The sequence below is a fragment of the Mesoplodon densirostris genome, chromosome 2 (assembly GCF_025265405.1).
Source record: "Mesoplodon densirostris isolate mMesDen1 chromosome 2, mMesDen1 primary haplotype, whole genome shotgun sequence".
Classification (NCBI taxonomy): Eukaryota; Metazoa; Chordata; class Mammalia; order Artiodactyla; family Ziphiidae; genus Mesoplodon; species Mesoplodon densirostris.
Window position 1 is genome coordinate 99,927,927 of NC_082662.1, and position 72,089 is coordinate 100,000,015.

General features: G+C 36.2%; 1 protein-coding gene across 2 annotated transcripts; it reads right to left on the minus strand.

Moving 5' to 3' along the window:
• Positions 1-18,053: 18,053 nt before the first annotated feature.
• LRIF1 (ligand dependent nuclear receptor interacting factor 1) lies at positions 18,054-35,951 on the minus strand. Of its 2 annotated transcripts, XM_060090237.1 has the most exons (4): positions 35,479-35,951; positions 23,181-24,690; positions 21,678-21,950; positions 18,054-20,864 (listed from the first exon to the last, which is right to left on the minus strand). In XM_060090237.1, the coding sequence occupies exons 1-4, from the start codon at positions 35,544-35,546 to the stop codon at positions 20,427-20,429; spliced, it is 2,289 nt and encodes a 762-aa protein (XP_059946220.1). In that variant the 5' UTR covers positions 35,547-35,951; the 3' UTR covers positions 18,054-20,426. The 2 variants fall into 2 exon arrangements, with proteins under 2 accessions (XP_059946220.1, XP_059946221.1); XM_060090238.1 differs by lacking the exon at positions 23,181-24,690 and having other exon boundaries at positions 35,479-35,869.
• Positions 35,952-72,089: the final 36,138 nt, after the last annotated feature.

Sequence of the window (72,089 nt, forward strand, 5' to 3'; positions counted from 1 at the left end):
AGAATACAAGATTAATGCACAGAAATCTCTTGCAATCCTATACACTAATGATGAAAAATCTGAAAGAGAAATTAAGGAAACCTTCCAATTTACCATTGCAACAAAAAGAATAAAATGCCTAGGAATAAACGTGCCTAAGGAGACAAAAGATCTCTATGCAGAAATCTATAAGACACTGATGAAGGAAATTAAAGATGATACAAAGAGATGGAGATATATACCATGTTACTGGATTGGAAGAATCAACATTTTGAAATTGACTATACTACCCAAAGCAGTCTACAGATTCAATGCAATCCCTATCAAACTACCAACAGCATTTTTCACAGAAGTAGAACAAAAAAATTCAAAATTTGTTTGGAAACACAAAAAACCCTGAACAGCCAAAGGAATCTTGGGAAAGGAAAATGGAGCTGGAGGAATCAGGCTCCTGACTTCAGACTATACTACAAAGCTACTGTAATCACGACAGTATGGTACTGGCACAAAAACAGAAAGATAGATCAATGGAACAGGATAGAAAGTCCAGAGATAAACCCATGCACATATGCTCACCATATTTTTGATAAAGGAGACTAGAATATACAATGGAGAAAAGACAGCCTCTTCAATAAGTGGTGCTAGGAAAACTGGACAGCTACATGAATAAAATAGAACAGTCCCTAACACCATACACAAAAAATAAACTCAAAATGGATTAAAGACGTAAATGTCGGGCCATACACCATAAAAGTCTTAGATGAAAGCATAGGCAGAACACTCTATGACATAAATTACAGCAAGATCCTTTTTGACCCACTTCCTAGAGTAATGGAAATGAAAACAAAAATAAACAAATGGGACCTAATGAAACTTAAAAGCTTTTGCACAGCAAAGGAAACCATGAACAAGACGAAAAGACAATCCTCAAAATGGGAGAAAATATTTGCAAATGAAGCAACTGAGAAAGGATTAATCTCTGAAATTTACAAGCAGCTCATGCAGGTCAATATCAAAAAAAACCCAAACAACCCAATCCAAAAATGGGCAGAAAACCTAAACAGACATTTCTCCATAGATGATACATAGATAGCCAATAAACACATGAAAGAATGCTCAACACCACTAATCATTAGAGAAATGCAAATCAAAACTACAATGAGCTATCACCTCAGACCAGTCAGAATGGTCATCATCAAAAAATCTACAATCAATGGTGGAGAGGGTGTGGAGCAAAGGGAACCCTTCTGCACTGTAGGTGGGAATGTAAATTGATACAATCTCTATGGAGAACTGTATGGAGTTTCCTTAAAAACTAAAAATAGAACTACCATAGGACCCAGCAATCCCAATACTCGGTGTGTACCCTGAGAAAACCTAATTCAAAAAGAGTCATGTACCACAATGTTCATTGCAGCTCTATTTACAATAGCCAGTACATGGAAGCAACCTAAGTGTCCATAGACAGACGAATGGATAAAGAAGATGTGGCCCATATATACAATGGAATATTATTCAGCCATAAAGAGAAATGAAATTGAGTTATTTGTAGTGAGGTGGATGGACCTAGAGACTGTCATACAGAGTGAAGTAAGTCAGAAAGAGAAAAATAAATATTATATGTTAACACATATATATGGAATAAAAAATGGTACTGATGAACCTAGTTGCAGGGTAGGAATAAAGATGTAGACATAGAGAATGGGCTTGAGGACATGGGGTGGGAGTTGGGAGCTGGGGCGAAGTGAGAGTAGAATCGACACATATACACTACTCAATGTAAAATAGTTAGCTAGTGGGAAGCAGCAGCATATCACAGGGAGATCAACTTGATGCTTTGCCATGACCTAGAGGGGTGAGACAGGGAGGATGGTATGGAGGCTCAAGAGGGAGCAGATATGGTGACATATGTATGCATATGGCTGATTCACTGGGATGAAGTGAGAGAGTGGCAAGGACATACATACACTAGCAAATGTAAAGTAGATAGCTAGTGGGAGGCAGCCACTTAGCACAGGGAGATCAACTCGGTGCTTTGTGACCACCTAGAGGGGTGGGATATGGAAGGTGGTAGGGAGATGCAGAGGGAGGAGATATGGGGATATATGTATATGTAAAGCTGTTTTACTTTGTTATAAAGCAGAAACTAACACAGCATTGTAAAGCAATTATGCTCCAATGAAGCTGTTTAAAAAACAAAACAAAACAAAAAAACAACAAAACAAAACAGAAAAAATCCCACAATGATCTATCACCTCAAGTCTGTTAGGATGTCTATTTTCAAGAGAAAAGAGACAAAAATATTGATGAAGATGTAGAGAAAAGGGAACATTTGTGCACTGTTGGTGAGAATGTAGACTGGTAGAGCCATGGTGGAAAACAGTATGGAGGTTCTTCAATAAATTAAAAATAGAGTTATCATATGACTCAGCAATATCTCTTCTGAGTCTATGTGCAAACGGAACAAAACCACTCTCTTGGAAAAGTATCTGTACTCTCATGTTCTTTGCAGCATTATTTACAATAGCAAAAGCATATAAATAACCTAGGTCCTAAGTGTTCATTATGAATGAATAGATGAAGAAAATGTGATACACACACCCAGATTGGAATATTACTGAAGTCTCAAAAGAAGGGAATCCTGTCATTTACAACAAGATGGATGAACCTGGAAGGCATTATGTTAAGCGTAATAAGACAGAAAGAAAACAGTAAATACTGTATGATATCACTTATATGTGAAATCCTTTTTTTAATGTCAAACTCATTGAAACACAATATAAAAGTGGTTGCCAGGGGCTGGGAGGCTGGTGAATTAGGGAGAGGTTGGTAAAAGTATACCAACTTTCAGTTATAAGATCAATAAGTTCTGAGGATCGAATGTGTAACACCATATCTATAGTTGATTACACTGTACTGTATAATTGAAAACTGCTAAGAAAGTAGAACTTAAATGTTCTCACTAGAAGAGGAAAAAGTAAATATGTGAGTTACTGGATGTGATACTTAACTTGATGGGGTAATTCTTTTTTTTTTTTTTTTTTTTTTTGCGGTACGCGGGCCTCTCACTGTTGTGGCCTCTCCCGCTGTGGAGCACAGGCTCCAGACGCTCAGGCTCAGCGGCCATGGCTCACAGGCCCAGCAGCTCCGCGGCATGTGGGATCCTCCTGGACTGGGGCACGAACCCGTGTCCCCTGCATTGGCAGGCGGACTCTCTACCACTGCCCCACCAGGGAAGCCCGATGGGGTAATTCTTTCAGAATGTATATTAATATCATATCATCATTGTACACTTTAAATATCTTACAATTTTATTTGTCATTTATACCTCAATAAAGCTGAAAAAAAAGAAATTCTCAAGATGTATTTGCTTAAAGCAAGTACAAAATGGTGCTAGACAGAAGATCTGAGATGCACAAATTAATAATGAGAAAAGAAAGTGGACGAATGTAAGTGAACATATATGAAACAATAATATTAGTGTTTATTGGAATTTTAAATTTTTACTTAAAAGATATACTCAAATTGTCAGACAACAACATTTAAATTATGAGAGGTATATATATGAAGTTAAAGTGTTCTGAAGTCTGTATAATCTGGGAGATGAGTAAAGATTTCAATTAAATTAAGACTTTGGTAAGTTAAGTTTGCATGTTGTCATTAGTTGGGTTACCACTGAAAGTACAGAAATAGCACAAATAGCTGCCAAACTAGTAGAGGTAAAAAATAAAATGTTTAGAAAAGAATGCTTATTCAATCCAAAAATATCAAGAAAGGACCTTTCTACTAGTGGAACTAACAGAAAGCACCAAATAAAATGGCAAATATAAGCCCAACTATTTCAATAGAAAAACTAAATGTAAAATCATTAAAGGTCCAGTTTTTTTAAATCATTAAATTGGATAAAAACAAAGTTAACCTAACAACAAAAACTGTCTTTACATCAGGCAAAAAGTACTTTAAGGAAAACAGCATTATTACAGGTAAAGAATCACTTCATTTCACCAGAAAAAAAAATTAAATATTTCTATGTACCTAATTACATAGTCTTAAAATATATAAAAGTAAAAATTGACAGAACCATAGGGAGAAATAGACAAGTAAATAAGTATAGTGGAAAATTTCTAGAAAACTTCTTTCAGTGGTAGATAGAACATTAAAAAAATCAGTAAAGATTTACTAAACATGATAAATAAAATTGACCTAACAGACCCATATAGAATGCTATCCATCCAATCTGAACAATGCAGATTGTTTTCAAACACACATAATATTAGTTTACTATTTCTATTTCACAAATTTAGTGGCTTAAAACAACATAAATTTATTCTTACAGTTCTGGATATCTGATGTCTAAAATGGATCTTAAGGGCCTAAAATCAAGATGCCATCAGGTCTGATTCCTTCTGGAGACTCTAGGAGAGAATATGTTCCTCTTTTAACTTCTAGAGCCTATGGCATTCCTTTGCTCCTGGTCACATCCCTCCAAACTCTGCTTCAATTGTCACATTGTCTTAGTCCCTCTACAGTCAAATCTGCCCCTCCCTCCTTCTTGTGATTACATTGGACCTACAGGGATAATCCAGGATAAATTCTCCACCTTAAGATTCTTATCACATCTGCCAAGTCCCTTTTATTGTTAAGGTAACTTATAGGTACTGGGCATTTAGACATAAACATTTAGGGGGGCATTCATTATTTAGTCTACCACATAAATAAACATTTACCAAATTTGACTATATAAACGATCATAAATCAAGTCTCAAAAATATCAAGAGATTAAAATCATACAGGGTATTCTTTTACCATAATGCAATTTTGCTAGAAATCAATAACAAAAGATAACCAGGAAATCTCCATATATTTGGGAATTAAGAATTAGACTCCTAGGGCTTCCCTGGTGGCGCAGTGGTTGAGAGTCCACCTGCCGATGCAGGGGACACAGGTTTGTGCCCCAGTCCAGGAAGATCCCACATGCTGTGGAGTGGCTGGGCCCGTGAGCCATGGCCGCTGAGCCTGCACGTCTGGAGCCTGTTCTCCACAATGGGAGAGGCCACAGTAGTGAGAGGCCCACGTACCACACACACACGAAAAATTAGACTCCTAAACTGCCATGCATTAGAGAAATAAACAATAACAATTAGAAAACTTTTAAACTGAAAATAAAAAATACATACTCTTAAGGGATAGTTGTTGAGAATTTTTCAAAATAGATGAAATGTACAAGATGGAGCTAAAACAGTGTTACACTGAGATTTAATTTCTAAATTCATATATTAGAAGATAAAAAAGATTGAACATTTAAGATCTGAGTATTCACCTCGGGAAGTCAAAACAGAATGGAAAAATAACCTGAAAGTAAAGCAAAATAAATAATAAAAAATAAGAAAGAATTAGTTATGCAACAATATGTAGTAGGTAGGATCAATAGTACCAGAAATATTCTTTTTAAAAATCTGGTATAAATCGGGACTTCCCTGGCAGTTCAGCATTTAAGACTCAGTGCTTCCACTGCAGGAGGTATGGGCTCATTCCTGGCCAGGAAACTAAGATCCCGCCTGCTGCGTGGTGCAGGGTCCCTGCCCCCCAGAAGAAAAACTCTAGTATAAATGAAAAACTTCTGGTAAGATTGTACTGGGAAAAAAAAGAAAAAGGCATAAATGAAAAATATCAAGAATGAGAAGAGCTATCCCTAGAAATTCCAGAGAGATTAAGAGGAAGTAAAAGTATTGTGAATAACTTATGATGATATTAAAAAAAACTAGTTGAACTGGGAAAAGTCTTAGACAGTTTTTTTTGTTTGTTTGTTTGTTTGTTTTTTGCCGCACCACTCGGCTCATGGGATCTTAGTTACCCCACTAGGGATTGAACCCAGGTCTACGGCAGTGAAAATGCCAAGTCTTAACCACTGGACCACCAGGGAATTCCCTGGGAAAACTCTTAAGAAAATAATTTATCAAAACAATTTCAAGTAGAAAACATGAAGAGTCAATAACTGTTTATAAAATTGAATCAATAGTCAAAAATATTCTCATAAAGAAAATCTAGGCCAAGATGGCTTCACTAGTGAGTTTTACCAAATATTTAAGTAAGAAATTATTTTAATCTTCCAAAAAACAAACAAACAAGAAAATAACCCTGAAAAAACACAGGGTATAGAAAAAGATGGAATACTCCTCAAGGTAAACTTGATACCAAAACCTAAAAGAACAATATGAGAAAGGAAATTAATAAACATTCTTAGTCATAAATTTACATGCAAAAATATTATACAAAATATTAACAGAATTAATTTTGGAATAAATTTCTGGATAAAACATCATGATCATGTTAGGTTTATCTTAGGAATGATAAAATCAATGTAACTCACCATACTGACCAAGTAAAGGAGAAAATCATTATCCCCTCAATAGATGTAGAAAAAGCATTTCATAAAATTTAAGTATATCACTAAGTATTAAAACAAAAACTAAATACCTTGTAATAAAATAGTATTAGAAAGGAATTTTCGTAACCTATTTTGATGGATGATGTTATGTGGCCTTTGCTAGGTCACAGCACCCAGATATTTGGTAAAACACTATTCTAGATGTTTCTGTGAAGGCATTTTTACCTGAAATTAAGATTTAAATTAGCATATGTTGAGTAAAGCAGAATGCCCTATGTAATGTGGGTGGGCCTCAATCAATTAGTTGAAGGTCTTAAGAAAATTGACCTCCTTCAAAGAAGAGGGAATTCTTCCAGCAGACTGTCTTCAGACTTAAATGGAAAACCTCCCCTAGGTCTCGCACTTGCCAACTTACTCTATGGATTTTCCAACCTCCTCAGTTGCATGAGCCAATTTCTTAAAAGAAACCTCTTTCTCTCTCCCTCTCTCTGTCCCTCTTCTTCCTCTCTGTATCTCCAGTCCTCCCTTTGTATCTGCAGGGGATTGGTTCCAGGAGCCACTATGTACACAAAAATACCCAGACATTCAAGTCTCATAGTTGGCCCTCAGTATCTGAAGGTTATGCATCTACAGGTTCAAGAACTAGAGATGGAAATTTTAATCTGTGGTTGGTTGAATCTATGGATGTGAGACTGGTAAATATAGTGGGTGAATATATATTTATTGGATAAAATCCACTCATAAGTGGGCCCTCGCAGTTCAAACTCATGTCTTCAAGGGTCAGCTGTATATATAGACATATATGTATATGTACACATATACACACCCTATTGATTTCTCTTAAGACCCCTGACTGATATACCTACAAAAGAGTATTTACCAAAAAAAACAAAAAACAAACAAACAAAAACCAACAACAAACATTATTCTGCATGGGGAAATTTTGAATTTCTTCTCTTTTATATTGAGAAAAAATAATTATTTCATATTAAACCAGAGATCCTGGAGCAAGAGAATAAGGCAAAGAAAATAAATGGATGAGAAAGGAAGAAATAAAACCACCATTATTTACATATGATATGTGACTGTGTATGTAGTAAATCTAAAGCATCTACTTATATACTATTAGAACTAATAAGATATACCATCAATATAAAAAATGTGTCTTGATATACCAATAGCATCTAGTAGAAAATTAATTTGTAATCAGATATCATAAAACTTTTTTTTTAATTAAGTAAATCAAAGGACAAATCTAATAATAGATGTGAAGAATTATATGGAGAAAAATCACAAAACTTTATTGAGAGAAATTAAGGTAGGTTTAAATAAATGGATACCCCAACTCATGGATTGAAAAGACTGATAAAAATGTCATTTCCCCAAAAATTGATTTGTAATTTAAATATTATCAAATATTATCAAAAATACAATCAAAGGCACAATAATGTATGAGTATGTGTAAGACAAAAGCTGACAATGATTCTAAAATTTAAATGGAAGTTGACAGAACTGGAAATAGTCCAGATACTCTTGAACTATTGATATAAGGTAGGAGACTTGATCTATGAAATATATACATTATTAAGCTGAGGTAATAAAGATAATATTGGCATAGGGATAGATAGTTCAACCAATGGAATAGAAGACAAAATATAGAAACACACTCATGCATATATGAAAACTTAATATATGACAGACGTGGCACTAGAGAGTACTGGAGAAGTGATGGATTTCTTAATATATGGTGCTGTGACATTTGTGTACCAATATGGAAATAAATAATTGTACTCTTACAAAAATCAGTTCCAGAATCAGTGCTGTTTAAATGACCATACTACTCAAGGCAATCTACAGATTCCAAGCAATATCAAATCACCAATGGCATTTTTCACAGAACTATAACAAAAAAATTTAAATTTGTATGAAACCACAGAAGACCCCACATAGCCAAAATAATTTTGAGAAAGAGGAATGGAGGTGGAGGAATTATGCTCCCTGACTTCAGGCTATACTACAAAGCTACAGTAATCAAAACAGTATAGTTCTGGCACAACAACATACACATACATCAATGGAACAGGATAGAAAGCACAGAAATAAACCCACGCACTTATGATCAATTAATCTGTGACAAAGGAGGCAAGAATATACAATGGAGAAAATACAGCCTCTTCAATAAGCAGTTCTGGGAAAACTGGACAAGTACATGTAAAAGAATGAAATTAGGGCTTCCCTGGTGGCACAGTGGTTGAGAATCCGCCTGCAAATGCAGGGGACATGGGTTCGTGCCCCATTCTGGGATGATGCCACATGCCGTGGAGCGACTGGGCCTGTGAACCATGGCCACTGGGCCTGAGCGTCCGGAGCCTGTGCTCTGCAACGGGAGAGGTCACAACAGAGGCCCATGTACTGCAAAAAAAAAAAAAAAAAAAAAAATGAAATTAGAACATTCGCTAATACCATATACATAAATAAACTCAAAAATGTATTAAAGACCTAAATGTAAGACTTGATATTCTAAAACTCCTAGAGGAAAAGATAAGCAGAACACTCTTTGACATAAATTGCAGCAATATTTTTTTGGATCTGTCTCCTAGAGTAATGGAAATAAAGACGAAAATAAAAAAATGGGACCTAACTAAACTTAAAAGCTTTTGCACAGCAAGGGAAACCACAAACAAAACGAAAATACAACGTACAAACTGGGAGAAAATATTAGCAAAGAATGTTACCAACAAAGGATTAATTTCCAAAATATACAAACAGCTCATACAGCTTAAAATCCAAAAAAACAAACAACCCAATCAAAAAATGGGCAGAAGCCCTAAAGAGAAATTTCTCCAAAGAAGCTATAGAGATGGCCAACAGGCACATGAAAAGATGCTCGATATCGCAAATAATTAGAGAAACGCAAATCAAAACTACCATGAGGTATCACCTCACACCAGTCAGAATGGCCATGATGAAAATGTCTACAAATAATAAGTGCTGCAGAAGGTGTGGAGAAAAAGGAACCCTCCTACAATGTTGGCAGGAATGTAAATTGGTGCAGCCACTATGGAGAACAGTATGGAGGTTCCTTAAAACATTGAAAATGGAGTTATCTTATGATCCTGCAATTCCACTACTGGGTATATATCCAGAGAAAACTCTAATTCAAAAAGCTACATGCACCCCGGTGTTCACCGCAGCAGTATTGACAATAGTCAAGACATGGAAGCAACCTAAATGTCCATTGACAGATTAATGGATAAAGAATATGTGGTATATATATACAACGGAATATTACTCAGTCATGAAAAAGAATGAAATAATGTCTTTTGCAGCAGCATGCATGGACCTAGAGATTATAATATTAAGTGAAGTAAGTCAGATAAAGATAAACATCATATGATATCACTTATATGTGGGATCTAAAAAATGATACAAATGAACATATTTACAAAAGAGAAATAGACACTTTGACATGGAAAACAAACTTATGGTTACCAAAGAGGATAGTGGGGGGGAGGGATAAATTAGGAATTTGGATTAACATATACACACTACTATATATAAAATAGATAAACAACAAGGACCTACCATAGAGTACAGGGAACTATATTAAATATCTTGTAATAACCTATAAGGGGAAAGAATCTGAAGAAAAAAATATATATATAACTGAATCACTTGGCTGTACTCTTTTTTTTTTTTTTTTTTTTTTTTTTTTGCAGTACGCGGTCCTCTCCCATTGCGGAGCACAGGCTCCAGACACGCAGGCTCAGCGGCCATGGCTCACGGGCCCAGCTGCTCCGCGGCATGTGGGATCCTCCCGTACCGGGGCACGAACCCGTGTCCCCTGCATTGGCAGGTGGACTCTCAACCACTGCGCCACCAGGGAAGCCCCACTTGGCTGTACTCTTGAAACCAATACAACATTGCAAATTACACATCAATAAAAAATGGTTTAAAAATAAAAAGATAAATGAGCACACAGTAATACACAAATAAATATTATACTAACTTTTTAAAATTATTTTTAAAAAATCAATTCCAGGTGAAATAAATACCTAACTATGAAATAAAAAGAAACATAAAGTTTTTAGAAGATAATATAGGAAAATTTCTTCTTGATCTTGGGGTAGATAAGGAATTTTCCAAAACCATGACAATAATCACAGAAAGAAAAGACTGATGAATTTGATTACTTTCCCATATCAAAAACATCCCCAAATAATGAACAGAAAAACCACAGAGGAGGAGAAAATATCTGCATAACAGATAATCAACAAAAATCTTCTATTCAGAATGGATAAAGAATTCCTACAAATGGACAAGAAAAGTACAATATAGAGAAAATGGACAAAAGACTTGAAATAGCACTTCACAAAAGAGGAAATTCAAGTGACTGGTAAGCATGATAAATTACTCTGACTCATTAGGAATCAGGGAAATAAGATACCACTGCATACATATCATTTTGGCTAAGTAAATAAATAAATAATAGAGCTGACTAATTCCTGTGTTAGATAGGATATGGAATATTGGGAACTCATACACTGCTGATAAGTACATAAATTAATACAACCCCTTGTACAACAGTGTGACACTTTCTGTGATGCAGTAATTCCACTGTTAGATAAGCATCCTACAGAAATGCATAGTTACATGCACAGGAAAATAGTATAAATTTGTTTTATAGAAGCATTGTCTATAACAGTTAAACACTGGGAAAATTCCTAATGTCTATCAACAATAGAATGGATAAATTGTGACTATTCATGCAATGAAATACTACATGACAATGAAAATAAATGAACTAAAGAATGATTCTTTAACATGTAGTATTGGATGAAAAAATAGCACTCTGATAAATATATACAGTATATTTCTATTAAGCACCTATAGAGTTATATGTTATATTTTACACCGAAATTTTTTAATTACCATTTTTAATATATCAAAAATATAAGTATCTACAAATAAATTTCTAAAAAGTTAGGCAAGAGCTTCTTGGAAAATATATTAAAACTCAATTGAAAGCCATTACAGAAGACTTAAATAAATGGAGAAAGGTACCATGCTAAGAGATTGTATCTATTAACATTGTATACATGTCAATTATCTCCATTTTATTGATTTAATTCAACCTGAATACATGTCCAACAGATTACATTATGGAATTTGACAAGATATTTCTAAAATTTATATAAAAATGCAAAGGATCAAAAATGCCAAGATACTCTCGATGAAGAAGAGTAAGATAGGGTACTTGCCAAGATTTATATTAAAGCTATTATAATTAAGACACAAGTACTCACTAGGACATAGATATCCCCTAACTTAAACTTAGGTACAGCTTATAGATATACTAAGATATATACATAAGTATACTAAGAGAAAGACCAGAAAATAAACCCATACATATATGGACACTTGCTATATGATGAAGTTGGTATTACATGTTAGTCAAGAAAAGACGAACTTTTCAACTAAGAATCTTGAAACAATTGGTTAATCATTTGGAAAGAAATGGAATTGAACTCCTTGTTCACACTATACATACATGAAAATCAATATGAAGTGAATTAAAGACCAGTCTTTGAAAGGAAAAATTCTAAAACTCTTAGCAGAAATTATTAGGGAATTTTAAAAATAAATTCAGGGTAGTGTATAAGTCAGAGTTCAGTCAGAGAAGCAGACCACTAGAATGTGGAATATGTGTGTGTTTGTGTATGTGTAAAAGGATTTGTTCCAGGAATCTGACCTTCTTGCCTCCTTGTGAGGAGTAATTGTCTCCCTATCTGATCCTGAATCTTCAAGTTCACAGGGCAGGAAATCAGGAAGAAAAGATGAATGTGGCATGAGGGAGAGGAAAAGCAAGCTGGAACACCCAGGGACAAGCTGAGGGACACAGGACAGATTGAAACCTCTGTCAGTTCTTGTTGTCTCTGACCTTGATGCTACGCATGTCCTCTTTGTCACAGAGCTAAACACAATTACTTGGCCAACAAATAAGAGAAGCTGAAGAGAAATCCAGGGGAAGATGAAGTAGTTCCAGATCGAGCCACACCTCATGTCAATGAGATGCGCCAGTAGATCAGAGACAATGTGTGTGAGCTACAAAGTGGCTGCTGCTTCGCTTTTGCCCTCCAAGTCTCCTACAGGAGTCTGTCTCTCTTGTAGTCTACCCTAACTAGAAATACTATATACAAAAGGGAATTCTGGGAAATGTAGTTTAGCCTAGCCAAGCTGACATAGTACAAAGCCACCAGAGGTGGAAGTATTTTTCTTTTTTTTTTTTTTTTTTGCGGTATGTGGGCCTCTCACTGTTGTGGCCTCTCCCGTTGCGGAGCACAGGCTCCGGATGCACAGGCCCAGTGGCCATGGCTCACGGGCCCAGCCGCTCCGCGGCATATGGGATCCTCCCAGACTGGGGCACGAACCCGTAACCCCTGCATCGGCAGGCGGACTCTTAACCACTTGCGCCACCAGGGAGGCCCCGGAAGTATTTTTCTTAAGACACAATGAGCAGGGAATTCCCTGGCGATCCAGTGGTTAGGACCCTGTGCTTCCAATGCAGGGGGCCTGGGTTCGACCCCCTGGTCAGGAAACTAAGATCCTGCAAGCTGTGGGGACAAAAAAAAAAAAGACAAAATAAGCTGTAATAGCACATGTTAAAGTAGTTTTATTCAAGAAGGAAAGATGAGAAGTATATTTTCTGGGCTCCTGAATATTTGAGAATATCTTTTTCTTGATATCATATTTCATTCAGAACTTAGATACATAGAAAATTCTTCATTTACAATTTTTTCCCTCAGAACTGTAAAATTTGTGCTGTTTTTATTTTTCCCTTAATATTCCTAAAACAAAAGCAGAAATTTATGAAAGTTTTTGGCTACCTTTTAAGCAATATTAATTTTTTGTCTGAATAGTTTATAGTATTCATTCTTTGTCCTTCTAACCTAAACCTTTTGTCAAAATGTGGTAGATACACAGTAATGTTCCTAGCCAAAAAAAAAAAAAAAAAAAAAAAAGTCCTAGCCTTCATTGCAGTTAGAGGTGGTCATGTAACATAGTTTGGCCAGTGATCCAATAATACATGAAGAGAGGTTTTGCTTTCCTAATATATCTCTTCTTTTTTGCCTCTTTTTTCCTGTTCTTGAAACTGGAATAAGACATTAGAGATGAAGCAGCCTCCACATGACTATTCATTCTCTCTTCATGTTCACTGGCAATACATCAGACCTCTCCCTAACTTTAACTTAGGTGCAGCTTAAACTCTGCTGTATATCAATGTATAATAATATAATTAAATAAGTAAAATATGCAGAATATTGATGATGATAATAAGGGCTATGGGAAAAATAATATCAGAATATGGAACTCAAGGAGGCTGGTGGGTGCAAAATAAAATAGGGTTGTGAGGAAACTTTCACTGATGACATTTGAGTAAAAATGAAAAATGTGAAAGAGCAGGCCATGAAGTTAGCTAGAGGAAGAACAACCAGTGGTATCTGGGAATAAACAAATGCAAAGACCTGAGCCAGGAATGTACCTGCTATATCTAAGGAACAACAAAATGTTAGTTTGGCTAAAGTTCAGTGGGGATGAGGAGACTAGTAGGAGATGAAATTAGAGAGGAAGCAGGGGAACAAGTAGTATAGGGTTTTCCCACCATTGTGCAGAATTTGGCATCTAATTTGAATGAGATAGAAAGCCACTAGAGGATTTTGAACAGCGGAGGGAATGTTCTGATTTACATTTTTTAAATGTTTTGTCTTGTTTTTAAACTTTTTGTTTTGACCTAATCTTAGACTTATAGAAAACTTGTAAAAATAGTACAAAAAGTTCCCTTATATCCCTTATCCCACTTCCCCTATGTTAACATTTTACATCAAAAATGGGAAATTAATACTAGTGCAATATTATTAACTAAGCTACAGGTCTTATTCAAATTTCATATTTTTTCCTTCACTGTGTCCTTTTTCTGTTCCAGAATCCTGCTCTGGGTCCTATATTACATGCAGTTTTGTTTTGTTTTGTTTTGTTTTTTCCTCCTTAGTCTCTTCCAGTCAGCAGCTGTTTTTCATGCTTTCCCTTGTCTTTCACGACCCTGACACTTTGGAAGAATACTAATCAGTGATTTTGTAGAATGCTCCTCAAATTGGGTTTGTCTCATATTTTCTCATCATTGGAAAGAGTATTAGCTCAGGCTGCTATAACGAAATACCACAGACTGGGTGGTTTCAATAACAGATATCTATTTCTCTCAGCTTTGGAGGTTCAAAGTCCGAGAGCAAGGTTCCAGCCAATTCAGTTTCTAGTGTGAGCTCTCTTCCTGGTTTGCAGATGGCAGCATTCTCACTATGTCCTCATTTGATCTTCAGTGTGAGCATGCTGGCTCAGCACATTTTGCTGGCAGGGGTGGTTGGAGGGGATCATTCTGAAGTCTCATAAGGACACTAATCCTATTGGATCAAAGTCCCATCCTTATGACTTCATTTAACCTTAATTACTTCCTCAGAGGCCCCATCTCCACACTGGGGGTTAGGGCCTCAATGTATGAATTTTAGAAGGGACACAAACATTCAGTCTATAACAGGTTTTGTATTTTTGGAAAGACTACCACCTACAAAAATATCTTTATGCATCATATCAAGGGATTCATGATATTGATATGTCATTACTGGTGATATTTATCTTGATCATTTGGATAGGTTGGTGTCTGCTAGGCTTCTCCCCTATAAAGTTACTTTATTTCCCTTTATAGTTAATAAATATCTTTGGGGAGATGCTTTGAGACAGCAAATCCTGTTTCTCCTCAAACTTTTGCCCCCTAATTTTAGCATCCATTGGTGAATCTTGTCTGCAACAGGTATTACTAGGCACTTACAATGATGATTCTCTATTTCCCCTTTCCATCTACATTTATTAATTGAAATTCAATTGTGACGAAAAGCTGTCCCTTCTCCTTCATTTATGCATTTGATTTTTATATTTGCATAGGCTCACTGGGTATATATTATTCTAGGGGTTAAACTCAAACACTATTGTTTTTATTCACATTATTCCAGTTTGGGCCATAAGATGCTCCTTCACATTAGCTCCTCTGTTTTTGATAAGCCTCCATCTTTTGGGGGAGAATTTCCTTACCTTCTGACATCACAAAATGTTTTAGGTTCACCTTGTATTTTCTTTGCTCCAGGCTGCCCTGAAATCAAATTATCTAAGGAGCCCTGGTTCCTTATGTTAGAGAATCGTGTTTAGAAACCAAGATCTGGTGCTAAGTGTGCTCATTGTTCTGGAGTGTCACTGCCTCTAGGCCTTCTCATTGAATGAGTTAGTTAGGAAATATATGAATGTATACTAACCGCCCCCCATATATATATATATATTTTTTTCTTTGTCTGTATATCAAAAACCATGAATTTATACTGATGCCTCTTATTGTAATCCAATACCACAGGGTTTATTTTAGCCTTCTTCCTTTCCTTATGTCTTTCTCCAACTGTAAGAAGCCTGGCTCACACTATCTACAATATATGTACTTACTTTTCAATTCCAGTATACACACAAATGTAGTTTCAGGATTGCTAACTCATATCCCTGTGAGAAAAACATTTACTAACAAGATTACAGTGCTTAAGTCTTTAGCTTTGTGCTCACTGAAGATACAGCTTCTAAGTTACTTAGGTTAGTTGTTTCTTTTCCATCCCCTTAAGTATGGTCATGTTATTCTTTCACAATACATTTACTTTCATTTGTTAGTGTTTGCATTCCAGTTTGTGTTGTCATAATTTCCTGCTTGGTTTTAATCATTTGCTTATTTAGGGGTATGTGAAGAGTATGCAAGACATTACTATGATTCTAAGAGCTCTACAAAAAGATATAATCAGAGAAGTGTTACCCTACTTCATCCTTGCTAACCTATTGCCATTCCCCTCTTCTGTCTATCCCTTTCCTTTAGATATCAGTCTCGTTAGCGTTTGGTTTATCCTTCCTGTATTTTTTTTGGTACAAATGAACAGTTGTGTATTTTCTTATAGCTCTTCTTTCTTATATGAAGGGTAGCATGCTATAAATACTCTTTTGCACTTTGCTATTTCTCATTTTATAGTATGTCTTAGAAATCACTTCATATCAGTTCATAAAGCTCTTCCTCATTCCACTGTGTAGACATATCATGGTTTTTTTCAACCACTTTCCTATGAATGGGTATTTAGGTTGTTTCCAATACTTTGCAATTAAAAACAATATTGTAATTAATATATTTCTGTATATATATTTTAATATTGTTGGAGGTATATCTTCAGGATAGATTCTTAGAAACAGAATTGCTGGCCCCACTGGTTGAAAGGTAAATACACACGTAATTTTGTTAGACACCACCAAATTTCCCTCCAGAAAAATCGTACCAATTTGTATTCCCATCAGCAATGTATAAACAAGTCTATTTCTTCACAGCCTTGCCAAAATAATGTTTCCACATTCATAAATATTTTCCACTCTGACCAATGAAAAATGCTGTGGTGTTAATTTGCATTTACCTAATTTCCAGTGAATCTGAATATTTTTCATGTTTGAAGGTCATTATTATATCTTTTATCATAAATTGTTCATATAGTTTTCCCATTTTTCTATTGTTTTTTGCCCTTTCCCCCTTGTTACTTATACTTTTAACAAAATTACTTGGCTATCGTGATAAATAAAGGTTGTAGGAGGACACTGATGGAAGCAGGGAGACAGTTAGTTGGTGGTTTCAATAATCCAAATGAGAGATAATGCGAGGTTGTCACAGTAGAGGTGGTAAATAATGATCAGATTCCAGATAAATGGAGAAAGTTTCCTAACAGACTAGGGTATGAGAAAAAGAAAAATCAAGGTTTACTCCAAGTGTGTACACTTGAACAAGTGGAAGCCTGGATTTGTCATTAACTGATATAGAGAAGATCTTGGTTGAGGCAAATTGTGGGTGTGGATAATTAGAACCTAGGTTTGGCCTGTGTTAATTTTGAGATGCCCATTGGACTTCTAAATAGAAATGTCAAGAAGGTGGTTGGATACACAATGTTGAAGTTCAGAGGAGAGTTCCTGAATATAGATGGTAATTTGATCCATGAGAACTAGATGAGACTATCATGACTGAATATAGGTATAAAATAAAAGACATACAAGGAGTGAGCTGTATGTAACTCCAATATTATGGATCATGGAGAAGGGAAGGAATCAACCGGAGAGACTAAGGAACAACCAATAAGGTAGTAGGAAGTCAAGAATATGGTGTCTTGGTAGCAGAGTGAAGAACAAATTTCAATGACAGACTTATAAAACGTGTCAAATGGTACTGACAGGTCAAATAAGATAAAGACTAAGAACTGACCATTAGATTTAGCAATATGTTGATTGTTGAAGACCTTGAGAAAAACAGGTTTAGTGGAGTGGTAAAGACAAAACCCTAATTTGAGAGATTTTCAGAACGAGAAGTAGGAGTTTGAGACCATCAGTATAAACAAATGTTGAGAATTTTGCTATAAAGAATTCAAGCCACATTTCCATACCATGGAATTTATTATCAGAAGAAATGTGGTGCTTGATGATTCCATGAGCAGCAAAGCCTTAATAGTAAAAGCAGAAAACATCAAAAGGAGAAGAAAATGAAATGAAATGAAAATGGATGCAACATGTCTATTAGGATGCTTTTAGTTGAATTTTATTTAACAAACATTGATACAAACACTGATACATTGCTATGTGTCAAGCACTATTCAAGGATTTATAAATACAATTCATTCAATAATCTTCCAATCCTCAAAATTCATTTGAGATTGCCCTTTTTCCAACCTTTAAATGTACTCTGACATGAGCTCACAATTTTATCTTCTCTGTTTATACTGTTTCCCTTAGTGAAGTTTTCCAGACCTATGACTTCAAATAATATCTATTTACTGATAGCCTTTAACTATGTATCTCCTAGCCCCAAAATTTAATGTTTTAGCTTGATGGGAAAGTGAATTTTTAATTTTTAATATTTTAGCTTGTATTTTCAATTCTCCCACAATGGACATGTACTGCTTCTTTTATAAAATGTTTAAAATTTTTTCAAAGGAGGTAATAATTCATGAAATTATATTCCCACTGATAGATAAATTAAGACTGACAATTGACCACTGCATCTAGCAACATGGAAGTCACTGGTGTCCTTAACAAGATCCATTTTGGTGGAGTAGGGGGAGAAAAATCTGCCTGGAATAGTTTGGCAGTTCCTCAGTGAGTTAGGGTATGACCAGCAATTACACTCCTAGGTATATACCCAAGAGACTTGAAAACATTATGTCCACACCAAAACATGTACCCAAACATTCAGAGCAACACAGCAACATAACATCCTAGTAGTCAAATGTGTACACAACCCAAATGTCCATAAACAAATGAATGATAACGTGTGCTATATCCATACAGTGGAATATTACTCAGCAATTAAAAAAAGAATTAAGTACTAATACATGCCACAACACAGATGAAACTTGAAAACATTAAGCTAAGTGAAAACCAGTCACAAAGGGACATATATGGAGTGATTCATTCCATGCATATGAATATCCCAAACAGGCAAATTTATAGAGACAGAAAGTGTTGCTGGTTGCCAAGGGCTGGGGAAAGGAGAGTCTGGGGAGTGACTGCTAATGGGTATGAGGTTTTTGGGGGGTAATGAAAATGTTCTAAAATTAGATCATGTTGATGGTTGCACAACTCTGTGAATATAACCACCACTGAGTTGTACACTTCAAAAGGGTGAACTTTATGATATACAAATTATCTTAATAAAGCTGTTACAAAAACCCAAAAAGGCAAGAGAATCTAGCTGATGCTCAGTTTGCATTTGTTCTACGCCCTCTCAGTATTTTCTGTTTCCTAATTTGTTGCCAATGTCCAGGTTTTATTTGACCCTACTTCCAGGAATTTGTTAATCATTAAAAAAAATAACCTTTTCCTCCCCCTTAATCCCCATCTCTACACCATTCTCCAACTTGCCAAATCAAAGATAACCAGATAGGAAAATGTCTGCCTCTATTATGAAAAACTACACTTTACCATTTTAAAAAGTATTAAATGTGGCCATGTTCATATTTATTTTTCACACAATCCAAGTCACATATGTACATATTCCCCCCCACCAAAAAAGGAAGCATTTGCCTAGGAATAATAACATATCACTTTAAGCAAACAATACACTATATAGCCTGAACTCTAAAACCCATTTTGTATCATATGAAACTACTTTGTAAAGGTTACAAAACAAACGTCCCTCACTCTTGAGAAATGTTTGAATTTTTAAATAATGCTGCTATAATACATTTTCTTTCATGAAATTTTTTAAAAACTTGCAACAATGGTGAGTAGAATGTATCATTTTATCGCAAAGGTTTTTGGGGGCTTTTTTTTCTTTCGGTACGCGGGCCTCTCCCGTTGCAGCGCACAGACTCCAGACGCGCAGGCTCAGCGGCCATGGCTCACGGGCCCAGCCGCTCCGTGGCATGTGGGATCTTCCTGGACCAGGGCACGAACCAGTGTCCCCTGCATCAGCAGGCGGACTCTCAACCACTGCGCCACCAGGGAAGCCCAGAATGTATCATTTTATGGGTAAAGAGACATATAGATATACAAGCCCATTGGAAAAGCTAAGTTTAGAGCTGATTTCCTCTGTTGGACTGTATAATTTAAAAAGTACACAATAATTACCTATTGTTGGAATAACATCTCAGCAATTTAGCTAAATGTACAAACAATAACAAATATTCAAACTGGGGGAATTCAAGTTAAAGTAATAGAAAAATAGAAAACTTTTCCTTCCAAAATAAGGTATCTAGACAAAGATTCAGATACCCCATGAGATTATTCACAAAAATCACATAATCAACCTTTTCTGTATTTCTTAAATAAAATTTTATAACTGATGAAAAGAGAAGTTTCATATGCAAAGACACTTTCAGAATGCATCTATAATTAACTTAATGCAAAAGTATATGAAAAAACAGTTATTTCACTGGTCTTTACGTATAGCAACATTTTATTATTTTTGGTTCATCTTCTTACGCATTTCTTCAAGAGCTGCTTCTTTTTCTCTCAGCACCTGCTTAAGTCTTCTTATTTTTTCATCTCTAATGGTTTCTTCTAACTCTGGTGGTGTCATGGAGAAAATATCTTCGGTATAATTTTTATTGAAGGAATGGCTTGGCTCAAAAGCTGTATTTGAACTCAGTGTGTCTTTCTCTTGGTTCCCATGGATACAGTGTTTTACCTCAGATCTCTTTTCTTCCCTAGTTTTGTTGCGGCCTCTGAGAATGTTATGGTGTGATACATTTGAAGTCGGTAAAACACTGTTAACGACTTGGGAACTGGTGACATTAGTTCCTCCATTTACAGTTGTGTTATAAACACTCTCGGTTCTTCTCTTCTTTGCGTGATCCATCTTCTTATTGGTTTTTGCTTTTCTTTTCTTATCAAAACCCTGTTGCAATGTTGAGTAAGATTCCAAAAGAAAAACAAAATATTATTGCTGAATAGTGTGCTCTTGAATTTAACAAAGTTTGCAGATACAAATATTTAGCCATTAAATTCAACTCAACAAAATATAATTCACATATTCCTGCTTAAGTCAAATATTAGAAGTTATATTGATCTACTATGAAAACCTAACAACCATCTGTGGAGAGCATAAGAAATAGAATTTATTTAATTTTTTTTTCCTCTGCAGAGTAGGCACATAGGGAAGATTATCACTGGGAAAGGTTGACTGGTTTTAGATCTGAAGTTCAGGATATTATACAGTAATGAAGTATTTATAAGTAGAATGACAGTAAGCAAAGTTATAGGGACTTTATTTTCATCATTATTGTGTAGATTTCTTAAGACGTTTAAATTAAAGTAATACTGCCGTGAGTATCTGCATGCTTATATTTTCCCTGCATTTCTGTCATTTCTTTTCTTTTTCTTTTTTAATTTTTTTTGGCCGTGCCATGTGGCTTGCGGGATCTTAGTTCCCTGACCTGGAATTGAACTGAGACCCCCAGCAGTAAGAGCTCGGAGTCCTAACCACTGGACTGGTAAGGAATTCCCTAAAGCAACATTTTAAATTAACTGGGGATGCATTTTTACCTGTGCATATACGGTTCTTAACATTATTTTAGTATAATACATATACATGCAAATTTGGTAACAACTATCATTCATATTAATGCACAAGACTAAAAAAAAAATCAAGAAAATTAATACATTCATATATCTTTGGAGTACCTACAAAGGACACTTTAAAATCTATTACCTGTTTTCTCCCTTCCTCCTTCACTATAAACTCTGTCTCTTTGTAAGTATCACTTTTCACCAAACAGCTAAAGGAATCAAAACCTCCTCCAGAGCCCAAATGGTGAGGAATCCGAGTAAGGCACACGCTCAAATCTTTAGTGAGACCAAATATCTTTCTAAGTTCAGCATCATTGTTCAGATATGATGCCTTATTGCTTCTTCCTTGGGAATTGTTCTTGTCATTTCTTTCTTGAGTAACTTTTTCTAATGTTGATGCCATCTCATTCTGGATCTGGAAATAGGAAAAGAAAACACACAAACAATACTGCCAATTACTTAAGCTATTTTATCAGACTAGCAACTAAGTGATTACCTCATCTTACTTAAAATGCTATGCTTTAAAGTCCTAAATGACTGGATTGTATTACTCTTGCCTTACCACCCACACTTGAAAAGCTGAACTTAACTGAGCAAAACCAAAATGGTCTCCTACAATTTTACTTTCTTGTACTAGGAAAGTAACAGGTAGTTAATTTTTAAACAAATGAAATGAGAATACAGACTAATGACAAGTTAAAAATAATCAATATAACATTATGTTGGAAATTGTCATCTTTTGGAAAACTCTTATAGCTTTAATCAATCTTGTACTTAATCAGAATTTACCTCCTTACATCTCTGGAGTTCACTGAATTCTGTACTGAAGGGGAGAAATACTGAACATTATTAAGTAGACCTCTAAGAAGGAAAATGTGGGTACAAATATTTAGTGATTACACATACACATATCTTAAGTAGAACAGAAGGATAACTATGTGGATTTGTTGAGTAATTGAATGAGTCAGAAAGAAGGGCTAAAAAAAGGAACAGGAGACTTGTATACTAAAAAAACAAAAAAACACCAAACAACCCAATCAAGATGTTGATAAATTCTTTTTCCACAAATGACTGAAAGGTATTAATTAGCCATATCCTGCCCCTTCTACCGTCTACCTAAAAAAGTTGCCAGGTATCTCCCTACCACCACAAAACAAACAAACAAATCCCAGCACTGCTCTGTGCATAATATTAATCTCTTCATATACTAAAAGTAAGCTCTTAAGTATATATGTATGCATGTATATGTATTTATGTGTACAAAGATATATACATATATATATATATATATATACACACACACACACACAATTTTACTAAGCTTTGAATTCACATTATCCTTCTCCAACCCTTCTAAATCTTGTTGCTCTGTGATTTGTTTGTTTAATTTTGCTTTGAAGACTTGGCATGCCAAATGGTTCTAGAGAAAAATACTGCTTCAGCTCTATTACACTCCTCAAACATTTCCTTCAGATGAAAGCTTTGACTTAATTAAGGATTCATGTGCGTATGGTATGCGTGTGATGAAGAGGAGGATGGGAGAGGAGGGAAAGAGAGGTATCATAGATAACTAACTTTGAGAATTAAGAAAGAAAAATTTTCTATATACATAGATAAAAAGAACACCCTAACATGGGAAATTTACCTTTGGTTCTTGGTCTCTGAAAACACACTGTTGTGAAGTAACAGTTGTTGCATCAACAGAGGAACTTATTTTCTCTATGCTGTGGATGATATTTCCTTTTCTGGGGGAATTTTGTCCTGTACTAAATCCATCTGGAAAGTCTGGCTTTGAGAATAAAGTCTTACTCTGCTTTAAGTAGTTAATGGATTGATTCATACTATGTGGGTTTGGGGTAGAAAGAGATGGTTTCTCCACTTTCTTATTCTTCTCTGCCCTTAGATTGGCCATGGAAGCAAGCTGGGTATTTGAAAGTGATTTTGTCTCCATCTGGGAAGATTTACTTTTAGCCAAAACAATATTTACAACCTCTCTGGATATTTCTGTGACTGGACTTGAACTTACTATCTGTGATGTATCTTTTCTTGGTGGAATATCAGGAGAAACAGAATTCTCTTGGTCAATTTGTGATGGCAAAACATCTGTCCCCCTTTTAGCCAACAGATAGACTTTCCCATTAAACATAACCAAAGCATTATCTTTAATAGGCATACTTTTGGATTGTGTCCCACTAGGACTGATGGTACTCAATGGTGGCATATTTACAGTATCATCTCCCAAACTTTTCCTATCTACAAAAGTTTTTAAAATCTTTGAAGCCACATTATTTGAAGATTTAACAGGAACAAGAGATGGAGTGCAAGGCTGTAGATTTTCTTGAAAAATCCATTTCACTGGAGCAGCTTGAGAATGCTGACCACCTTTTAATTGTGTCTCTTTAGCAACATTCATTGGAATCTGTGTGGTATTTAGTATCATTGGCTTTGCTATTTCTGTAACAGGTTTTGGGTAAATGTTTTGAAAGTTCTTGGTAACTACATTTTTCACTGTATTTACAGGAGATACATAAATAACAGTTGGTATTTGGGAGGCCTCAACTGTTCCTGAGGTACTTGTGGTTGCAGTTGCAAGTATCTTTTGCTGAACTGAAGGAGGCAATGAAGACGCTGGTACAGATTTCACTTCAGCATGGGCTGGAATCTGTAAATGATGCCCAGAAGGCAAAACCGGAGACTTCACAGTCATTGGAAGACTCTGGGTATTTACTAAAATATAAGATGAATCATTTTGTGTTGAGGAGGGAGAAACAGCAAACGTTTGCATGGTGAGTCCATCAATTTTCACACCATGACTCTGAACTTTAGAAACTGATGAGGTAAAATTTTCAGTTCCCACAGAAGTAACTCTAACTTTTTCTGCTGTGTCTACTGTTCTTGTAAGAAAATAGTTTGAAGAACTGGCTGGCTGAAAAATGGGCATTTGAACTGATGCACTTGTGGAGGAGCTGGAAATCTGAGTCTGAAAAGTAACTTGAACTGGATTTCCTGTATTCCCTTTCAAAGCATCAGACATGACTGTAGATTGAACTAGTGGTATAAGATTTCCAGAGGAATTAGGAATTGGAAGTAATTGCAGAAGATTTTTTCCATCCGAGCCAATCGTCTGAACTACTTGGTACATGCAGCCTGAAACACTTAAAAGAACATCGTGTAAATAAATACAACATACTACATGGTATATACATTTTATTTAAAAACAAGTATTTGCAAACACTATATTTTAAAAATAAAAAATTATAAAATATAATAATGTAAGTATGTAATTTGTCACTTTGAGTTTTCAAAGTGAAATACTGCAAAAGAAAGATTTTGAAGAAGTAGAAGAGATAATCAAAGATATGGTCAGCTTTGATACAGATCTCCTCACATGATTAGGCAATGGGTATAAGATATTAGCATTTATTCCTAAAAGTAGACTTTTCTAAGTTTTACCCTGTATAAAATTTCAGCTACTAGAATATGCTCCTCTTAAACTATTAGCATCCTTCCTTCTTTTCCTTAAATTCTTTCCTCTAGTCCTTCTCCTTTACTATTATTGACCAGGATTCTTATTTTACCTCCATTTATGCTTATTCTATTTCCCTCACTCTTTTCTCCCCCTACCCAATCTGTTCTGTATTCTTCCCACTGATAATGACAAGTTCTACTGTCAGCCATTCTTTTGCTTAAGGCATCTCTTAAGATGATACCTTAGTTTGCCACATTTCTGGAGACTAAACTGAGTTACTCATGTAGGAACCAGTTTTTTCTTTGATTTATTGTTCCAGCATGTTTGATGTTTGGTGTTAAATAGCTCTTGGTATGGCAATTACTCATATTAGTTCCAATTGCCGGTCAACCCATATTTATAATAGCAACATCATTTCAGCTGAACGGTTTCAGTGAATGTGGAATACACTGGATGTCAATAATTTTTTAACTTAGCCTATTTTGATTCTATTAACAGTTATCAGCTATTACTTAGCACAGATCGTCTAATTTTTTTTTAAAAAAATCCAATACTAATCTGTATCTGTTTGTATAATCAATTATTTGCAGATTACTTAAATGCAGACACCTCAAGTTATACATACCTGAAACCATCCTTCAGTTCTTGGACAATACTAAACCTTCATGGGACTCAGGGTAGTCACACATGCTACTTAGTTATTCTTCACCCACCCATATACTCAACTCTCAACATAAATGATACTTCCCAGAAGATACATTCTCTGGCCACCTTAACTACCCTTGCTCTTCCTTCACAGGTAATAATATTACATCTGTTAGTTTCCTTCATGGTACATATCACAAGTTGTCATCATATATTAATGTTTTTTTTTCCACTGGTCTACATATTGTCTCTCATACTAAATTCCAGCAATATGGGTACAGAGTCCATGTCCTATAGACCCAATATGGCCTTACATGACTAAGATTAAATGAAAAAAATTTAAGAATGAAAAATAATAATTAGAATTCTCAGTAGTGTAGAGGTGTGTTTTTCTGCCTATAGGTGTTTTTAAAGCTTCAGGTATTAATACAAATCAAAGCCAAGATTCTAGGAAGCACTGGATTCAGTTTTACCTTTCTGCAACCCCAAATAACATAATTATATCCTTATAAATATTTAAAAGTTTTCTGGCCCTTTGATAGCACTTCAAAATGTTATATTTACTTTCAATAAATTAAAAGTTAATCTCTAAAGAAGTATGAACATAAAGAAACGTATGAATTCTTGCTTTGACAGCGTGAAGAAGAAAACCCACCTTCACCTCCTCCCTATCCCCCAAAAAGCAAATATAAACTGGATCAGAACTTAATTTATTAAACCAAAATTTACTGAGTGTCTGTTATGGTTTAGGCACCAGACTCAGTTATGTAGCTCAGTAAGCTACAGCCTGGGGCCAAGTCTGGCCCCCTCCCTGTTTTTGTATAGTACACAAGCTAAGAATGGTCTTTTTATTTTAATTTTTAAAAATCACAAAAATAACATTTTGTGATATATGAAAATTATGAGTTTCAAAACTCTGTATCCATAAATAAAGTTTTATTAGTAAACAGTCACACCCATTTTTTATGTATTGTACATGGCTGCTTTCTGCTGCTGCAACAACAGAGTTAAGTAGTTGCAGCAAAGATCACATGGCCTATAAAGCCTAAACATTTACTACCTGGTCCTTTACAGAAAATGTTTGCTAGCCTCTAAGCTAGTTCAACCTACAATCCCTAAAAGAACTTAAAATGCTGGGTACATGGACATGTAAATAGGCAATTTTTATTGAGATAAATGATGTACTTGGAAGAGTACAAAAATGCTCACTCCTTTTCTTTAAACATTTTCTTCCCAAGGTTTCCTAGATATGACATACTTCTATCCCTGTAGTGACTCCTCAGTCTTCTTTGCCAACTCATCCTGCTTGAATCAACCTTAAAATGTTGGAATTCACCAAAGCTTAGAGTAAATTCTTCTCTTCTTACTCTGTAAGCTTTCCCCCAGATGATTTATTTTATATGCATGACTTCAATTAAACTACCATTTATATATCAACAATTCAAATAGTTATATCTTAGCTCTTTTGAGATTCAGGCTTATATGTCCAACTTCCCTCTTGACATTTCCATTCAGAATCTCAAATGCACCTAAAACTCAACATGGTCTTTTCCAGTGTTTTTCCTTCAGTAAATGGCATCCAAACTATCTTAGATGCCTAAATCTGAACAAGTAATTCCAGCTTTCTTACCATCTGTATTCAACCTATCACAAAATCCTGTTGATATTAACTCCTAAATTTACCTTGATCTATTCAATCGTTTACAAATCAATTGTTCCCACTCTAGTCCATCTCTGGCTTGGTCTATTATGGTAGCTTCATAACTGGTCTTTTCTTCAGTCTGCCATCTCCTCTTCAAATTACTCAGCACTCTAACACTAGCCCTTCCCTGCTTAAAACATTTCATCAGCTTCCCACTTTCTTTGAGTGGTAGAAAGAAAACCAAGAGATTCTGATGCAATGGAAGCCAAAGGAAGAGAGAGTTTCAAAAAAATTGGGCAATTCTATTGAAAGTTTCTGAGAGGCCAAGTAGGATGCAGGTTAAAAATGTATACTGGAATTAAGGGCATGAGGATCACTGATGGCTTTAAAAGAGCAGTTTGGTGGGGAAAGAAGTTGGTAGGAGTGAATATGAAGAAAGAATATGAAGACAGCAAGGACTGACAACTCTTTTATGAACTTTGACTGTAAGAGGAAGAGAAAAACTGGAAAGCACCTGGAAATTAAATGGGGTCAAAGAAAACATCTTTTTTTTTCTTTTTTTTTAATGTTAGGTGAACTAGAGCATAAATGCTCATGTGAGTCAACAAAAGGAAGAGACTGGTAATAAAGGAGAAAGAGGGGTAATTAATAATGTAAAGTTTGAAAAGGAGGTAGGAAATTGAGACCGTAAGACAGTTGAAGGGACTGAACCTTAAAGAGAGCTGGAGATGTATGTCTTTTCATAGGAACTGGAAGAGAGGTTAGGTGCATTTGCAGGTAAGTTAAAGCTTTGGCATTAGAAGGTTGAGGTAATTCTGATCTAGTGGCTTTTCCTTGTACTATGAAATAAGGACATGACATCATTTGCTAAGAAGAGCAAAAACAAGGAGAGATTTGAGGATAATCAAAAAGATTTGAAACAGTCTTTGTGAAAAGTAAGCTGACCTCAGAAAATATCAGTCATCAGGCAGTGTTGATGGCCCAGGGAGATAGGTAATGATCATGAATTCATAGTAATACCAACCTGTGCTCATGAGAGTCTCCCTGTTTCACCAGGTATAGGCAGAGAAAGTAAATCACTGAGTTCATCCAAGATTGGGGTGGCTTCAGAAGGGTATAACAAAAATCAAAGAGGAACGAAAGATTTTAGGGTACTGAAAAAAATTACCAAATGATGAAATGCAGAATCTATACTAGATGGGAAGGAAATGAGAACATAAAAGGCTAATGTATAGGGAGAAAATAAAGGGAATGGACTGAGGGCCAGATAAAGAACAGTCAGAGTGGGAATACTTAAACAACTAAGCTAAAATATAGGAACTGGTGTTTGGGAAGCAGGATGCCTAAATCAAGAATTTTGTAGATGCAGCAACTTCATCTGATAACAAGAACTACAGAAGTGGATAGCTGGTGATAGAATGGAGAAAACACTGAGGAAAAAGATCTTTGTACTGAAAGACCAGGTGACAAAGAGGTTATTGACACAGATGCTAAAGTTATGTAGGATTAGAGAGAAGATTGGGATGTGGGTGCCAAGTTCAGTGACAGAAAGTTGGTAGATGGTGTTAATGAACCATAATTAGGACCATCTACCAACTTTCTGTCACTGATATGCCAAAAAGTTGTCTTGAAGCCCACTGTCTTCTATTGTCTTCTGCAAGCTATTTTCTTTCCCATTATTCTATGACACCTTATTCTCAAAGATTACGAAATATGTCTGCACAGTTAAATCTGGCTTTACTCTATACTCATTCCCTAGGTGCTCTCTGCTGAAATTAACACTGGTAGCTAATTATCCCTCCATCTTGAACCTCTTCCTACTACGATTTCCATTGTGTACAATATTTGTCTTTCTTAATGTTCCCTTTCTTATTCATTTTCTGCATTTTAAGTATCCAACTATGACTTCTCCCAAAAGTACAGTTCTTGACCCTGTTTTTTCTTTAACACATTCTTCCTTTGTAAATCAACCATACCTCAATAAAAAAATAAAATTTTAAAAAGGCATTCTTCCTTAAAGACTGCACCAAGGTAAGAGTTCAAAGCTTCAACTATTACCTTCAACTATCCCTTCTGCAATAATGACTCTCATGTTATATCCTTTTATTCTATCCCCCAATATTGACCTCAATTCCATATTTGTGATGTCTGACCAAACACTTTCACTTTTAATACCACTACTTTAAAGTTAAAATTACTCTGTACTGAAAACTACAACTCTATCTTACCATCCAGTCATGTGTCAGCACTACTGTTTTCCATGTCACTTAGGTCTTAAATCACCTAGTAATCTCTATCTTTACCACCCTCTTTATTCACCTTTAATTCATCCATAGTACTTTGTATAGATACTTACAAAGGATAAACATTCAATAAATGTATACTGAATGAATCACCAAGTCTATAAAGTTTTTTTTTTTTTTTTACAGCTCTTACTCATATTCTCTTTCTTCACCTTTGCCACTTCTACTTGCTAGATCAGACCTGCATCACCTTGTATCTAGTCCTCATTATCTCATTCCTATGTTTGGCTCTGACTTTTAAACTAGTTTTTCTGACTGTGGCCATTATCATTATGTATCTCTGGCAGACTAAATCATTGTTTTCATCCTGTTACTTCCTTGCTTAAAGTTTCAGTAATTCATCAGTGCCAATTCAGCCTGACATGAAAATCATCTACAATCTAGCCCAACCAATCTCTACAACAGTACCATCTAGAACGTCTCAGCATAAAATCTCTGGTCCTACCAGAAAGGTCTCTACTATTCTGGATTGCCTCATGTACATTATTTACTCTAAGAATTCTTTAAGTTTTTTTTTCTTCTCTAACAATTTAAAACATAGTTATAAACTGAGGATCAATCCATCTTCTCCATGAAATATCTGCTAGTCACTCAAACTCATATTAATTTCTTCCAAGCTGGAATCCCTAAAGCACTCTCATTGGTGCCACTAATGCTATGAGTTACATAATGCCTTCCATATGGCCTTTGATCTATTAGTTAATTTTAAAAAATGAGTAAAGTATTTTTTTCCTCAGTGAGCTTGAAACCCCTTATGGTCAGAGACTACATCATTTATTTTATAACTGTTCTTCCAATACCAAGCACAGTAGGCCCTCAAAAAATTATTTTAAAAATAAGGCAGCTCTTTCAAATATTTCAAACATATTGAAATGTCTCAATGCCTTTATTGTTTAGTCTTATTTAGTTTATGCACTTCATTTGTCAGTAACATGTGGCTAACAGATTAGAAGCTTCAACAGAGCAGAACACACGCTTTTATAATTAATTATTTGTATGGGGCAAACATTTTAATTGGCATATTAGTTAAACAAATCACACAGGCTTCTGATACTTCATTCATATACTTTATTATATGGCCCCTGTATTTCCGCTTTATAAAAAAACATTTATATTGCACAAACTCTTTTCAAATCTAATCACGGATTTTTCCTCTCTTCTCCATTTCCCCTCCAAAAAAGGGAAGGAAAATACAGTTTCTTCTATGTCAGTATATCAGTAGAAATTCATACAATCTACCAGAGACCATAAATTCATTAAGGGTAGGTTATCCTATTCATATCTATATTCTCTACACCTAATAGAGCAACTGGCACACTGTAGACAATATTAGCTGAATTGAATCCTACAAGCTCTAATTTTTAAAAAAATCTGTGATTTCCTAGTAACAAATGGAATGAGTTCTAAAAATTAAACTGAAATGCAGAATGCTAAGGAAAGAAGTGATAAATCAGGGTGAAATTCATACTTCTTCAATCAATATATATATTTTTCAGCTATAGAAGAGAACTTCCACTTAACATACTAAAACCCTATAAAGATTCTGTTTTCTTAAAGATCATATTCTGTTAGCTAAGGTTAGAACTAAAACTAGAACCGGACTTTGCATCCCATGCTCTGATTAGGTAATCAACATGGTAATTACTTTAAACCAACTAGGATTTGAACTGAGAAACTACATTGGAAAACTAATACAGTTTAAGGCTTTAAAAGAGAACACAGGAATACATTTGAAAGATTATGGGCTTCTAATCCTGGCTCTTCCAATTATTAGTTGATTGACTTTGGTAAATTTACTTAACCTCTTTGAATCTTTCTTCATTTGTAAAGGTTTGCTATAACTGGTTGGGATTCTAATAAGCTCCCAATATATGCTAGATATCATCTTCCACTAAAATATATAATTTGTGTCCAAGAACAAGTAAATGAATCAGGTAATCTTTTGAAAATGTGAGAAATTTAATAAAAGATATAGTAAACATACTTATAATATTATATAACTTCTGTCATTTTTGACTATTCTAATTTTGAGTGAAGCATTTACAGATTAGATATGGAATGATAAAAATTTTGCAGGTTACTGAACATTTCATAGATAATTTTGCAAAATTTTCAACTGCTAAGACTTTTTCCATCTTACTCTCTCTGATTCAACATTATGTACATACATAACATACACAAGTACATAATGTAATAATATATGATAATATTTACCATATAATATTATATACATAATAGATATGTTATTGTAAACAGTTGTCATTAACTCTAACCCTAATAAACAGTCCAACAAGGTAGGTATTGCCATTCCTATTTTATAGTTGAGAACACGAAGATTTAGTAATATTAAATAACTTATTCAGAGACATGCTTTCTTGGGCAATCCCATGCATTTTCTTGTATTTACTTTAGCATAACCCTAATATAACAGGGTCTCAAAAATTCATGAATAATCTGAGAGATTAATGAGAAATAGATTTCAGTTAGCCTTATGGTATGTGTGTCTTTCTCTCTCTCTGCCTCTCGTACACATACACACACACACACACACACACAAATCACAACGGCTAAGATAATAACACTTACACTGTACAAAACTAAATGCACACTGAACTGACAATGAAACATTATCTGTCTAACCAAACCAAGCCCCCTGCTGAGGACACCCATTTTAGCTCCCTATTTAAGAACAAAGGGTCAAAGGCAGATAGAAGCCAACTGCTTATCACTCTCTATTTTCAGCTCTGACCCTGCCTGAGTTTCAGATTCAAATATCTCGCTGATTGCCTTCTTGGTGTGTTCCTCACTTCAATTAATTTACCAATATCTACCCAGAAAATTGGCATCATAATTGATCCACTGTTCTTCATGCCAATTCACTGACAAGGTCTGCCTATTTTCCTTTCTATATTTCTTTGAATCCAACCCTTGCTCTCCATTAGCTAGTGCAGGCTCTCAGAATATCTGAAAGGACAACTGAAATAGAATCCTTATATGCCTGACCCCTCACCCCCAAATCCACACTGCCATCAGTTACCTAAAATGACACCTGACCATGACAGTTCTTTTCTTAAAATCCTCTGAAGGCTCTCCAACAGATGAAGTCTAATCTTTCAGCAAACCCTTAAGAGCTCTCTATTTATCCTACTTATTACTAGTAATAAGTCATACTGCTGATTTTTTTTTAATCAATTCCCTCTTCCTGGGCATAGCCTGCATTCATCTTTAATTGGATAGCTGATACTTACATTCCCCAACTCAGCCACTCCAGAAACCTTTCCTACAATTCCCTTTCTGTATGCCCTCACAGCATCATCCTGTGCATAACACTATTAAAAAGTGTATTACATCATATCCACCTCTAGACTTGAGGTTTTTCATGGGCATGGCCCATATCCTACTCTTTAGTCAGTCTCTCCATTTAGCACTGTCTGTCACATAGCAGGCACTCAGTGAACGTTTTTTAACCAAATGTTTGAACGATACAGATAATAAGTGGTGACCTAGAATATGAACCTAGGTCTCTGTAACTCTACCTTGTTTCTGTACCTCTACCAAGGTCTTTGTAACTCTACTGTACCATTCTGACTCCTGCTTTGCTCTTTGCATATGAAGTCCAAATCTAAATAAACTTAATGTTTACTGTCACAAATATCTTCCAGATTTTTCCTTTGTACTATAAGATTAAATTTGGGTTTTGTATTTTATGCACTGATGAAGAGATATTTTTTAAACAATAAACATTCTGTATCACATTACTGAAAAACTTTACAGCAGGAAAGAAGTAACTCAAGAAAAACTCAAGTATCTACAGAAAATAATAAAATCATATAGTCATTTTAAACTTATGAAGAAAATGATTTTGTACCATCAAAATATAAGAAAATATAAGAAATATAAGAAAATGAAGCTTCCAATAAACTAAAGAGATGACATTAATCCAACTATTTGCAAAAGTATATTTGGACATCATGCAGATTGTTACTTATAAAAAAGAATAGAATCAAATATGCAATCAATAACCAAAGTAAATGTCAAATAGTTTCAGAAAGGCATCTTGTAAATGTCCGAAGTATGTGATTTAAAATCTAGAGGATTTGAAGAAATAAATGCATTCAAAGATGATAAAAATAATGCATAAACCAATGAGTTAATGAACTCCAGATAACTGATGAATGTAACTAAAACAGAATTCAACTTGTAATGTTTTAAAAATATAGATAGCCAAAAGAAGTAGAAACTGGATAACAGAGTTAAATAACACAATACACAAAAAGTAAGATTCTTACTCTATCTTATTTCTGATATTGAAAAAGAATGCAATCCTGAAACAAATTGTGTTAAATTGGGGTAAATCAGATGTTATCAAATATCCAGGTACTAAAACAAGATAGAAGAAATGAACAATCATTAAAGACTAATTCTATTTTTGCATATCTATACAGGGCACTACCTCTGCCTTCCCCCTCAACTTCTACCAAAAATAAGCCAACAAAAAACATACATGCACAAAAGCTGGCTCTTGTTAAGACCTGAAACACAATGGTTCTTTCTTGGCAGTTCTTCCATATGGTTTTAGCTCAACACTTTTGGTGACGATTTCTCTTTAGAATATTATGCATACTTTTTAGAAGTGTTTATTACAATTAGGTTTTATATCTACTTGTAACTACCTACTTCCTGGGCTAAAATTTGTATAGAAGTAAAGTTGTATCCTTACGATAATAATAATAGCTAACATTTAAAAAATGCTTTTCTATTTTTCCTACACTAAGTATTTTAGTATATTCATTCTTTTAATCCTTAAAATACCTCTAGGTGCTCTTATTTACAGATTGGAAACCAGGTCACTTGGCTTCACAAATAGTAACTAGCAAAGATAGCATTAAACCTAGTGAGCCCGATTTTCTTCAATCATAAATGCTCTTCCATGATTTTTACATCTCCATTTCCATGCTTTCTTCTTCACATTTTCCTTCTGCAGGGACTCGTTAACTTTCTTCTCGCCACTTATTATATACCCACAAACCATGGAGAGTACAACTTAAAATATTCTACCTTAGCAAACAATTTTGTTCCGGTTTTATTTCTTCTTGATTAATATGAGCTTAAAAAAAACACTGAGTTAGTGATAAACTATTGTCTAAATTTACAAATAAGTGTCTAAGAAATACTAGAATCTCCCCCTGACAAATGTAATTCCTCTACATAAACATCCAATTCGAGACGACATTCTCATTACACCTGCTTCAAATATGCTGTTCGAAGAGATTAACTTTACATGATAATTTCTCTATTTTCACTTTTCTTTATCTTCAAATAAAGCCATTATTCGAAATTTTTAAAAAATCGATTCTCTTATTCCAGAACAATTTTTCGGTTTCTATATTCATATACTCTTATCAATTACACAAAAATATGTCCTTTCCTTCTCACTAACTCTCTTAAATTACAGTTATTTTCCCTGAAGGTCCAGCGCCACCTGAGCTGCACTTGCTAATCCGCGCGGATTGCTGCGTGTTTTTCTGCGAGTGCGCGAGAATCTTCCAGAAGATTTTGCTCACACAGGCGCGCCGGCCATGTTGATTTTCCTCTCCCGTGGAGATCTACTCTGTCAGCCTATGAAACTTCAGACGCTGGAGTCCTGCGGAGCCAGGGCAGAGGCTGACTGCGTCAGGCTCTGAAGAGGTTTTACGTTTCCGACAGGGACGTGCTCTAAGGGCTCTAAGTGCCAAACTGCCGCGCACTTCCCCTGGAGTGCTCACCCAGCGGGATCAAAGGCATCTGAATTGCAGAACGTCAGGAAACGACGGCCGACTCGACATCCTGCTAAGAGACGGGCGAGATGCGGCCATGTCGAGGGAGATTCGAAACCGGTACTTACCAGTGCGAGGCGTTGCCTGACTTTTCCTCTGTAGGTTTCAGGAAGACCCTCTGTAGGTTATTGGACATTTTAGAGGAGTGGGAGGGACCAGTACATCCAGGAAAGGGGGCAGTGTCGGGGCCGAGGTCCTCCAAGTGGCGAGAACCAGAGCGAGAGGATGTAGGGATGGATGCCCCGTAGCAGCTCAGAGGGGTTAGAAGCTGAAAGGAGAGCGACGGCGGGCTCTCGAGAGGGCGTATCCTCAGGCTTCGGAGGGAGACGGCGCAGCCACCAGAAACCGGAAGAATCGAAGAGGCTGACGGGGCGGGTCCGTCCCTAACCTCTGAGAAAACAGCCCTGAGTCTCCGCCTCCTCAGCGCCTAGCCTAGGACATCGCTCCAGAGTCACCGGGAATCAGCGCGGGAGGCGTGGCCTTAATGGCGCCGCCCCTATCGGTGCCGGGTCTGTGGTGAAGACCAAGCCACACGGGCTCGGCCGACCCCGCCCACCAAGGCCGCCAGCGAGAGCAAAGCTCAGCCTAGCAGCTTCCGGCATCGACACATCCGGTCGCCAAGGTGAATGGCTCGCTAACGCCCCGCCCTTATGCTGCGATCCAATCGCAGGTGACGTTTGCTGTCTCTTCTTCCGGATCAAGTAACGAATCGCAAAAGAAAATTCTCCAGATACCTACGCAAAATAAAATGTTTCCGGGGTCAGTCGCAAAGTTTCTGCCTTTGTATTCGCCGCTAGTGTAAGTTTCCTCTCCCGCCAGTGCTTTAAAAGACATCGGAGGGCTCTTTTGAAGCCATATGCACTCCTGGCGCGAGAAAATTTTACATGCCTGCCTGTGGCAAGCGCCTATATTATTGCTACTTCCTGAGGGTTTCTTGTTTTTTTTCCTTTCTTGAAGCTTTGCCTCGAGATTTAACCTAATCTCTCTCTCCACCCCACCCTTAATCCTCGCTCGAAATTACTTATTGTCATATAGTTAACTACTTGATTCTCTAAAAGTTTAATTCCCCATATAGACTTACTTTTTGGCATCTTTATTTGGATCTCCAGAGAAAAACTTTGCAGAAGTCTCTTGATTCCCGCTGTTAAAATCTCTTATTTGAGGAACAGGTTAAGTCTCTGGCTTCAGCTGGGACTAGAAGGAAGCTGTGAGAGGAGTGGTTTAGGAGATCCAGTTTTATCAGCTAGAGGCAGTAAAAATGTAAACTGGCTCAAATTTAGGAGATTGATGTATGGTAGCCAAGTTAAAAGGTTTATTTTGTTTTTTTTATAAATGCTGGGTACTCATTCTCCTAACTCCTTAATCAGCTAGTACTGATGAAAGATCTTGATGTTCTGATACAGAAAGTAATACTTTTTAACTACTGTTCACTCTTTGTTAAAGGTTAATTTTAGCGATGTCGAATCCTGTGTGTGTAACTGGCATTATATTTCAGTCAAATATTTCCCATACTAAAGAGGGGGCAGAATGGTGAGCCCTTAATACTGTCTTGGTTCTGATCATCATCCTATCTCTGAAGGCAAAACTACTTGAACGAGTTGCCTATTCTTGGCTTGTTACATTTTCTCACCATTCATTTCTTAACTTTGCAGTTTGGCTTCTCCTCATATCCATCAGCACTTCTAATAAATGAAGCTCATTGTCACAGATTGGGTTCCCTGGGAAGCATACTCTTGAGATGGACTTTGGTGTGCCTGAAGTTTATTAGGGATCAGTATCTGTAGAAGGGAAGAAAAGGGAGCAAAACTGGGCAGAGGGAGACGTTGGGTTGTGATGCCCAGTCTCAACAAAGGCCTTAGACTATCCCACATAGAGCTCTAAGCTCATGACCTTTTTTTTTTTTTTTTTAAGATGAACTTCTGAATTTTCCCCAGTGGGATGCAGGCTTTGCCAAGGAAGGGTGCATGACCTTAGGCAAGGATGATCTCCTTAGCCAAAGTAATTCCTCAAGGAGGCTGATAGCTGAGGCATGTCTGCTGGCAGCACTCCCAGTAACTGGCAGAATAAGACCTTCATTTCTCAACGGAGGTCTGGGAGATGCATCAGTGTCCACTGTACTCATTAAACCACTCATTTAGCTGTTTCAATTGATACTATTTATCACAAATAGTATAAAGATTTGTTCAAATCTTTATTCAGCAGCTCTGTTAATTAATTCTTCACTCTTGATGCCACTGGTAATATACTTTCTTGGATTTCCTCCTACATTTTTATGTACTCTTTTTCAGTTTCTTTTGAAGGTTTATCCCTCACTTGGCCATTAAACAGAAGAGTTCCTTAAATCTTGATGACTGATCCTCTTATTTTCTCAAACTATCCTGTCTCCTCAAGTGACTTCAACCATGCCTGTGGTTTCAATGACCACCTCTAGCCATTTGTATACTAACCAAACACGTAATGTTACATGCCAAGTACTATTCTAAGTGCTTTAAAAATATTAACTTGTTTACTCTTAACAACTAGTAAAAAATATTACATTCATATGAAGAAACGGATGCACAGAGAATAGCATAACAGCACAGATAAAGGGACGAGAGACCAAAAAGAAATTAGAGCATATTGTAGTTCTTGTTAGCTAAAAGAGTGACAAATTTAAGCAACAACTGACAGAAATGAATAGATTAATAAGTCAACAAATGTAGAGGATTATTTTACACACATACATCTCTGAGAAATTAATAGTTGAAGCAGAGAAAAGATAGGCATAGATATCAAAATTTTAAACAATACAGTAAACCAGGTTGAGACATCAGATGTATAAATAATCCACTCATCGGATAGTGCACATTATTTTTGAGCACATATAGAATATGTATAAAAATAATGTGATAGGCTACAAAGGAAGCTCTACTAGTGCTGAAGGATTAGTTCTATACATACTATGTTTTCCAACCACAAATTGATTAAAATTAGCTATGCAGATAATTAAGACTAGCTTTAAGACATATTTAGAAACTGAATAACCTATTACTAAATTACCCTTGGGTTAAAGATGAAATCATAATGGAAATTAAGTGATTTAAACACATATGTCATAAAATAAGAATGTTTAAACACATGAGTTAAGCATCCAATTTAGAAGTAGTTTAAAAAGCAAGAGAGAATACCAAAGGAAACATGAATAAGTAAGTGAAGTATATAACAACAAAAATAATGCAGTAAATTAACAAAGCCATAAGCTGATTCTTCAATAAAATCAATAATAGAGACAGACCTCTAGCGAGATTAATCAAGCAAAAAAAGAGGAAAGATGCAAGTAAGCAAAATACAGAATGAAACGGATAAATAACTATAAATACAGCAGAGATTTTTCTTTGCAAGTATTATACATAACAATTATAATACAACATTTGCTGAATCCTGCTACGATGATGAACTACTATGAACTGCTGATTCCTTTCTCTAAATTATAAAAGGGAAACATATATTCTAAGAACTAAGAGAAATTTTGAAAACTCCTGAGGGAGCTGAAGGCTGTCTTAAAATGAATGTGTAGGGAAGAAAGTAGCTGCAGTCCAAGCACAGAAAACAGGGAAAGAATAGGTCGGAAAAAGACAGGTTTAAGTTATTTCTGTTGTTTCTCTCCCACATTACCCTGGGATTATCAATGTCTGTCCACTCAGAATAAAGTTAAGGAATAGTCCAGATTTGTTATTTTTCTTTTTAATCTCCAATTTCTTTCACTTTTTAAAAATATCTTTTGTTCTCTTCCTCACACATACAGCATGCTGGGAGTGGGAGGTGGGCAGGCTGGCAGGAAGGGCATGCCCTTCCACAAGTAAATTTCAGGTTTTTCACAAGGTAAAGTGCCATGTTTACTATAGTATTTATGTATTTATTAGTCACTTAACATGTTAAAAACTGTACTTACATTTTTATTTAGTCCTTGCCTTTTGTTTAATATGTCAGATTTTTTTGGTGTTGTGCTCATAACCTCATTTTCCCTTGAGTAAAATGGGCTTTTATTGCCTAATTTTGCATAGTGTGGTGATTTTTAGGAATGCATATGTCATGTTATATCAGAACTGACTGCAAAAATAGTCAAAATCTTTTTAAAGTCACTTCTGGACAAGACAGAGTAACAGGGACTGGATTTACCCTCCTACCTGAAGCAATGACAATAACAACAACCAGATAAGAATGCATGAAACAACACTTTTCAAGACAATCAAATAATGAACAATGTATTAGCCAGCTTGGGCTGCCATAACAAAGTACCATAAAATAGGTGGCTTTTAAACAACAGAAATTTATTTCTTACAGTTCTGGAGGCTGGAAGTGTAAGATCAGGGTGCCAGTGTGGTCAGATTCTGCTGAGGGCCCTCTTCTGGGTTGCAGACTATCAACTTCTCATTGTATCCTCACATGAAAGAGAACAGAGAAAGGAAACAAGCTCTCTCTTGACTCTTATAAGGGCACTAATCATTCATGAGGACTCCACTCTCACGCCTTCTCCTAATTACTTCCCAAAAGCCCATCTCCAAATATCATCACATGGGGGGTGGGTAGAATTTCAACATACAAATTTAGGGGGATGCAAAAATTCCCATCAGACAGTGATCCCTGAAAGATGGGAAAAAATGAGGTAAATCTTACAAATGCCTCAGATTACTGCTTTGAGAGAGTTTCCATACTACAGCTCAGGGTGAGGAAACTGAGGAAGAACATGTCAGCCTAGCTGAGTTGTGAAGATGGAGCTGATGGTCCAGGATACAAGGCAGCTGGAGTTGATAAGACAGACTGTTAGAGGAAATAATTGCATAGAAGGAGAATCCCAGAGATCTGGACAGTCCCTCTTGAGTATTCAGCAGAGCACTAATAAGCACATAACTGAAAGGAAACAATCTAAAACTGGGGAAAGAACCATCCAAAATGAATAGAGGGAAACAGTATCTAACACACACACAGGGCTGGAATCAGTACACGTTCTCACATCTGGACTGGAAAAATTCATACTTCATGGGTGCTGTATATAGTATCTCTACACTCCAGATCCACTTAATGCACCATACAAACAAGACCTGAGAGTATCAAACTGTTTCCAAATAAAATAACTGTATCCCAGAGCAAAACTCAAGAAAATGTTTAGCAATACAAAAATATCCAACAATAAGGTAATAGTGACAATGTTAGAATCCAATTCAAGATTATCAGGCATACAAAGAGGTAATAAAATATGATCCATAATGAAAATAATCAATCAAGCAAAACTAGATGTAAGATGTTAGTTCCTAGGTATGGTTTTCTTTGTATTTATCTTATTTAGGATTTATATGCCTTCTTTAATCTGTATTTTGATAATTTAATTTTCAAAAATTGCTCACCAGTATTTCTTCAAATATTGCTTCTCAATCCCCCCTCCCCTCTCTCTCCCACACACCTTACTGTATCCAATTACACATGTTAGACCATTTATCAATATCTCATATGTCTCTTATGCTCTATTCAATATTTCCTATCTTTTTTTCTGTGTGCTTGATTCTGCATATTACCCTGAACTCTTTCTCAGGTATATTGCCTACCTCAACTTCATTTAGTTCTTTTTTTGGGTTTTATCTTGTTCCTTCATTTTGAACATGTTCCTTTGTAGCCTCATTTTGCCTAACTTGCTGTTTTTATTTCTATTTATCTGGAAGGTTGGTTAAGTTTCCCAACTTTAGAGAAGTGGCCTTTTGTAGGAGAGTCCTATGTGTCCCAGCAGCACACTCCCCTCTTGTCACCAGTGCTCTATACTCTAGGGATACCCCTCATGTGGGTTGCATGTTTCCTTCTGTTGTTGCAGGATGATTTCTTTGAGTGGTCTGGTTGGCTTGGTTGGTTGTCTTGTGGAGAGGCTGCTAGCCACTGGTTGGTGGGGCCAGGTCAACAGGTGGCTGGCTGTGGAATCCCAGTGGGCCCCTGGGCTAGTCCTCATTCAATGGTGAGTGGAGTCAGGGTCCAGGAGACTCTGGGGCTGCTGCCCAACAACTGGTGGGTGAAGCCAGTTCCTGAGGCTAGTGCTGGCTAGGAATAAACCTACCTAAGGCAGTAGAAGACCTGTACTCAGAAAACTATAAGACACTGATAAAAGAAACTAAAGATGACACAAACAGATGGAAAGATATGCCACATTCCTGATTTAGAAGAATACATAATGTTAAAATGACCATACTACCCAAGGCAATATATAAATTTAATTAAAATTAAAATGCCAATGGCATTTTTTACAGATCTAGACCAAAAATTCTAAAATTTGTATGGAAACACAAAATACCCTGAATAGCTAAAACAATATTGAGAAAGAAGAACAGAGCTGGAGGTATCACACTTCCTGACTTCAGACTGTACTACAAAGCAACAGGAATCAAAAGAGTATGTATTGGCATAAAAACAAACACATATATCAATGGAACAGAATACAGAGCCAGAAATAACACACACATGGTCAATTAATAGAAAAAGGAAGCAAGAATATACAGTGGGGAAAAGGCAATCTTTTCAATAAATGGTGCCAGGAAAACTGGACTGCTACATGTAAAAAAAAAAAAGAAATTAGAAATAAAACTTTTCTGGGACTTGCCTGGTCATCCAGTGGTTAAGACTCCACACTCCCAATGCAGGGGGCCTAGGTTTGATCCATGGTTGGGGAACTATATCCCACATGCCACAACTAAAATGATCTCACATGCTGCAACTAAGACCTGGTGTAGCCAGATAAATACATACATACATACATACATACATACATACATACATACATACATACATAATTTTTTTAAAAGAAGAAATTTTCTCACAGAATATACAAAGATAAGCTCAAAATGGATTAAAGACCTAAATGTAAGACTGGAAACCATTAAACTAATAGAAGAAAACATAAGTAGTAATCTCTTTGACATCAGTCTTAGTAACTTTTTTTGATATGTCTCCTCAGGGAAACAGGGAAAACAAAAGCAAAAGTCAACAAATGGGACTACATCAAACTAAAAAGCTTATGCACAGTGAAGGAAACAGTCAACAAAATGAAAAGGCTACCTACTGAACAAGAGAAGATATTTGCAAACCATATATCTGATAAGGGCTTAATATTAAAAAAATATATAGGAAGAACTCATGCAGCTTAATATCAAAAAACAAACAAACCAATTATAAAATGGGCAGGGGATCTGAATAGGCATTTTTCCAAAGACATACAGATGGCCCACAGGCACCTGAAAATATGCTAAACATCATTAATCATCAGGGGAACACAAATCAAAACCACAATGAGATTTCACCTCACAGTCATTAGAATGGCTATTATCAAAAAAAAACTACAAAAAACAAGGGTTGGAGAGGTTGTGGAGAAAAATTAACCCTCATATACTGTTGTATGGAATATAAAATGGTACAGCCACTTTGAAAAACTGTATGGAGATTCCTCAGAAAACTAAAAATAGAAGTACCATATGACACAGCAATTCCACTCCTGGGTATTTATCCAAAGAATGTGAAAACACTAACTTGGGTAATTCCCTGATGTTCCAGTGGTTAAGACTCAGCACTTTCACTCCCATGGCCTAGGTTCAGTCCCTGGTTGGGGAACTAAGATCCTGCAAGCTGAGTGGTGCAGTAAAAAAAAAAAAAAAAAAAAAAAAAAACAAGAAAAAAGCCCACTAATTTGAAAAGATACATGCACCCATATGTTCACTGCAGTATTATTTACAACAGCCAAGATATGGAAGCAACCTAAGTGTCCATCAACATATGAATGGATAAAAATGTGATACACACACACACAAATGGAATATTATTCAACCATAAAAAACAATGAAATCTTGCCATTTGCAATAACATCAATGACCCTACATGGTATTATGCTACGTGAAATAAGTCAAACAAAGAAATACAAATGCTTTATGATTTCACTTATATGTGGAATCTAAAAAACAAAGCAAATGAACAAACATAACAGAAACAGAGATATAGATACAGAGAACAAACAAGTGGTTTCCAGAGGGAGGAGAGTGGGGGCAGAAAGAAATAGGTGAAAGAGATTAAGAGGTACAAACTTTCTTTACAAAATAAGTCACAGGATGTGAAATGAACAGTATGGGGAATATAGTCAATAACTGTAGTATCGTTGTATGGTGACATATTGTTACCAGGTTTATTGTGGTGATAAATTTGAAATGCATAGAAATAGCAAATCACTGTGTTGTATAGCAGGATCTAACATAGTGTTGTAGGTCAATTATACCTCAAAAGTAAACAAAGTCATAGATAAAGAGATCAGAATTGTGGTTACCAGAGGTGGGGGTTCAGGGGAGGGGGAATTGGATGAAGGTATTCAAAATGTACAAACTTTCAGTTACAAGATAAATAAGTATTAGGGATGTAAGTTACACATGATAAATATAATGAATACTGCTGTATGTTACATACAAAAGTTGTTAAGAGAGTAAATCCTAAGAGTTCTTACACAAGGAAAATTTTTTTTCTATTTCTTTAATTTTGTATCTGTATGAGATGATGGATGTTCACTAAATGAATTGTGATAATCGTTTCATGATGTATGCAAGTCAAATCATTATGCTGTACACCTTGAATTTATCCAGTGTTGTTATATCTCGATAAAACTGGAAGATGAAAAATTGGTGAACTTTGAATAAAACAGATTGTCCTTCACAATGTGGCTGGGCCTCATCCAATCAACTGAAGACTCCTCACAGCAAGAAGGAATGCTCCAGCCTGATGGCCTTTGGACTTGAATTACAACATTGGCTCTCTCCTGGATCTCTTGTTTGTTGGTCCGCCCTGCAGATTTTGGACTTGCCAGTCTCCATATCGTGTGAGTCAATTACTTAAAATAATTCACTTTTGTGTGTACATATATATATATACAAGTTCTCTTAGTTCTCTGGAGAACCCTGACCAATACAAGGAGCAAACTGAAGTCATTGATTTCAGACTATTTTTTTTTCTAATATGGACATTTACTGTTATAAATTTCCTTTTAAGTAAAACATTAAATTGTTTTAAATTAATATACTTTATTTTTTGAACAATTTTAGGCTTATAGGAAAAACTGATTGAAAAGAACAGAGGGTTGCCATATAACCCTTTACTCTCCCCACAATTTCCCCTTTCAGTAACATCTTAGATCACTGTGGTACATTTGTTATAATATATGTACCAATGATGCATTATTATTAACTAAAGTCCATAGTTTAGGTTACACAAGATTTTGTTTTATTTTATATTTTTTTGGCAGTGCCACATGGCTTGCAGGATCTAAATTCCCCTACCAGGAATCGAACCTGTGCTCCCTGCAGTGGGAGTGCATATTCCTAACTGCTGGACCACCAGGGAATTCCATAGTTTACATTAGGCTTTACTCTTTGTGTTGTATATTCCATGGATTTTGACAAATGTATATTGACATGTATCCATCATCACAGAATCACACAAAATAATTATTTTACTATGCTCAAAATCTCCTGTGTTCTACTCATTCATTCCTCCTTCTTTACCTACCCGCCTTCCTCCACCAAAACCCCTGGCAACCACCGAACTTTTTACTATCTCCATAGTTTTGCCTTCCCCAGAATATCATATAGTTGGAATCATACAATATGTAACCCTTTCAGATTGGCTTCTTTTACTTGGTAATATGTACTTAAGGTTCCTCCATGTCTTTTCATGGCTTAATATCTCATTTCTTTTTTATCAATGAACATTATTCCATTACACAGATATACCACAATTTTTTTCCATTCACCTATCGAAGGGCATGCTTCTTGCTTACAAGTTTTAGCAATTATGAATAAACTTGCTATAAACATTTATGTGCAGGGTTTTTTTGTTGACATAAAATTTCAACTCATTTGGTAAAACACCCAGAAGCGTGATTGCTGAAACATGTGGTAAGAGCATGTTTAACTTTGTAAGAAACCTCTAAACTGTCTTTCAAAGTGGCTGTACCATTTTGCATTCCAACAAGCAATGAATGAGAGCTCCCACTGCTCCAAATCCTCACCAGCATTTGGTATTTTCAGTTGTTTAGATTTTAGGCATTGTAACAGGTGTGTAATGCTATCTCACTGTTGTTTTAATTTGCAACTCCCTAATGACATATGATCCTGAGCATTTTTCATATGCTTATTTGCCATCTGTATATCTTCTTAGGGGAGATGTCTTTTTAGGTCTTTTTCCTATTTTTAAATTGGGTTGTTCATTTTTTTGTTGTTGAATTTTAAGAGTTCTTTGTATACTTCGGATCCTTGTCCTTCATCTGATGTGTGTTTTGCAAAGATTATCTCCCAGTCTGTGGCTTGTCTTTTCATTTTTTTACAATGTCTTTTGTAGAGTAGATGTTTTTAATTTTAATGAAGCCCAACATATCATTTTTTTTCTTTTCTGAATCATGCTTTTAGTGTTGTATCTAAGAAGTCATCAACAAAGCCAAAGTCACTTAGATTTTTCTCCTACAATACATTCTAAGAGTATCATATTAATTTTGACATGCTGTGCTTTTTTACCCACTTGGTTAAAAATACTTTCTAAAAGAAAGCTGCAGTAGCAATACTTATATCAGGTAAAAATAGAGTTTAAAATAAAGACTATTATAAGACACAAAGAAGGACACTACATGATGATCAAGGCATCAATCCAAGAAGAAGATATAACAATTGTAAATACATACGCACCCAACATAGGAGCACCTCAATGCGTAAGGCAAATGCTAACAGGCACAAAAGGAGAAATTGACATTAACACAATAATAGTGGGGGACTTTAACACCCCAGTTACATCAATGGACAGATGATCCAGATAGAAAATCAGTAAGGAAAAACAAGCCTTAAATGACACATTAGACCAGATGGACTTAATTGATATTTATGGAGAATTCTGTCCAAAAGCAGAAGAATAAACATTATTTTCAAGTGCAAAGGGACATTCTCCAGGATAGATCACATGTGGGGCCACAAAGCAAGGCTTGGTAAACTTAAGACAACTGAACTCATATCAAGCATCTTTTCCAACTACAAGGCTATGAGATTAGAATTCAAATATAAGAAAAAAACTGAAAACACATGGAGGCTAAACGATATGCTACTAAACAACCAATGGGTCACTGAACAAGTTAAAGAAGAAGTAAAAAAAATACCTAGAGACAAATGAAAATAAAAATGCATAATTCACAACCTATGGGACACAGCAAAATCAGTTCTAAGAGGAATGTTTATAGTGATACAAACTTACATCAGGAAATAAGAAAAATCTCAAATAAACACCTAAAACAACTAGAGAAAGAAGAATAAACAAAACCCAAACTTAGTAGAAGGGAAGAAATAAATATCAGAGAAAAAAGAAATGAAATAGAGACTAATATATATATTTTTTAATTTAAAAGATCAATGAAACTCATAGCTGGTTTTTGAAAAGTTTTTTTAAATTGGTAACATTTAGTCAGACACATCAAGAAAAAAAGGGAGAGGTCACAAATCAATAATATTAGATATGAAAAAGGAGAAGTTACAACTAACACCACAGAAATACAAAGGATCATAAGAGACTACTATGAACAACAATATGCCAATAAAATGGACAACCTAGAAAATATGGACACATTCTTAGAAAGGTACAGTCTCCCAAGACTGAACCAGGAAGAAATAGAGAATATGAACAAATCAATTACAAATACTGAAATTGAATCAGTAATTTAAAAACTCCCAACAAACAAAAGTCCAGGACAAGATGGCTTCACAGGTGAGTTCTACCAAACATTTAGAGAAGAGTTAACACCTATCCTTCTGAAACTATTCCAAAAAATTGCAGAGGAAGGAACACTTCTGAAATCATTCTATGAGACCACCATCACCCTGATACCAACACCAGACAAAGATACCACAAAACAAGAATAACTGGCCAATATCACTGATGAACATAAATATAAAAATCCTCAACAAAATAGCTAGCAAACCAACTTCAAAAATACAGTAAAAGGATGATACACTATGATCAAGTGGGATTATCCCTAGGATGCAAGGATGTTTCAATAGTCACAAATCAAACAATATGATACACCACATTAACAAACTGAAGAATAAAAACCATATGATCACCTCAACAGATGCCGGAAAAGCTTTTGATAAAATTCCGTATCATTGTATGACAAAAACTTTCCAGAAAGTGGGCATAGAGCGGACATACTTCAATATAATAAAGGCCATATATGACAAACCCACAGCTAACATCATACTTAACAGTGAAAAGCTGAATGCATTCCCTCTAAGATAAGGAACAAGACAAGGATGCCCACTCCCACCACTTTTATTCAACATAGTCTTGGAAGTCCTAGCCACAGCAAACACAAAAGAAAAATAAATAAAAGGAATCCAAACTGGAAAAGAAGAAGTAAAACTGTCACCATTTGCAGATGACATGATGTTATACATAGAAAATCCTAAAGATGCTACCAGAAAACTACTAGAGCTCATCAATGAATTCAGTAAATTTGTTGGATACAAAATTAGTATACAGAAATCTGTTGCATTTCTATACACTAACAATGAACTATCAGAAAGAGAAATTAAAGAAACAATTCAATTTACCATTGCATCAAAAAGAATAAAATACCTAGGAATAAACCTGCCTAAGGAGGCAAAAGAACTGTACTCAGAAAACTGTAAGACACTGAAGAAAGAAATTGAAGATGATGCAAACAGAGAGATATACCGTGTTCTTGGATTAGAAGAATCAATATTCTTAAAATTACCATTTACCACTACCCAAACAATCTACAGTTTCAGTGCAATCCCTATCAAATTTCTAATGGCATATTGCACAGAACTAGAACAAAACATTTTAAAATTTGTATGGAAACACAAAAGACGCTGAATAGCCAAAAGAATCTTGAGAAAGAAGAACAGAGCTAGAGGAATCAGGATCCCTGACTTCAGAATATACTTCAAACCTACAGTAAAAAAAAAACAGTGTTGAGTGGATATATGTATATGTACAACTGATTCACTTTGCTGTACAGCAGAAACTAACACAACATTGTAAATCAACTATACTCCAATAAAAATTAGTTTTAAAAAATTAAAAAATGAACACAGTAAGGTACTGGCACAAAACAGACATGTAGATCAAGGCAACAGGATAGAAAGCCCAGAAATAAACCCACACACTTATGATTAATTAATCTATGACAAAGGAGACAAGAATATGCAATGAAGAAAATACAGTCTCTCCAATAAGTGGCGCTGGGAAAACTGGACAGCTACATGTAAAAGAATGAAATGAGAATATTCTCTAACACCACATACAAAAATGAACTCAAAATAGATTAAAGAACTAAATGTAAGACTGGATACTCTTAAAACTCCTAGAGGAAAATATAGGCAGAACACTCTTTGACATAAATCACAGCAATATTATTTTTGGATCTATCTCCTTGAGTAATAGAAATAAAGACAAAAATAAACAAATGGGACCTAATTAAACTTAAAAGCTTTGCACAGAAAAAAAAACCATAAACAAAACAAAATCTATGAACTGGTAGAAGATATTTGCAAATGATGCTACCAACAAGGGATTAATTTCCCAAGGGTACAAACAGCTTATACAACTTAATATCCAAAAAAACAAACAATCCAATCACAAAATGGGCAGAAGACCTAAATAGACATTTCTCCTAAAAGATAGACCGATGGCCAACAAGCATGTGAAAAGATGCTCAATATCATTAATTATTAGAGAAACGCTAATCAGAATTACAATGACATATTACCTCACACCAGTCAGAATAGCCATCATAAAAATGTCTACAAACAATAAATGCCAGAGAGGGTGTGGAGAAAAGGGAACACTCTTGTATTGTTGGTGGGAATGTGAATTGATACAACCACTATGTAACCCAGTATGGAAGCTCCTTAAAAAACTAAAAATAGATTTGCCATATGATCCAGCAATCCCACTCCTGGGCACATAAACAGAGAAAACTCTAATTTGAAAAGATACAGGCACCCCAATGTTCATTGCAACGTTATTTACAATAGCCAAGACATGAAAACTACCTAAATGTCCATCAACAGATGAATGGATAAAGAAGATGTGGTATGTATACAATGGAATACTACTCTGCCATAAAAAAGTATGAAATAATGCCGTTTGCAGTAACATGGATGGACCTAGAGATTATCATACTAAATGAATTAAGAAAGAGAAAGAAAAAAATCATATGATGTCACTTATATGTGGAATCTAAAATATGATACAAATGTACTTGTTTACAAAACAGAGACAGACTCACAGACACAGAAAACACACCTATGATTACCAAAGGGGAAGGAGGGGGAGGGATAAATTAAAAGTTTGGGATTAGCAGATACAAACTACTAGATATAAAATAGATAAACAAGGTCCTACTGTATAGTACAGTGAACTATATTCAATACCCTGTAATAAACCATAATGGAAAAGAGTATGAAAAAGAATACATATATCTATATCTATCTATCTATCTATCTATCCATCGAGAGAGAGAACATTACTGAGCCATAAAAAATAATGAAATAATGCCATTTACAGCAACATGGATGGGCCTAGAGATGATCATACTAAATGAAGTCAGTCAGAAAGAGAAACGAATACCATAGGATATTACTCATATGTGGAATTGAAAAAAATGATACAGGGCTTCCCTGGTGGCACAGTGGTTGAGAGTTCACCTGCCGATGTGGGGGGGTGTGGGTTCGTGCCCCGGTCCGGGAGGGTCCCACATGCCGTGGAGCGGCTGGGCCCGTGAGCCATGGCCACTGAGCCTGCGCGTCTGGAGCCTATGCTCCACAACGGGAGAGACCACAGCAGTAAGAGGCCCACGTATCGCAAAAAAAAAAAAAAAAAAAAAAGAACAAAGAAAAAAGAAAAAATGATACACATGAACTTATTTACAGAACAGAAATAGATTCACAGACACAGAAAACAAACTTATGGTTACCAAGGAGGAAAGGGGGGTGAGGGATAAATTAGGAGATTGGGATCAACAGATACACACTTCTATATATAAAATAGATAGACTCCAAGGACCTACTGTATAGCACAGGAAACTATATTCAATATCTTGTATTAACCTATAATGGAAAAAAAATTGGAAAAGAATATATATAACACAGAACTGAGTCACTTTACTGTACACCTGAAACTAATGCAACATTGTAAATCAACTATACTTCAATTAAAATTTTTTTTGAATACCTTCCAATTTCCCTTTTGATTTCTTCTTTCACCAATGGGTACTTTAGAATTGTACTATTTAGTTTTCAATTATTTGGAGATTTTTCCAGGTATCTTTCTATTATTGGTTTCTTAATTCTATTTTACTCACAGGATATGCCTTTTGTGAATTGAATTTTAGATTTGTTTTACAAATTTCATTTTAAAACTTTGGTTTTAAATCAGAATTTCACTGAATCTATAGTTTGTGGAGTATTTGCATTGTTATGGTGTTATGTATTTCTACTCATGAAAAATGTTATATATCTTTATTTACTCATATTTTCTTTGATATGTTGTTATAAAATTTTACAATTCTCTTCTTAAAGATCTTGCACATCTTTGTTAGGTTATTTCTAGGAATGTTACTTTTTTGGCTATTTTTTAATTGAGGTGAAATTTATGTAACATAAATTAACCATTTGAAGTGTACAATTCAGTGTCATTTAGTACATTCACAATGTTGTGGCACATTACCTCTATCTAGTTCCAAACATTTGTGTGATCCCAAAAGAAACCCATGCTCATTAGCAGTCACCTTTCATTCCCCCTCACTTGAGCTCCTGACAATCACTAATCTGTGCCTCTATGGATTTACCTATTTTGGATATTTCATATGAATGCAATCATAAGATATTACCTTTTGTGTCTGGCTTCTTTTACATAGCATAATGTTTTCTAAGTTCATATCCATTGTAGCATGTATCAGTACTTCATTTCTTTTTATGGCTGAATAATGTTCTGTTGAATGGATATACCACATTTTGTTTATGCACTCTTCTGTTGATGGACACCTGGGTTGTTTTCACTTTTTGGCTATTGTGAATAATGCTGCTATGAACATTTATGTACAACCTTTTGTTTGAACACCTGTTTTCAATTCTCTGGTAATTTTAAATTTAACTTTTTGAGGAATATCTAACTTTTTTTTAACAGCAGATACACGATTTTACACTATCACCAGAAATGTATGTGGGTTACAATTACTGCACATCCTGGCCAACACTTGTTACATTCCAATTTTTTAAAATTATAGTCACCTTCATGTGTGTTAAATGGTATCTCATTGTGGTTATTATTTTTATTTCCCTAATGATTAATGATGCTGAACATCTTTTCATGTGTTTATCAATCATTTGTATAATTTCTTTGGACAAATGTATATTCAAGTTCTTTGCTCATTTTTGAACTGGATTTTAAAAAATTGAGTTCTAGGAGTTTTTTATATATTCTGGATATCAGTCCCTTAATAGATAGATGACTTACCAATATTTTCTTCCATTGAGTAAGTTGCCTTTTTAATTTTTGTTCTGTATCATTTTATTTTTATTTTTAAGTGTTATTATTGTGGCTATATACACATGTCATAAAACTTACCATTTTGACCATGTTTTATTATATAACTTTCAGGTGTATAGCATGATAGTTTAACATCTGTGTACATAATAGTGATAATCACCACAAGTATAGTTACCATCCATCACCATACTCTTGACTCCCTTCACTCATTTTGCCCAAATGCTCTTCCTCTCTGATAAACACTAATTTGTGCTCTGTATCTGTGAATTTTAGTTTATTATTTTAGTTTATTTTGTTTTTATGTTTTGTTTTACAGATTCCAAGTGTTAGTGATCATATGGTATCTGCCTTTCTCCCTCTGACTTATTTTACTTAGCATAACACCCTTAAGGTCCATTCATGTTGTCACAAATGGTGGGATTTCACTCTTTTGATCGCTGAGTAGTATTCCATTATATATATACACCCCATCTTCTTTATCCATTCATTCATTGATGAACACTTAGGTGGTTTCCATGTCTTGGCTATTGTAAATAATACTGTGATAAACATTAGGGTGCATATATCTTTTTAAATTAGTGTTTTCATATTCTTTGGATAAATACCCAGAAGTGGAACTGCTGGATCATATGGTAGTCCTATTTTTCATTTTTTTGAGGGATCACCACATCGTTTTCCAAAGTGGCTGTACCATTTTATATTCTCACCAACAGCATATGAGAGTTACCTTTTCTCCACAACCTCTCCAACACTTGTTATTTGTAGTCTTTTTGATAATAGCCATTCTAATGAGTGTGAGGTGAAATCTCATTGTGGTTTTGATTTATGTTTCCCTGATGATTAGTGATGTTGAGCGTCTTTTCATGTGCCTGGTGGCCATCTGTATGTCTACTTTGGAAAAATGCCTATTCAGGTCCTCTGGATTGTTTGTTTGTTTTGATGTTGACCTGTATGAGTTCTTTTTATATTTTGAATATTAACCTCTTATCAGATATATTGCTTGCAAATATCTTCTCCCATTCAGTAGGTGACCTTTTTGTATTGTTGATGGTTTCCTTCACTTTGTAAAAGTTTTAAAATTTGATGTAATCCCATTTGTTTATTTCTGTTTTTGTTTCCCTTGCCTTTGGGGTCAGATCCACAAAAACATTGCTAAGACTGATGCCAGTGAGATTACCACCTATATTTTCTTCTCGGAATTGTATGGTTTCTGGTCTTACATTCAAGTCATTAATCCACTTCAAGTTAATTGTTGTGTATGTTGTAAGCTACTGGTCTTGTTCCATTCACTTGTATGCAGCTGTGGAGTTTTCCCAACACCATTTATTGAAGAAATTGTCCTTTCCCTATTGTATGTTCTTTGCATCTTTTTCATAGATTAATTGTCTATATATGTGTGGGTTTATTTCTGTTCTGTTGATCTATGTGTCTGTTTTTGTGCCAGTACCATACTCTTTTGATTACTATAGATTTGTATTATACTTTGAAATCAGGCAGTGTGGTACCATCAGCTGTGGGGTTTTTTGGGGGTTTTTTGCCTCAAGATTGTTTTGGCTATTCAAGGTCTTTTGTGTTTTCATATGAATTTTAGAATAATTTGTTCTAGCTCTACGAAATATGCCATTGGAATTTAGATAGGGATTTCATTGTATCTGTAGATTTCTTTGGGTAGTATGGATATTTTCACAGTATTAATTCTTCCTATCCATGGGCACAGAATATCTTTCCATTTTTCATGTCTTCTTCAGTTTCTTTCATCAGTATCTTATAGTTTTCAGTCTATGGGTCTTCACTTCCTTGGTTAAATTTATTTCTAGGTATTTCATTCTTTTTTGGTGCAATTGTAAATGGGATTGTTTTATTAATTTCTTTTTGATAGTTTGTTGATAATGTATAGAAACATCACAGATTTATGTATATTGATTTTGTAACCTACAAATTTACTGAATTTATTAGTTTTAACTGTGTTTTTGTGGAATCTTTAGGGTTTTCTATATATAGTATCACGTCTACAAATAGAGACAGTTTTACTTGTTTCTTTCTGATTTAGGTGTCTTTTATTTCTTTTCCTTGACTAATTGCTGTGATTAGGACTTCTAATACTATGTTGAATAAAAGTGGCCAGTGTGAGCATCCTTGTTTTGTTCCTGATCTTAGAGGAAATGCTTTCAGCTTTTTACCACTGAGTATGATGTTAGCTGTGGGTTTGTCATATATAGCTTTATTATGTTGAGGTATATGCACTTAGTTGAGACTTTTTATCATAAATGGTGTTAATTTTATAGAATGATTTTCTGCATCTATTGAGATGATCATTTGATTTTTATTCTCCATTTTGTTAATATGGTGTATTATGTTGATTTATTTGTGGATGTTAAAGCATCTTTGTGTCCTTGGAATAAATCCCACTTGATCATGACTTATGGTCCTTTTAATGTATTGTTTAATTCAGTTTCCTAATATTTTGTGGAGGGTTTCTGTATGTATGTTCATCAAGGATATTGGCCTGTAAGTTTCTTTTTTTATAGCATCCTTGTTTGGTTTTGGTATCAGGTTAATACTGGCCTCATAATATATGTTTGGAATTTATCCCTTCTCATCAATTTTTTGGAAGAGTTTGAGAAGGATGTTTTGAATATTTGGAAGAATTCACCAGTGAAGCCATCTGGTCCTGGACTTTTGTTTTGGGGGATATTTTAAATTACTGATTTGATCTCCTTACTAGTAATCAGTCCATCAGATTCTCTATTTCTTTATGATTCAGTCTTGGAAGATTTTGTTTCTAGGAACTTGTCAATTTATTCAGGTTGTCCAATTTCTTGGTGTATAATAGTTTTTGTAATCTCTTATGATACTTTTTATTCCTGTGTTATCAGTTGTAATTTCTCCTTTCATTTCTGATTTAATTTATTTGAGCCTTCTCTTTTTTTCTTGCTTTGTCTAGACAAAGGTATGTTATTTTGTTTATCTTTTCAAAGAACCAGCTCTTAGTTTCTTTAATGTTTTCCATTGTCTCTTTAGTCTCTATTTCATCTATTTCTGCTCTCATCTTTATTATTTCCTTTCTTCTACAACCTCTTTCATTGTGGTATGTAGTATTTCTGTTTTCATTTGTCTTAAGGTATTTTTAATTTTCTTCTTTGATTTTTTTATATTGGTTGCTCAGTAGTATGTCATTTAATCTCCATATTTTTTGTGGTTTTTCAATATTTCTCATTGTAACTGACTTCTATTTTTATACCATTGTGGTCAGAGAAGATACTTAGTATGATTTCAGTTTTCTTGAATTTATGGAGACTTGTTTTGTGTCCCAACATACGATCTATTCTGAAGAATGTTCTGTGTGTTCTTGAGAAGAATATGTATTCTGATGGTTTTGGATGGACTTATGTATATGTCTGTTAACTTCATTTGGTCTAATGTGTCACTTAAGGCTGATATTTCCTTATGGATTTCTTTGTCTGGATGATCTATCCATTACTGTTAGTGGGGTGTTTAAAGTCCCCTACTACTATTTTATTGCTTTTTGGTCCATTAATATTTACTTTATATCTTTTAGTGATCCTATATTGGGTACATATATATTTATAAATATTATATTTGTTTGCTTTATTGGCCTCTTTACCATTAATTAGTGACCTTTTTGTCTTTTATTATGATCTTTGTTTTAAAGCCTATTTTGTCTGATATTACTATTCCAGGTTTCTTTTCATTTCCATTTGCACGGAATATCTTTTTCCTGCCTTTCACAGTCTGTGTGTGTCCTTACTTCTGTGGTGAGTCTCTTGTAGGCAGAATATAGATGGGTCTTGTTTTTTTAATCCATTCAGCTACTTTATGTCTTTTGATTAGCAAGTTTAGTTCATTTACACTTAACATAATTATTGATAGGCATGTACTTATTGCCATTCTGTTCATTATTTTCCAGCTGTTTTTGTAGTTCCTCTCTGTTCCTTTCTTCTCTTTCTCTCTTCCCTTGTGGTTTGATCACTTTCTTTGGTGTTATGTTTAGATTCCTTTCTCATTTTCTTTTGTGTATTTACTTTAAGTTTTTCCTTTGTGGTTACCAAGTGTTTCATAAATAACATCTTATGCATACAATATTTTTAAATTTTTTGATTGCATTTTATATTTGAACACATTCCAAAAGCTTTACATTTTTACTCTTCCACCCAGATTTTATATTTTGATGACGTATTTTACATATTTTTATTTTATGCATCCCTTAAACTAATTATTACAATTTTAATTTTACTACTTTTATCTTTTGACCTTCATACTTGCTTTATAAGTGATTGATCCACTACCTTTACCTTTTATTGACTTTTTCTAGAGAGAGTATTACTTTTGTATGTTTTCTTATTGGTTTTTTTTTGTTTTGTTTTGTTTTTTGCAGTACGCAGGCCTCTCACTGTTCTGGCCTCTCCCGTTCTGGAGCACAGGCTCTGGATGTAAAGGCTCCATGGCCATGGCTCACGGGCCCAGCCACTCCGCAGCATGTGGGATCCTCCCAGACCGGGGCACGAACCCGTGTCCCCTGCATTGGCAGGCGGACTCTCAACCACTGCATCACCAGGGAAGCCCTTCTTATTGTTAATTAGTGTATCTGCTTTTCAACTTAGAGAAGTCTTTTTAACATTTCTTGTAAGGCTGGTGGAGTGGCGATGAACTCTTTTAGCTTTTGTCTGTCTGGAAAACTCTTAATCTCTCCTTCAATTCTGAATGATAACCTTACTGGGTAGAGAATTCTGGGCTGGGTTTTTTTTTTTTTTTCTTTCAGCACTTTGAATATATCCAGAGAGGAATGCAGCACTCCTCTCTGGCCTGCAGAATTTCTATGAAAAATCTGCTGATAGCCTCATGGGGTTTCCCTTGTATGTAATACATTGTTTTTTTCTCTAGCTGCTTTTAAAATTCTGTCTTTATCCTTAACTTTTACCATCTTAATTATAATGTGCCTTGGTGTGGTTATTTTTGGTTCATCTTATTTGGAACTCTCTGGGCTTCTTGAGTATGGATGCCTCTCTCTTTTCCCAGATTAGGGAACTTTTCATCCATAATTTCTTCAAATAACTTTTCTGCCCCTTTCTCTCTCTCTCTTTCTCCTGGGACCCCTATGATACAAATGTTATTCTGTTTGATGTTGTCTCAGGGATCCCCTAAGTTGTCCTCACTTTAAAAAATTCTTTAATATTGCTGCTCTGTCTGGGTGAGATCTATTGCTTTGTCATCCAGTTAAGTGATTTGTGCTCCTACTTCATCCATTCTGCTGTCAAAACCCCCAGTGTATTTTTCGATTGTTATAAGCTTTGTTTGGTACTTTCTTATTGTTTTAATTTCTTTGTTTAAGTTCTCACTTTTTTCATCCCTTTTTCTCCTGAGATCAGTGAGTATGTTTATGACCATTACTTTGAACTCTTTATCAGATAGGTTGCTTATCTTTTTTTTTAATTTTAGTTTTTATTTTTATTATTTTTAAAAAATTTTTATTGGAGTACAGTTGATTTATAATGTGTTACTTTCTGCTGTACAGCAAAGTGAATCAGTTATAGATATACATATATCCAACCTTTTTAAATATTATTTTCCCATATAGGTCATTACAGAGTACTGAGTAGGGTTCCCTGCGCTATACAGCAGGTCCTTATTAGTTACCTATTTTATATATAGCAGTGTGTATATGTCAGTCTCAATCTCCCAATTTATCACCCCCCACACCTACCTTCTTTTATTAAAGGCATCCCTCCCCCCACCTACCTTCTTTTATTAAGGTCCTTTGCTGGGGATCTGTCTTGTTCTTTGGTTTGGAACATACTCCTTTGTCTTATTTTTCGTGACTCTCTGTGTTTGTCTATATATATTAGGCAAAACAGCTACCTCTTCCAGTCTTGAAGGAGTGGTTTTGTGTAGCAGATGATCCATGTAGCCCAGAAGCACAATCTCCTCTGGTCTCCAGAGCCAGGTGCTTAAGAGGCATTTCTTGTGCAGGCTGTGTTCCCCTGCCAGTTATGGCAGGGCTGCAGCTACTGCACAGGGAGGGTGGGGTGTGATGTGTTCACCTGGTACAGCTGTGGCATAGATACAGCATAGGGTGAACAGGACTTAAGGCATTCCCTTGGCCCAGTTGTGGCATGGCTGGTGCATGGGAAGGGCAGGGCTTGGGGCCTTCACCTGGCTGTTGTGTGGCTTCTGTGTAGGGTGGTGGGGCTCAGGACACTTGCCCAGCCTGGTTGCATGCAGCTGCTGCTCATATATGGTAGGTCACCATGTGCTTGCCTGCCCTGCTTGAGGCGTAGCTGCTGTGTGGTGTGGGTGGGAATGCAGAGCATTCCCACAGGTGGTACTAGGCTACAGAGAAGGCACAAAAATGGTTTGCAGTTGTGTTTCTGTGTCACCACAAGTTCCTGTCTCTCTGGCAGCTGCTTTAGGATTAGCGAGTAGGTCTCCCTCATTTATGATATAGGTGCTTTTTAGACTGTTGTTTTTGCACTAGATCTCAGGGTGAGTGGGTCTGCACATGAACCATTTAAAAGCAAGTTCTTCATTCCCTGTAGTTCCTAGACTTAATTAAACCCTGTTAATTTTCAAAGACAGATATTTTGAGGGTTTGTCTTTCTGGTGCCAGATCCACGAGTTGGGGTTCATGTCTATGGTAGGGCAGAGTCACTTCACTTCTCTCCAGAATATTTTGTATTTTGGGAATTCTTCCCAAATCATAATACTATGCCAGAGGTTGGGTCCTGGGCAAGACCAGTCCTCTCCTACCCATTTTGATGCATCTCTTTTATCTTTTGTTGTGGATATGCTGTTCATCTAGTTCTCAGGTCCTTTTCAGAGGATAATTATACCACATGTAGCTCTAAATTTGTTATGTCTGTGGGAATAGGTGAATTCAGGGCTTCCTCCACCAAAATCTTAAACCAGTTTCCTGTTCCATATTCTTTTAGGTGATGGTGAGTCAGGTGCAGCAACAAGAGGGAACACAGGAGAGACTCGGGGAAACAAAGTTTGCTATACTCATAGGTCCTAAAGAGGCAGAGGCACAAGATGCTAAGAGGTCACAGGGAGAAGTGCTGAGGGAGAGGACTCAACAAGAAGATAGGTAGGAAAGAGAGGGAGAAAGAGAACCTATGAGCAAGTGCTTTTATTGGGGGTTAGGGTGGAGTACACAAGCAAAAAGTGCCAGGGGATTTCATTGGTGTGTTTCAATGTCAGTAGGTGACAGACAGAAGAAGGGGAACTTGTGGCAAGGGCCAACCCTATCGTATTTTCTCACCTGGGAAGGGTGCTCAGAGCCTATCTGTGGGGATGCTGAGGCAGCAGGAAAAAATGAAGTTTTTAAATTTACAATACAGTTTGGGCTTCCCTGGTGGTACAGGGGTTAAGAATCCGCCTGCCAATGCAGGGGACACTGGTTCGAGCCCTGGTCCGGGAAGATCCCACATGCCACAGAGCAACTAAGCCTGTGTGCCACAACAACTGAGCTTGTGCTCTAGACCCCGTGAGCCACAACTACTGAGCCCACGTGCCACAACTACTGAAGCCCACATGCCTAGAGCTCAGTTCTGCAACAAGAGAAGCCACCACAATGAGAAGCCCATGCACTTCAGCCAAGAGTAGCCCCTGCTCACCGCAACTAGAGAAAGCCTGAGTACAGCAATGAAGACCCAACACAGCCAAAAATAAATAAATAAAATTAATTAATTAAAAAAATAAAATTTACAATACAGTTGACCCTGTGGGGTTCAACATCACTGACAATTCTAATTGGGAATCAGAATGGATAATGCTTGCCCCCTGGCTTCTGGAGATTTTAAAGGTGGATGGAAGAGGTTGACTTAGCCACTGAAGGCAAATTTTGATAAAGGTGACAACTAGGAAGAGTTCTATTAGGCATATTATGAAGGTTTGGTACCCAGTTCACAAACAGGCACCATACTTTGTGGGAGAAATCCAGGCACCTCTGGATTAAGGAAATCTGTTGGAAGATGTTGGTTATATTACAAAAGATCTTTACCTCTTGGCCATTCCTCATAGCTTGGTCTGTACCTGTCCAGACTTATTCGTACACATACAACAGGAGGTATCCTGAATGGCACAAACCCCTCCTTCCCTGGCTAGTAAAAAGACAAGAGCCAGTCTGTTATCCATTACCACCTGGGCTAGAGACTAATGGACTAGTTGTAAAAGGGACAATGTTTTGACCAGCCTTTTAATATTACTGAAAAGTCAACTGAAAGGTGCTAGTTTGTAGTTATAAGTTGATTTTTTTTGACAAAGACTTCTGTTCTGATGCCAATTCTGGCAGATCCTATAGCTATGGCAAGTGCTAGTAAGATAGGGATAAATATAGCCCATTTTGCCTGGTGTCCTTGGGTTGATAGAAACAAGGAGGTACCCAGTGGACAAGGAAATAGGGGAATCCCCATGTAATCATTGCACACTGGCATATGGTTTCATTAGGGAAAACCTGTGGGGAAGTTGACAAAGAAAAAATATATAAGGTTCTATGCCTGTGAGTTTGGACCACAATATAACTGGAAGGTGTCATTATTTAGAGCACAATGTATCCTTGAGGATGTTATCATAAGAAGGGTAAAAACCTCAGCATGGGGAAGCGGCCAAGTGCAGTTGACTCCTCAGTAAAATTTGTAAGACTGTGGGGATGACTTGACTGTCATGTGCAGCTGTCCCAGGTGAGTAGAATTAGGAATGAAGGCAGGTGTGTTTAAGTGAATATGGGCTTTCCTTGGAAGTCATGATAGGACTTAGTCTAGCATGGTGATGAGGAGGACATTAAGGTGGGGGTACCATCTCTAGAGGGACTTAGTGGCAGGCCCAACAGTTTTAAAGGGCTTGTGTCATGACTGAAACTTCAGTGGCCTGTACATGAGTTAGAGGTCTTGTTTGCAGCCAGGGTGGTGTGGTAGTTGATATAAGTGAGTAGAGACAGGGAGCAGAGGTGTTCATGGGAGTGGTATGTATGCATGTAGGTACGCACATGTAGTATGTATGTATGTAGGCTTTGGGGTGCCAGCCTCAGGAGTGCTGGGAGATCATCTTTCTGCTATTGGCCTGATCAGACCACAAGGCCATTTGCAACCACCCATGAAGCAATAAGAATCTAGACATAGGGAATCTACCTAGCAAAGGGCATCCTGTAGTGTAAGCTGGGCAGGCCCAAGGACATCTTCCCTAGTCACTTGAGGGCGGATGATAGGTTGCAGCACTCCAGTGAACAGCATTGCATACATTGGTGGTGTTGCCATCAGTGAGCACCAACTTCCTTTCCGTGTCAGACATCTGGTCACAAGGGGCTCCCCATTTTGCCAGAGGATGAGGCAATGGGGGCACCATTGCTGTCTTCAGGTCCATGGGCAATGTGCTGAGCATGGGGGAAGCCAGATACTCCTGTAACTTAGAAAGACCCTGTTTGTAAGGTTTAATCAATTACTGAAGGTTCATTTTCCACTTAAGCAAAGTAGTTTCCATGGTCATGCCAAGCCACTCCTGGGAAGAATCTCTCACCCATGACAGTATAGAAATCTGGGTTGGGACAGTGAGAGCCTCAGTCTCTATCAGTGCTCAGTAGATAGCTAATATTTGGCTCTCTAAAGGTTTGTATCAGGCAGTGGATGATGGCGGCTTTCAGCTTCAAAAGCCCATTAAGAGCATTTTTGACCATGCTTAGTTCACAGAGTCTCCAGGAAGCATTGTCAGGGGTGATCAATGGCTCAAGTACAAAATCAGTTTGGGGGAACCAGTGGCCTGGCTTGTGGTATAGTCTGCTGAGTTAATTCCCATGTCCCTTGCTGGTGCTCCCCGCAATGGAAGATGGTCAACTTTTGAGGGAACTGGTAAATAGGCAGAATTAAAATTGAAAGGCATAGAATGTGATGTTTCCAGACATGAAGAGGTCTAACAGGCCTAGCAAGGCATCTGGGGCAGGCTGAGCTTTAGAAGCTGATGTTTACTATAGTAGGGATTTGGTGACTGTCAGAAGACCAGATTATGTCCAAGAATTAAACTGAAGTCACCAGGGCTTGGATTTTGTATGGAGCTATTGCCCAACCCTGTTTTTGGAAATGATGTGTAAGTGCATGTAAATTCTCCTTAAAGGGCACCCTGTATCAGGATATTATCTATGTAGAGCCAGCAAAGAGCAGTCTTGAAGGGGATCATGTCCAGGTCCTGAAGGCACAAATCATGAGTAATGGCTAGGTTTAAATAACCCATGAACAGCAGGGTAAATGTATAATAGGTTCCTTCAAATGCAAAGGCAGGGACTTCCCTGTGGTGCAGTGGTTAAGAATCCACCTGCCAGTGCAGGGGACACAGGTTTCATCCCTGATCTGGGAAGATCCCACATGCCATGGAACAACTAAGCCTGTGCACCACAACTACTGAGCCTGCGCTCTAGAGCTTGCAAGCCACAACTACTGAACCCGCGTGCCACAACTACTAAAGACTGTGCACCTAGAGCCCATGCTCCACAACAAGAGAAGACACTGCAATGAGAAGCCCATGCACCGCAGTGAAGAGTAGCCCCCGCTCAACACAACTAGAGAAAGCCCGTGCACAGCAATGAAGACCCAATGCAGCCAAAAATAAATAAATAAGTAAATAAATTTACAAATAAATAAATAAATAAATGGCAAAGTCAAACTGAGACTGACTGATTGGCAATAGGCACTGAATAAAACATGTTTGTCAGGTACTCCATGGTGAAATAGTAGCCAGATGACCTTTGCATATCTTTAATTAATTTGATTATGTTAGGTATTGGAGCCTTAATGAGTGGAACCTGACCACTGAAATTTCGATAATTAATAGTTAAGCACAACCAGTTGGTGGAAGCCTTTAAGACTGGCCAAAGAGAACCATTGAAAGGAGAAATAGTGGAAATAATCGCTCCCTTCTTTTAGTACATCTTGACAAACAAGTAGAAGGCCAACAGTGTCTTGTCATGGGATTTTGTGTCATGTTCACTACCTTTACTGGCAGGGGCAGCCCCACAGGGTCTCACTGCAAATCTGACTAGTAGGGCCAGGGACTTCAGTTTGTTCCAGTGTTGCACCTGGCATGCAACTTGTATGCCTACAATAGGAAAACTCAAAGCCAAGAGAGCCACCAAGATGTTTAAGAAAGCTGTTTAAGAAAGAATTGTTCCAATAGTGACATCTAGAGGAATCTGTTCTTGCCGTGAATGGTTTTACCCACATTACCCTGCAGATTAAAAGAGGTACCTCCTTTAAATTTGGGTGGGATGCCTGGAATGATGGTAACTTGAGTTTCTATATCTGGTAAAGCTAGAAAATATTCTTTATTTTTAGAGTTCTGATTAACCACCAGAGTCATATATGGGCAATTACCCCAAGGTGGTGGGACGTGGCCTGGAAATGGTCAAATCCCTATTGAAGAGTTTGAAGCAATTGCCAGTTTCAGAGGTCTGGGTATTGGCCGGATACATCTTAGGTTCCCCTGGCCACCAGATATGTGGGCAAATGATGAGATCTTTTTAACGCAATCTCCTTTAGTTGTGATTTGGAGGTGACCTGTCTAGTAATTGCTTCATGAGGCTCACTCTATTCAATTGCCAATAAATAGAGAGAGTTGATTGCTCAGAGGCTGTAGGGGGAGTCAGGGAGTCAGAAAACAAATATAGCAGGCAAATTGGTTTAGGTGAGGTGGGTGGCGAGGGGCAGGGTTCCTGTTGCTCCAGGAGGTGGAGTTCAACAGATCAGAATTTGTGAGTCAGGGTGGGCTGAGCCCTCCTGGAGAGCCAGGAGATCAATTCCATTCATGGTTTCCCATATGGTGTGGGAAATGCCAATGAGATTAAACAATTCCATCTGGTAGCTGGGAGGGGTGCTCTGCAAGAAACTATTCCACGGACTCTGTGTCAAAGGGGGCTGCCTCTGATTTAGAAATGTCTTGAGGATCTTCCTTGTCTGAATGTTCAAAGAAATGATAGACCCATGGAACCATACCAGTTTTGCAAAGAGCATGCAGACCTTCACCATAGTTTTCAACTGGGTATTTGCCTTAGCAGCAATGATTGCAAAGGAGGGTTGAGCTTACCGCCAAGACATGAAAATCTAAGTCAGCAGTGGAAAGGCTTTGGAATACTGAAGGTTCTGAAGCGTCTATAACCTCCTCAAAAGCTTTGGCCTGTTTATCATACTTTCCCTGGATTTGAGAATGCCCTTTATATTCCCTGGGTACCTTCAGACCTAAATATCTTGTAAGAATTGAGCTCCAAGAGACAAAGAATCTCTAAGCAAATTATGCATTTTAGAATCTTTAGTAATGACGGTGGTTAATCTCTGCAGCCCAAGGCAGGTGCTCCAAGCCCATATTAAACACTCTCAGTGACCAGTTTTCTCCCTTCTCATCTCTCTGAAAAAAAAATTATTTGAGAATAATTTGAATTTCTAGTCTCACCAAATTACAAATTTCAGTTTCTAATTTCTCACAATTTCCCATGCTCTTGACCAGCTGGGTTGTGACAAGAAAGACCTTAAATGCTCCCTTCCCATGATCCCCCTCACAGGCAGCAGCTTCCCTCTATAGAGTGTCCCAGCTGGGTTGGGTCTGCATCTAGGAGAGATATGATAGCCAAGTCTTCCCTGGGGAGAGCTATTAGATCTTGAGAGTGGAGCAGAAGCATCTTGGCATGCTGATATGCAGCAGCACTAACAGAGATGCAAAGAGTTTTTACGTTTCTTGAGTATTTGGTAACCTCCTCTAGCATATTGGGAGGTGCCAGAATCAAATGCTCCTGTTCCCATCCTAGCCATCTGATCCTGAGCTACTGATATCCAGGGATAGGGCCTTCCATACCTCATGGGGTAGAGAGATTAAAAGCAACAGCATCAAGGTATGCAGCAGAGAAGGGGTGGCCCCCAGCATCAACCCTTAGCAAGCACCATGATAGAATTGACTTGAAGGGGATGTTCCTTCACTGCTTAGGATTGGGGAGGAACTTGAGAAATATGAACATGAGGAATGAACTTAAACATGAGGAAGCTCCCTGACCTGATGCCGTCTTTGTCTGCCCATGAATCAGCTAACAGTCTGCATCTGATATTCAGTGAGCCTTTACTGGGAGTAGGGAAGTCACCCTTCCATTCTCACCCTCTATCCTGATGGAACCTTCCTAATATTTTTAGCCGATTGTGCTAGTTTGTCTATTAAAGCACTAAGAGAAACTTTCTCCCTCTGTTGAAAAGTCAGAGCTGGCTAGAAGTGGAATCTCAGGGTGTTGTAGGCGAAGGAGATCCACAATATAGGGTGGGGAGACTCGACAGTACCCAAAAAAAGGCAATACAAGTTTGTAGTGCAAAGAGGAACACAGGGACATCAACACTACATCAAGCCTTCCCAGATGGTAAAGCCCAACTGGGCCAGCTAATTAGTAAGCTAAGAGCAGTCAAGGGGCATCTTAAATCTCTTCTCACTGCCAGTGACTAGGCCATACTATTTGTTTATTTATTTATTTACTTATTTGTTTATTTTATTATTTTTTAAAAAATAAATTTATTTATTTATTTATTTTAATTTTTGTCTGTGTTGGGCCTTCGTTGTTGTGTGCGGGCTTTCTCTAGTTGTGGTGAGTGGGGGCTACTCTTCATTGCAGTTTGCAGGCTTATCATTGCGGTGGCTTCTCTTGTTGCAGAGCACGGGCTCTAGGCTTACAGGCTTCAGTAGTTGTGGCTTAGGGGCTCTAGAGCACAGGCTCAGTAGTTGTGATGCATGGGATTAGTTGCTCCACGGCATGCGGGATCTTCCTGGACTAGGGCTTGAACCCGTGTTCCCTGCATTGGCAGGCGGATTCCTAACCACTGTGCCACCAGGGAAGCCCAGCCATCCTTTTTATGATGTCACTTATTCTGTGTTCTTTTAGGGGATGGTCAGTCAGGTGTGGCCACCAGAGGGGGCACAAGAGAGGAAAACAGGGTTTATTATACTCACAGGTCCTAGAGAGAAAAAGTCACCACATGCTGAAAAGTCACATGGGAGGAGCACCTAGGGAGAAGACTCAGCAAGCAAGTGGGGGAGCTGAGAGAGACAGAGAGAGAGAGAGAGAGGGAGGGAGGGAGAGAGAGAACCTGTGAGCACCAGCCTTTATTGGACATCAAGTTCAAGGTGAGTACACAAGCAAAAGGTGCCAGGGATTTTATTGGTGTGTTTGGATGTCACTAGGTCACAGTCAGAGGAGGACAAGAAGGGGAACTTGTGACAGGGGCCAACCCTATCACACTGGTGCATCTGGTCATCTGGGTAGGGTGTTCATAGGCTATTTGTTGGGATGTAGAGCAGCAGGAAAATATGGTTTTAAAATTTATGATACACTTTCTTGGTAGGATCCTCCAATGTACAGAATTTTGATGAAGTCCAATTTATTTATTTATTCTTTCATTGCTTATGCTTTTGGTGTCATGTCAAATGTCATGAGATATTTCCCAATATTTTATTATAAGTTTTATAGTTTTAGCTCTTAAGTTTAGATCTTTATCCATTTTCAGTTAATTTTTGTATATGGTGTAAAGTATGAGTTCAACTCCATTCTTCTGCATGTAGCTATCCAGTTTTCCAAGCACCATTTGTTGAAGAAACTCTCCATTCTCTATTGAATAATCTTGACACTGTTGTTGAAAGTCAGCTGCTCAATATGTGAATGTTTATTTCTGGGATCTCCATTTTATTCCATTGGTGTAATGTCTGTCCTTATGCCAGTGCTGTATTATTTTAATTACTGTATCTTTTCAGTAAGTTTCAGACAGGAATTATGAGACCTCCAACTTTAATCATTTTTTTAAGATTGTTTTGATTATTTGGCAACACTTATAATTCCATACGAATTTGAATATTGGATTTTGTTTCTGTAAAAATAGCTATTCAGAATTTGATAGGGATTGTGTTGTATCTGTAGATTACTTTGGGTAGTATTGTTATCATAACAATGTTGAGTCTTCCTATTAATGAACATGGGAAACCTTTCCATTTATTCAGATCTTTAATTTCTTTCAGCAATGTTTTGTAGTTTTTAGCATGCAAATCTTCACCCCTTTGGTTAGATTTATTCTTTTTTTTTTTTTTTTTTTTTTTTTTTTTTTTGCGGTATGCGGGCCTCTCACTGTTGTGGCCTCCCCCGTTGCGGAGCACAGGCTCCGGACGCGCAGGCTCCGGACGCGCAGGCTCAGCGGCCATGGCCCACAGGCCCAGCCGCTCCGCGGCACATGGGATCCTCCCAGACCGGGGCACGAACCCGTATCCCCTGCATCGGCAGGCGGACTCTCAACCACTTGCGCCACCAGGGAGGCCCTAGATTTATTCTTAAACATTTAATTCTTTTAGATGCTACAGCAAGTCCCCTACATATGAACCTTCAAGTTGCAAATTTTCAAAGATGAGAATGTGAGTTCGCTTGTCCAATCACATAAGTTAGTTCACATGTCTGGCATACATTGTCATGTGTGTGTGTCCTCTATAAGTGGTTGTACTTTTGTGTACTTTACTGTACAGTACTGTATAGAGTACACTAGTACAGTATTTTTATTTCAAGCTCAGGATGTCTGGAAGCAAGCGTAAAAGCAGCAGTGATGTAGCTGGTACTGCTAAGAAGTGCCCAGTGATAATGATGGAAACAAAAGTGAAAATAATTGAGAAAGTGGAGCAAGGTGAAAAGATGCAATTGGAGGTCCAGAGAAAGGATGAAGAGAGAGAGACAAGAGGAAGTATAAGTAACTTAAGAACCAAACAGATTCATGATGCAGGAAATGGCAAGGGGATTTTCTTTATTTTAAGAGGCACTGTTAGTTTTGGAGGCACAGAACCCAAACATAGAACAGTACACAAAGTTTTCAGCAGCCTTTCAGAATGCAATCCAGGGCTACCATGTCATCTATGATGAGAAAAAGAAAAGAAAAGAAAAAGCTGCTACCCAGACATTACTAGTTTTTTTCAAGAGAGTAGATAGAGTTGAATCCGGCAAGGAACCAGAACCTGTGCCATCAACATCAGGCATGAGTGAAATTGCAGCTTGCCCTCCATCTCCTATTGCTGACAATCCTTCAGTTCTACCATCTCCCACCTCCTTTCCCTCCTCCAGTCAGTAACTCTTCTTGCCTGTTCACTTGATGCCAGCCCCTGTATGCCAGCTGTTGTACTGTACTACTGTACTTTTCAAGGTACTGTACTATAAGATTAAAAATGTTTTCTTTATTTTTTGTGTTTATTTTTATGTATTATTTATGTGAAAAGTATTATAAACCTAATATAATACAGTACTATATAGCTGATTGTGTTAGTTGGGTACCTAGGCTAATTTTGTTGGATTTATGAACAAATTGGACTTATGAAAGCACTCTCAGAACGGGACTCATTTGTATGTAGTATGTAGTATTTACTGTATTGTAAATGGGATTGCTTTCTTAAATTCTTTTTTGGATTGTTCATTGCTAGTGTATAGAAATACAACTGATTTTTGTGTGTTGATCTTGTACTCTGTGAATTTTTAGCTTAAGTAGGTTTCTTGGAGATTCTTCAAGATTTTCAGTATTGTGTCATCTGCCAATAAATATAGTTTTACCTCTTCCTTTCCAATTTGGAGTCCCTTTATTTTTCTTGTCATATAGCTCTGGTTAGAATTTCCATAATGATGCTGAATGTGGGCATAGTTGTCTTCCTGATATATATATATATATATATATATATATATATATATATATATATATATATATATATACACATATATATATATATTTGTCCACACCACATGGCATGTGGAACTTCCCTGACCAGGGATCGAAACCATGCCCCTGAAGTGGAAGCATGGAGTCTTAACCACTGGACCACCAGAGAAGTCCATGACCTTAGAAGGAAAGCTTTCAGTCTTTCACCACTGAGTATGATATGACATTGAGCTTCTCATAAATATCCTTTATCATGTTGAGGAAGTTTTCCTCTATTCCCAGTTTACTGAGAGTTTTTGTCATGAAAGGGTGTTGGATATTGTCAAATGTCTTTTCTGCACATCAATTGAGATGGTCAAATGTACTTTTCCTTTTTGTTCTATTAATGTGATATATTACATTGACTGATTTTCTTCTGTTGAAACCTACTTGCATTCTTGAACTAAACCTTACTTGCTCATGGTGAATAATCCTCTTAATATGCTGTTGGATTCTATTTGCTAACTTTTTAAAAGTGTAGTTGATTTATGATATTGTATTTGTTTCAGGTGTACAGCAAAGTGATTCTGTGTGTATATGTATACCCATATATACATTTTCAGATTCTTTTCCATTATAGGTTATTACAAGATACTGAATATAGTTCCCTGTGCTATACAGTAAATCCTTGTTGTTTAGCTACTTATATATAGTTATGTGTATCTGTTAATCCTATACTCCCAATTTATCATTCCTCCCTTTTCCCCTTTGGTAACCATAAGTTTGTTTTCTATGTCTGTGAGTCTGCTTCTGTTTTGTAAATGAGTTCATTTGTGTTATTTTTTAGATTCCACATATAAGTGATATCATATAATATTTGTCTTTGTCTGACTTACTTCACTCAGTATGATAATCTCTAGGTCCATTCATGTTGCTGCAAATAGCAATATTTCATTCTTTTTTATGGCTGAGTAATATTGCATTGTATATATACAATGGAATTTATACACACACACACACACACACACACACACAACACATCTTCTTTATCCATTCATCTGTTGATGGACACTTAGGTTGCCTCCATTTCTTGGCTATTGTAAATAGTACTGCTATGAACATTGGGGTGCATGTACTTTTTCAAATTAGAGTTTTCATCTTTTCTGGATATATGCCCAGGAGTGGAATTGCTAGATAATATGATAACTCTATTTTTAGTTTTTTAAGGAACCTCCATAATGTTTTCCATAGTGGCTGCATCAATTCACATTTCCACCAACAGTGTACAAGGATTCCCTTTTCTCTACACCCTCTCCAACATTTATTATTTGTAGACTTTTTTATGATGGCCATTCTGACTGGTGTGAGGTGATACTTCAGTTTGCTAATATTTTTAAGGATTTTGAAATCTATTCATAAGGTACACTAAGTTTTATTTTTTTGTGATATCATCTCATTCTCCTATCAGAGTAATTCTGGTCCATAGAATGAATTAGAAGTTTTTCCTCTTCCACTTTTTGCAAGAGTTAGAGAATTATTGGTGTTAATTCTTTAAATATATAGTAGAATTGACTGATAAAGCCCTCAAGTCTATAATTTTTCTTTCTTTAGAAGATTTTAATTATGGATTCAATCTGTGTACTAGTTATATATGTCTTTTCAGATTCTCTATTTCTTCATGAATCAGTTTAGATCATTTGTATAGTTCAAGGAATATTTTTCATTTCTTCTAGGTATCTAATCTTGTATTCTCTTATAACTTCTTGTCTCTGTAAGGTCACTGGTAAAGTCCCCAGTTATGTTTCTAATTTTAATAACTGTGTCTTCTCTATTTTATTCTTTGTCATTCCTGCTAGAGTTTGTAAATTTTGTTGATATTTTCAAAGAAACAACTTATGCTTCAATTGATTTTCTCTGTTGGTTTTCTATTCTTTGTTTTGTTCATTCCCACTCTAATGTTTTTTAATTCCTTTCTTCAGGTAGCTTTGGGTTTAGTTTGATCTTTTTGTTTCTTATGATGTAAAGTTAGGTTATCAATTTAAGATCCTTCTTCCTAGTAATTATATACATTTACCACTATAAATTTCCCTCTGAGCACTACTTTTGCTGCATCCCATAACTTTTTGTAAGTTGTTTTCATTTCATTTCCCTCTAAATATATTCTAATTTCCCTTATGATTTCTTTTGTGGCCAATTCATTGTTTAAGATTTTGTTGTTTAATTTCTGTGTATTTTGGGGTTTTCCAGTACTCCTCCTGTTACTGATTTCTAACTTTGCTCCAGTTTGGTTGGAGAAAATTATGTGTATGGCATCTATCTTTTTCAATCTATTGATAATTGTTTCATGGCCTGGCATACGGTATATCTTGGAGCATGTCTTATGTGAACTTGAGAAGGATATATATTCTGCTGTTCTTGGGTAGAGTGCTCTTATATATGTTAAGTTTAGTCCATTTATGATGTTTTCAAATCTGTTGTTTTCCTACTTATTTCTGTATGGTTGATCTATTCATTATTGAAAGTGGGGTATTGACGTTTTCAACTATTATTGTAGAACTATCTATTTTCCCTTTCAATTATGTCAATTTTTGCTTCAAATATTTTAAAGGTATGTTATTAGGTGCATAAATGTTTATAATTGTTATATGTTCTTGCTGTATTGAGCCTTTTTCAATATACCATGTCCTTCTTCATCTCTTGTAATCTTTTTTTGAGTTTAAAATCTATTTTGTCTGATATTATAGCCATCCAACACACTTTTGGTTACTATCTGCATGGAGTAAATTTTTATATACTTTTACTTTCAACCTATGTGTGTCATTGGATCTAAAGTGAATATCTTGTAAACAGCAAATAGTTGCATCATTTTTTAAAAAAATCCATTGTGCCAATATCTGTCTTTTGATTATAGAGTTTAATCCATTTACATTTAAAGTAGTTACTTATAAGGAAGGACTTAACTTCTTCCAGTTTGCTATTTGTTTTCTATGTAACATAGCTTTTTTATCCCTCATTTTCTCTATTACTGCCTTTTGTGTTTACCTGTTCTTTGTAGTGAAATATTTTGATTCCTTTCCCAATCTTTTAATGTATTTTCTATACATATCTTCTTTTTGGTTACTATAAAGATGGTTTATAACATCTTACACTTAAAACAATCCAATTTGAAATTATGCCAATTTAACTTCAAAAGCATACAAAAACTCTGCTCCTACATACTTCTGTCCACCACTTTCTGTTATTGATGTCACAAATTACATCTTTATACATTAAGTGCCAAATAACATAGTTTAATAATTACTTTTTATGTACACATCTTTTAAATCCTATGGTAAATAAAAAGTGAAGTTATAAAAGTGAAAAAGTGAAGTTATATTACAATAATAGTGAATTTTACAAGTTCC

Coding starts and splice junctions, on each gene's coding strand:
- LRIF1 (XM_060090237.1), bottom strand. CDS start 35,546: ATGTCCAATAACCTACAGAGGGTCTTCCTGAAACCTACAGAGGAAAAG. Junction 24,691..35,478: donor TCAGGCAACGCCTCGCACTG/GTAAGTACCGGT, acceptor TGTTCTTTTAAG/TGTTTCAGGCTGCATGTACC. Junction 21,951..23,180: donor TCAGAGACCAAGAACCAAAG/GTAAATTTCCCA, acceptor TCCTATTTCCAG/ATCCAGAATGAGATGGCATC.